The 60,766-nt window shown below is 39.4% G+C and overlaps 4 protein-coding genes across 4 annotated transcripts; 2 read left to right on the top strand and 2 right to left on the bottom strand.

The window, feature by feature from the left end:
* The first annotated feature begins 2,642 nt into the window (after nt 1–2,642).
* Nucleotides 2,643–5,356, top strand: LOC108670024. The gene is made up of 3 exons (XM_018157474.2): nt 2,643–2,919; nt 3,342–4,001; nt 4,196–5,356. Exons 1-3 carry the CDS (start codon nt 2,725–2,727, stop codon nt 4,946–4,948), a joined length of 1,608 nt encoding a protein of 535 aa, XP_018012963.1. The 5' UTR covers nt 2,643–2,724; the 3' UTR covers nt 4,949–5,356.
* Nucleotides 5,357–6,273: 917 nt separating this feature from the next.
* Nucleotides 6,274–47,027, bottom strand: LOC108670025 (neprilysin-1). The gene is made up of 14 exons (XM_047882222.1): nt 46,703–47,027; nt 27,400–27,441; nt 22,866–23,027; nt 21,002–21,085; nt 16,181–16,362; nt 15,135–15,247; nt 13,191–13,287; nt 12,583–12,794; nt 11,983–12,199; nt 11,300–11,482; nt 10,875–11,037; nt 9,541–9,727; nt 8,849–8,978; nt 6,274–8,465 (listed from the first exon to the last, which is right to left on the bottom strand). Exons 1-14 carry the CDS (start codon nt 46,983–46,985, stop codon nt 8,193–8,195), a joined length of 2,328 nt encoding a protein of 775 aa, XP_047738178.1. The 5' UTR covers nt 46,986–47,027; the 3' UTR covers nt 6,274–8,192.
* Nucleotides 47,028–51,069: 4,042 nt separating this feature from the next.
* LOC108670015 (developmental regulatory protein wetA-like) lies at nt 51,070–54,826 on the top strand. The gene is made up of 4 exons (XM_047882214.1): nt 51,070–51,462; nt 51,837–51,936; nt 52,870–52,940; nt 53,461–54,826. Exons 1-3 carry the CDS (start codon nt 51,073–51,075, stop codon nt 52,932–52,934), a joined length of 555 nt encoding a protein of 184 aa, XP_047738170.1. The 5' UTR covers nt 51,070–51,072; the 3' UTR covers nt 52,935–52,940; nt 53,461–54,826.
* Nucleotides 53,856–57,527, bottom strand: LOC108670029. The gene is made up of 6 exons (XM_018157478.2): nt 57,105–57,527; nt 56,605–56,787; nt 56,281–56,363; nt 55,953–56,130; nt 55,566–55,657; nt 53,856–55,172 (listed from the first exon to the last, which is right to left on the bottom strand). The coding sequence occupies exons 1-6, from the start codon at nt 57,472–57,474 to the stop codon at nt 54,903–54,905; spliced, it is 1,176 nt and encodes a 391-aa protein (XP_018012967.1). The 5' UTR covers nt 57,475–57,527; the 3' UTR covers nt 53,856–54,902.
* Nucleotides 57,528–60,766: the final 3,239 nt, after the last annotated feature.

Raw genomic sequence — 60,766 nt, 5'->3', positions numbered from 1 at the left:
CAGGCAATAAGTCCAGCAGCTATCTCAATCAATCGTCAGCTATAGAAAGATCTGGTTCCAAAGGCCGGATCCCTTGTGAATCAAGTCACGAAAAGTTCAAGAATCGGCAACAGGCCATGGGCCTATTTCTTCAACGCCGACACTTGTGACTTCTATTCTATTCTAACACGCCATACACATACGATCAATTATTCGCCACGTGCGAGTGTTCACTTATTCGCCACGTTCATATATATATAAGATCGGCTATTCGCCTCCTGCCCGATCAATTATTTGTCACCTATTGCCACATATAAACGGACACGTATAACGATCATTTATCCGTCACTCAGGAACGACCGCAAAAAGCACCGGAAAAAACTGGTAACCCAGTCTGCTTTTCTTACAAGTTTAACTTTGATTACACGGGTCTGAAAAAATCTGAAATTGGTTTTTATTTCTGAAAGGGTGACTTTGGGTCAAGATAACTTCAATTAATGCCTTCAAAATTGCCTTGAAAGGGCATTAATTTGAATTGAACTCTCATTTTACCTTTAATTAAATGTCTATAGATCACTTCTCACCACTATTTCGATGAATTTTTTCATAATTTTTAACGACGTCAACATTTTAAGCTTTCCGTTTCCATGTTATGCGATTTATAAAGCGTGGAAGTGTACATCCAACTGATCTAAGTGTTATATACGGGTATAATACATATATATAATACCTACATACATGATACATATAATACATTGGGGGTTTCAAATTAACGAATTTAGCAAGACAACTTTGATACTGGTGACATTTTACCTGCTATTTTTGGTTTAGAACAATAAACTGATAAAATATGAGCCATTAAAAAATAGGCCTATACTGGCTATAGCCTATGTTTATAAATCAAATTTTTAAGACAAAACTTCTAAAAAATCCAGTGTCTCCAATGTAAAAAATGTACAATGAGCTTCTAATTTTAATTTCGAATATTTAAAAAAACCTGATTATTAATTTCGAATATTTAAATCTTACCTGATTATTTTAATTCATAGAAGAAATTAAATTTTCAAAATATTTATTCTGTCAATTGATTCATGCCTTGTCTCCGACTTTGAGCAAGTCTGCAAAATTTCAGATAGATTGGACGGGAGCGCAGCGCCGCAGCCGTGGGTAACAAAATTGACTTGTAAACAGGCCCAGGGCCTAACGCCAACCATCAGCATGCAATATCTACACAGTACACAATACACATAGCCTCAGAGGCTCAGATCAATGAGCTGTGGGTAACTCTGGCTAACAGTAAATCCGCTGTGCACAACACGGCCACTGCTTCACAGCGCCGGAGCGCAACAGGCCCTACCGCAACAGGCGGCGCAGGTTAGGTTAGGTTAAGTTACGTTAGGAGTAGCTGTTGCAGTAGGGCCTGCTGTGCTCCGGCCAGTTGGGCTCCGGCTGTGTGATGCTGGATCATCTGCTGGCAAAGCCACGTTGATGATTGATGATCAGGTCATGTCTATAAGTGGTCCATGATCCTCCTTAAAAGTTAAAATGGTCTCCATAATCTGACATGTGTGATATGTCAGGCCCACTGGCCTATAGTTCCCTGCAACCCTGGTTGCATGCAACTCCCCATCTTGAAAATTTAGGTCAGTGTTGACATCTTCCATTCCTCTTGTACATGCCCATAATGCCATAACAGCAATGAGCAAATAAGATATTAATCAAGTAGGCCAGTGGCCAGTGCCACCAGAGTTGCTAGAATATCTGCTGCGCTGCTTGAGCTAGAATCAGTGAATTAAGCTCATTGGGGCCTGCTTCTTTGCTGATAGATATTAAGGTTTGCCAAGCATTTTCTGACTTTTTGGGGCAATTTCAAAACAGGGCCTCAAGAAAGATGCACTCATGTGTGTCAAGGCTTGAAAGTCAAGCACAGGCCCATCTTCATCAGCAGTAATAACACTCTGGAAATATTTATTCAGCATTTTTTACTTTTTCTTATCATTTTTTGTTCTGAAGCCATGATAGATTTATGTATTTTTTTGTGATGGAATCATGATACGTAAGAGAAATGAGATTAAATTATATAATTTAATTTTCAATTAACTTGAATAGAGGGTTACTTGAAAACAAATATCTGGTTCACTCTATAGTTTACACTTTACAGCATAAGTTGTATCAGAAGTTCAGAACTATTTGTCGCATGATGGTTAAATGTCTCCTGTATGTTCAATTCTCATTACTCCAGTCATGAATCCTGTGGACCAGTTCAAGACTTGTTATGATAGCAGGATAGAGATTTGACCCCATTTAGGTCATTTATAAGAAAAGTTAAAGAATAGAGGCTGCATTTTTTCTTTTGAATTAGTAACTGCCTTGGAAAGCTTGGACTTGGTTACTTGGAAATGTACATGAAAAATACTAAGTTTTAATTCAATATCTAATCCACTAATTGAGGTTTTCTGATGTCTATTGTATAAAAAAGTAATTGCGGATCTCAGAATGCTGATGCCTGTGAAATAATGCTTGACAAGTTTGTCTCAAGTTCTCAACATTCAATTTGTGTTTAGTTTAGTTCTTTTTTGAAAGTTTGTTATAAATATGATTAAAACTTAGGTATCCATTAGTTAGATATAGTTGAGATGTATTAATGACTGTTGATTTTTTTCAGATCAATCTTTTATTCCTTTTCTTAACTTGCCATTTTGTGGCATTTATTGCTTGAAAATTTTGTCTGCAAAGTAGGCAACTATGCATATAAGAAGGTATAGGAAACCTTTTGACTTAACACTTGAACAGAGTTGCCTTGCAACATTTGAGGCAATTTTGAAACAGTCTTTAGATAAATATTTTTCCAATGAAGATTTTTCTTCTGTAGAAAGTTACATTAAAAGAGTAATTCCATCTCCTTGTTATAAGTTCATCAAGGAGATACTACATTTTGAGGTGAGCTGCATGCCTCCATCAACTTTCCCAAGTTTATTGCTCAGTAACGGATATTTCATGTATAGGTATACGTATACATCAATGAAACCCTGCTAAAAATAGTCAAGACTGATAGATAGTTCATTAATTCTTCAGTTTCCCATAATTCTCCATGTTTCACTCACCATTCTTGAAGTTTGATTATAAGTATGTTTGTAATAGAGGTATTTACGGATGAACAATGAATATAAATAGATTTGAATATTTGTAATCTTATTTTCTTATTTGGTTTTTAAGCCATATTTTTTCTACATTTTACTTATTTGGAATGATAAATTCACAATCTCATTTCCACAAATGTTTCTGCATTACAATAAAGTTACAATTCACAAACTCTTTGAATTAAACTGCATCAAATCCTACTCCAATTCATTGTATTTCAGCACCAACCTTCAAGCAGTGGTGGAGGAGTCACAGCTTCACAGTACTATATCTACAACAGGACCTGCCTTGCCAACCTTTTTGGAGAAGAATCAACAGATATTGTTTATAACCACCTAAATGCCAAGTCTCTTGATTCTCTGGACTTCAGTAACTACAAAAAAGTTGTTATGTATGTAGAACCAAGCTACTTTGATCATAAAGAAGAATACAGACTAGAGCCTGTGTTGCATTATATGACCAACAATGTGTGCACAATGATTAACATGATTAACTTAGAGATGGTCCCTTGTGATGATGAGGTGCTAAAGATCATCAGCAAAACTTGTCATCACTTGGAAGTGTTGTGTGTGGTGAACAACTCGTGCACTTCAGCTGGTCTCATAAGTCTGAGCGGCTTCAACCCTAATGAAGTACAAAAATACAGCCAAGTGAAAGGACTTACTCACCAGTCAAAAACCGTGTGCAAAAAACTCAAATACCTGAAACTTCCTCTAATGTCTTGGGACAATTCGGAAGCTGCTGCAATTGTCCTCACTACTTTCTCAAACCTGGACGAGTTCGATATGGTGGTTGATTCTTATGCCATAGCCATAGCATTCCTCATCATCTATGGCCATAATGAAGAACGATATGATAGCATCACAAGTTTTCTGAATCTGGTAAGCAAATATTTTTTGTTGTTTGAGCTCATATATTAAAATATTTAATTTTTGTATTGATGATCCAAACACAGAATTTAAATATCCGAATATTTACAAACTGACGGTCTCTTCAATACCCTAGATCAATCCGCTGTGGCTGTTATTTCAGTTCCTGTTTGCATGGCGTAAACTTGTTTTCAATTTTCGTGCAGAAATGGTTCGAGTGCATGGTGGTGTTGTCGCCACGAGAGCTGGGCCTCATAGTGAAGGCCTGTCCACTACTTGAAAGCGTTTCTCTCGTCTTCTCGAACTCTGCTCGTCTTGACCGAGATATTCTTGCTGAACTTTTACCAATCAAGAAATTAGATGAGTTAAATATTTGCAAAGCTGATCTTGGCGCTTTCAAATGGTTCATAAGTAAGAAAGGTAAGACTATTACTGATCTCACGTATAATTTTGAGCTCAGGGATACTATCATCTCATTCTTGAGCTTCATTGCGGAACATTGTCCTAAACTCAGCAAACTTCATCTCAAAGGAGAGCTCATGACATCGGAATTCGACAACGACAATAGAGGAGACCTCAATCGTGTCTCGCCGTACTGCTCTCTGCCCTTGAAAACGTTGATGTTGCATGTCGACATCACCAATCTAGTCATGCCTAACTTTGTAAATGATCTAATGTGGTTATTAACACCTCCTCAGCTGGAAAATGTCAGCTTTAAACCGTGGTATACGCATGTTCTCAGTGACAATGCTGTCGACAAGCTATTAAAAAGTCCATTTTTTAAACGCGCCAAAAAGTTTTGGCACAATGGCCTCATCACCGGCATGGCCAATACACTCAAACTTCTTGAAGCTGCTCCGTTGCTGGAGAAAACTAATATTTGCTGCAAGGACGTAGAATGCTTGATGCTTGAAACGCGCCTGCCGATTGTATCGAATAACTGGATCATTGATAACTAACCGTGGTGCTCATTTTACTGCTATTTCGAGATTTTAGAATTTATTATTATACCATGAGGATATTAAGGTATTTTAAGTGAACTTGTATTAGATAGGTTAACTCGGATGTGCCTTAACTTAATTTTGCTTCCATTAAGTACTTTCTTAAATCGTACAGTGGAACTGTTGAATTTTTTACCTACATAATTCTCTCTCTTTCGCCGCACTTTAGTGTTATTAATGCAATTCATCTTAAAAAACAAATAGAAGCAAAAGTCATCTATCTAGTGTTCTAGCTACATGTTCAATATCCGCGTTGGCGCTGAGGGTTGGTGGCTTAGTAAGTCGTGACTGCGTGGCATGAACTTCTTGATGTCGCGAGCAACTTGCCCGCTACGCGAGGTCAATTGTTGCCTTCTCTTAACAATGTTCTGTTAGTTTAAAATTAGTTCATGAAGTAATTGAAAGTCACATTGGTTGGTCAATTCATTGTATTTATGGACATGATGTTTATAACTTAGCACCTACACTTGGCTGATATATGGCTGATTGGAAGAATATTTTATAAGAGAATACCATTGATGTTTGTCACTGAATGTTTCGATAAGCATTACAGCTCTAAATTATTTGAGTGTTACTGAGCCCTGACCTGACTGAGGATGATGTAAGAGGCGCCTGAGAACTACGATTTATCTATAGACGTTTTTCAAATATTTGTACGACGGTTATAGATGCACATATTCGTATATATTTTTCTTATAAAATATGATATAAACACACTCGATCGGTTATTTTGTGCCTGCAATACGTTTTATTGTATAAAACTACTCTTACTGAACGTATATGATTATTTAGCTTGAATGGTTTTAAAGCGAACGCGAGTATGTACATCCCCTGCCATAAATCATAAATAATGTTTAAATTTCTGCTACTATTCGCTTAAAGCCTTAAACACTGGTTCATTTCATTGAAACCTTAATATGGTAATTATCGTCAACGTCTGAGAAAGTTAGTTTCATCTCGCGAGGAGCTCATCGCATCTTATGCACGGGCTCTTAAATTCCTGTCACTTTTTATTTGTGCTAACACTTCTATTTACCTAAAATGAACTGATAATTAATTATCTCGGTCATTGATAATCATACGCTCAATATATTTAGTTACGCGTACGGTCTAATTTTCGGTGAGGATAAACGTTTGTCTGAAGGGCAAATACTCTGTCCTAAACATTTAAAAAATTTATATATTAAAAAAATTGAAAAATTAATTTTTTTAATATTCAAAAATTAAATGAGAAATTCATTGTACATCTGTAAGATTGGAGATACTGGATTCTTTGGAAGTGTTGTCTTTAAAAAGTAATTTTTAAACGTTTATTATTATTTGTGCTAACACTTCTATTCACCTAAAATGAAGTGATAATTAATTATCTCGGTCATTGGTAATCATACGCTCAATATATTTAGTTACGCGTACGGTCTAATTTTCGGTGATGATAAACGTTTGTCTGAAGGGCAAATACTCTGTCCTAAACATTAACATTGAACTCGAAATTATAGCCTTAGGGATTAGGCAAGAAAATACATCTTATTCATTGGTGTAAGAATGAATATCTAAACTTCAGTTACGTAAGCAATATTTTTATAGGTATAGGTAGATTTGGCAGCTTCGTGACCGCCAGGTAACACAGCTAAGTGTTTGTAGCCAAGCAACGCTAATCACCCAAGACTTTAGTTAATATTGGCACGTCGACGTTTATGAACGTAACGTGTTAGCTTCTTCCCAAAGAACTATAAGCAGTCCCAAATGTTGCAATACACTTAATCCACTGGATGAGTTTTATTTTTCCTGCTGATATCGATTACTCGTTGATAAGCTTGCCTTCCAGCATTGCTGATTTGAGACATCTAAGCGTTCTGGCGTGACTCTAGCATGACGTATGCTGGCAGCGTCAGTCATGCTTGTCGTCAGCGCCAGCCTCCTGACGACTGGAGGAATAAGTATTGACTGCCGAACTTGCAGCGCTTGTGCAACCAAATCTAATAGCTCTCTGGGACCTTACGGACTAGTGTATTCTGCTGAGATTATTCACTCATGAAACTCAACGCGGTCATCACAGAGATTGTTACGATGCACAAATTTGCTTAAAACGAAAGCGGGTATTTGCCCCGATCGTTTGATAGGCAACTGCTGATATTTTCACCATATTTGAGACAAGTCGCTACAAAAAAATTTCCCCGCAGAACATATATTTTCACGATCTAAATGAACATAACTAAATTTGGTCATGAAAATCAATTTGTTAAATCGATTTAAAATCAATTTACAAATTGATTTCAATCAATTTACAAATTGATTTCAATCAATTTACGAGTTGATGAACGGCAGGCGAGGGCTGGTCAGCAGGGCATCGCTTGATGCCGACAGGCTGCACGGTTACCGAACTACAGAACTCAGACGCAAAGACGGGCAACTTGATCTACCGTCTTGGTGTAGTTATCATGGTTGATTAATACTTGGTTGTAGGATTTGTTAAGAAGAGGATCACCTATTAGGATTACTCCTGGAACACAATTCTCCCGGGACTGTAGTATTTCTCGCTCATTCACATGTTCCCAGGTCAATCCCTCTATCTCCTCAATTATAATCATTACCGGATTCTGAAAACTTCTCATTATAATTAGAAAGCCTAGGCAATATTCGAGTTGCATTTACCGTTCGTTTCAAATGCTTTTTCGTAAACTCTTTAGGATACACACGTCTCCAGGCAACGGAAGATTTGGCAAAGAATCGATCATGAATCGATGCTTTGATATCTGATCGTTTCAGGCACGAAACAAATTGTATTTTAGTGACGACTAAAATCCATGTAATGGGACTATACCGCTTACAAAACGAAGGGTTCATCTAACGTATCAATTCCAGCGGCACTCGGAGACCCGCGATCGAGTTGCTGCATTATAAAATTTGCCCGAACCAATCTACTGCAATCGATGAGCTTGCCGACGGGATAACTGTACAGTGATTCTACTAAATAATTCTATCCCAGGACTAGAGGTATGGCTTAATTAGCTCCCGCGTACATCAAAGCACGGGCACTCAACAGCCGGATTAGTTTCGAATATTTTTGTTTTGCGCGCATATTTCTGAAACGAGAAATTCTTCGATTTTTCGGGAAATTGAAGTACACTTCTCTACCCGGATGACGTAATGTTACTCTAAATTCACGACCACGAATACTATCACTATTGTACACAACGAACATTTACCACACATAGCATTTCTTCTCAGGATTCATTCTGCTACCGACCGGGCAGTTATAGGCCCGTGCAAAGTCATATGAATTAGAGAGAGGCCCTAGGACTCGGATGGGTCCCAGCGAGTGTACCGACACCAGCATCTTAATTTTGGTCTCCTCTGGCCGCATGGAGCCGCACCAGATCTGCGCGTAGTTGAGGAAGAAGAGCTGGTCGTGCGTGAGGTCGATGCCTGGTAGCAAGTTCTCCTCACCGTTGCGGTCCACCCAGTGACGGTAGGCCTGGACGAGTTGCAGTTAATTTCACAGTAATTAATAGTAATTTCATAGTATAATATTATAATATAATATAATAGTTAATAGTAAATAAGCTAGATTGTAGAGTTCATATTGCACTGTCAACAGTCGATGAAGTATTCATCATTCAAACAGTTTACCACACATTTTTATATTTTCATGCGTTACACTATCTTCAAACTCAACGAACTAAAGATATGATGCTGATATCAGTGAGATCGGCCATGGAAAATAATATACCAAGACGAAACAAAGCGAAAAATTGGGTGCCAACAAGATTTCAGTTCAATTTAACTATTGAAATCAAGTAAGAAACACTAAAACTTATTCATTATCATGACAGAACTAAATTCTTGAGCTGTTCTCACCCTGTATGCCTGTTTAATGCCGCCGTTGTCGGCGATGTTCTCGCCCTGCGTGATGCGACCGTCCGAGAACTTGTTCACCTGATCCACCTTGTACTTCGAGTACTGGTCGATGATGCACTGTGCCCGCTCCCTGTTAGACTCGTTTTAGTCACTCATGTCTAGCCTTTATATTATTAAGTTTTATACTTTGTTATAAGTCAATGGCATGTTGTTGTGATTAGAACAGAAAATTGCATGTCCGTTACTGAAGATTGACACGTGAAGTGAAATCGATTAGTTCAATTCGGTTATTCATGACCGGGGATTTGGTAATGGACCAAGTTGAAATGTCATATTTTCTTCAAATTTCTATGATCAGCTGCACGTAAGTAAAACGAGTGTAAATATTCAGCTAACAGAAACAGAGCATTCATCCAACAGAGACAAAGACTAAAATCATCGCAGAGTCAGAGACGAAAGTATTTTTTGTATGACTCAAATTTATAATAAAAGTCCAGTGTGCTTCTAAATTTATCTATATTTTATACTTAGCAAGCACGTACCACATGACCACTGATATAGATGCAAGTCAACCCACAAACACAGCCACGATTTTTTTCGCGTTAATATATGGTACATCAAAAGTTCAGGATAAAATCAGCATGAACCAACTGGGATGTCACTCATATTGAAATTGCAGTACCAGAACCCACCTGAAGGCCTTGATGGTGCGGTTGTTCCACCACTGCTTCAGGTTGCCGTTCTTGTCGAACTGTCGGCCTTTGTCGTCAAAGCCGTGCGTCATCTCGTGACCAATCACGACCCCTATGCCGCCGTAGTTCAAAGATTTTGGGAAATGCTGCGAGTAGAACAAAGGCTGCAGGATCCCAGCCGGGAAAACTGGGGAGAAAACCATGAGATTGAGAGATATAGAAGGAAGCTTTCTTTCTGCGTTCTAAATACCAATACCGCGACTGAAATACAGTGTATACATCCGCATTCCAATCGTATACAAATTGAAATGAGAAGGTGCAGATTACAACGGGATTTGTGCTATAATAGGTGGCATGATCTGTAAAATAATGAGAAGTGTAATGAATGTTCCCGCTTTAAATTTTCAAATATGTGCAATACGTACTGAAAATCTAAACTCAGAAAGTTCGCGGAAAGATTGCCTGTGGCGTGCAACGCTGGTTGGAGATTTCTTGTCCGCCAAACTTCTGATGCCGTGACGTCCGAAAATTAACAATTTATAACCGAAAATTGAACTACCCGACTACTTATCTATAGATGGCCGATGGTCTGCTAAAGATTACCAAAGCGTTCGCCAATGATAAAACAGAGACAGTTACAATCGCAACGATATTTCTGATCTCCTCAGTTAGGACAACGATACATAGACTGTACGTCAAAGAAGCCTGAATAAAAACCTGCAGACAAGTCCCACAAGCTTGTTTGAGAGGTCCAAATGAGATCTATTAATCATCTAAGCCAAGGTCAATAAGATTTCAAGCGTGTTGACTCATAGCATTTAGGTCTGTTATATTGTTAAGGTCGTCCTAACTGTTCGATTCGCATGAGATACGATCATTGATATATCGTCTCAGCCATACGATCAGTGACATCATCTCAGCCACACGATCAATGACATATCGTCTCAGACATACGATCAATGACATATCGTCTCAGCCATACGATCAATGGCATATCGTCTCAGCCAAACGATCAGTGACACATCATCTCAGCCACACGATCAATGACACATCATCTCAGCCACACGATCAATGACACATCGTCTCAGCCATACGATCAATGACATATCATCTCAGCCATCCGATCAATGACATATCATCTCAGCCATCCATCCGATCAATGACACATCATCTCAGCCATACGATCAATGACATATCATCTCAGCCATCCGATCATTGACATCTTGTATCAGCCACACGTTGACCACAAAATAAAGACGTTACTTAAGAAGCAGATGCTCTATTCATTTGAAAATTTTTAGATGAAATATTTCTATTTTATTGACCGCCCTTACCAATATCGTTAAAGTTAGGGTTATAGAAGGCATTAAGGACGGCGGGCGCTGTCGACCACTTGGACTTATTAACCTCCTGTCGAAGTCGCCCCAGGTTTTTGTTTGCCTTAAACTCCATGAAGCGGAAGATATTGCCCAAATAATCGTCCTCCACAATCGTCAGCTGCAGGGAAAGAGATTCATGTCAACAGTAAAGAAAGAAGGAAAATCAGGCGCACAGAAAGTAGAAAAATTAAAAATATTCATTGCTGAACACGAATTCGCCGTTACTTTGCTGATAACGAAAAGCCGTAAAATAGAATTGAATTTAGTATAAAAAACTTTTAATTTGCACTATTTCACTTTTTAATTTTGTGAAAAACAGCCAGTTTAAACAAAGAAAAAGCAAGTCTAAGGGATCTGTGTAGACGCGCCGACACACTCACGTTCTCATACTCCAGCGCGAGCAGCTCGGGGCTGGTGAGCATGTCGGGGTAGCCGATCTTCTCGTTCATGGCGTTGGCTTTCTCCCGCGCCACCGCCCGCGTCTCGTCGTCCATCCACTCGTTCTCCTCCAGCAGCTCTGAGAACGCCTCCCTCAGCGTGTGGATCATTTCCAGAGCCGTTGCCTGCTCAATAACACATTTATTCTGCATGTTCGCTTATGCGTACCGTAAGCCCCCTTTAACTCACATACTTATACACAAACATACGTTCGATGCAGCGATATTTGATGACGCGGACTCGGAGCTGCCGACCATTACATAGTGTCGAGCTTGAAGCGTGAGAGGTTAAAACGAACATATTTGTCACAATAAAAACAATTGCCACCGCTTTTGATAGTCAATGTATCCGACAATATTTTTGACGAAGGGCGCACGTGGCAACCTCTCATCGCTGTCATTTCGTGGGTTCAGGTTATCACGCATAAACTCGGGAAGAAAAGTAATGGTTCTTTAACCAAATTGTGCAAAAAATGATGCACATTTTTGCCCGCTGCACAAGCAGCAAGCGGGACTGGCACTCGTGGTGACGTGATCATATGAAGTGCAGGTCTATGCACGAGGCATCAAGTAGTAAGGGCTCCTCAAGCTGGCATTCTACCACCCATGTTGCCGCGGCAGCTCACCTTGCTCTCGTGGTTGAAGTTATCCCTGATGAAGAGCGCCCCGACGGCCATGCCGAGCCTCTTGTTGGTGGACTCGATGCAGAGGCTCCAGCGCTTGCGGCGGCTCTGGACGCCCACCAGCACCGTCTGGAACTCGTGGCTGCGCGACTGGTACTCCTGCGTCAGGTGCGGCGTCACCTTCATCACCATGCGCCACATGGCATAGTTCCACAGCACTCTGTGACCACATGCTTCGCGTCAGGCGCTAAATAAAATGACACATCTGCTTAGCACTTATAAAATAAGCGCCAGAGGAAGAGTGCACAAACTATCGACTTCAAAAATAGGTTATGGAAACTTGTGATACAAGTTTTTAATTGCATAATTTTATTCTAAATAATATGACTCAATATTTCAATCTTATCTCAGTGTTAATTATAAACGATATTATACTATCAGTCGTTGAAAAATTTACTACGATGACTAGAAGAACGAAGAAGATATCAGCAAATCTCGATGTATGTTTTCTCGATGAAACTACAAAAAGCGAATAGCGACAACTTCTCATGACGTGTAGTGATCAACATCAAGCTATGGTATTTTGTTTCTTAACGAAGGCACCTCTTGTCCGTAGATGACATGATGTGGCCGAGCCTCTTGAGGAAAGGCATGGTGTAGACCACGATGGGCTCGGTCTCGCGCAGATCAGACCCAAGGAACGCCCGAAGGTAATCGTCCCACAGGATCCCGGGCACCTCCGTCTTGAGGTCCCTGAGGCTGAGCTGCAGGTAGTTGCTGCCTGTGTCGTGGCGCTCTGACTCGGGTACCGTCGCCTGCACAGCAACAACCTTCTCCTAATTTGCATTTTTTTAATAAATGGTTTAGGGCAAATATTATCCCTGAGTTCATTGGCAAAGGTGTAAATCAGAGTAACATTCATCGGTACCTCCTTTAACTTGTTAACTCGGCAGAAGACAAAAATTCAGCCCGATATTGTTTGTAGTTTCTAAGCTAGTTTCTCATAATTTTACAGAAGAAAAATACCAAACTGTTATATTTATTCAATCAAGCAATGTCTGTGTAGGTTTTCATAGCGGAAATTTAAAATTCAAGGTTAAAATAGTCACATTCTACGGAGACCGAATGCACCAGAACTATAAATGAAATTTAAGTAAAATTTTTCACATTCACTCCGATTTTCTCATTGCGTTCTCGTAGGAGACGCTCACGTTTGCAAGTCTGATCTCGAGTTCGATGACTTGCTCGAACTCGCTTCTCGCGCTCTCTCGGTCCGCCCCCATCAGCTCCGCTACATCCGTCATGAACCTGTGAACACAGCAAGCCTCATTCATGACAATAATAATAATAGCAGTTTCATCGTTTATTAGGCCATAGGCCTGTCGCCGATTCTTAACATCGCAGAATATTCACAGTTTGTTGCGGTCTCGAACTCGCAACTCNAACCACTGAGCCACTCTGCCACCAACCTTGAACTAAAAACAATGATCATAAATGAATACGAATATGAAATTTCTTTTAAATCTTTAATATTCGTAAAATCCGTTGATGGCTGACGTATCTCCTGAAGAATTGCCCACAAGAAGTTAACAGCTGTCACTCAAATGTTCCAATTCTCGGTCTTCATATACGTGTACAAATGATGGTTTCCATTGCAATAGTATTCCTATGAAGTTAGCGCGGACAATATTAAAGATACTGTCTTGCACAGCGCTTTATTTCGAGACTAGCAAATTCCTCCTCGCTCCTATGGATTATTCTAAGGGATGTCGCATGAATTAATTAACACCTAGCAATATTCCTCAGGCATGTCTCAAGGAGCGAGGGCGGCATTCATTTCGTTCCAGGCATTCCTATGATACACTTCAATGTACACGCCTGTACACACAGACTACAATAAACACTTTAATATACACGCAGGTACACATACTTCGTGATATATACAAGTTGGTACACATACACTAACACTCCAAGACCAATGGATCAAAACTGGACAAGCGATGGGAGCAGAGTTCAATTTAGATTTTGAGGCATCCCTGGTAATTTCAGGACAATAAATGAGAAACATGACTCGCTCGTGGTAGGTTGAAGGCGTGGTCAAGATTTTTAAAATGTCTAACTAAGAAGTGCAATAGAAGATAAATCATAGATCAATTATTATCACTTAATGCTCCCCATGTAAATATAATTAACAGATCTCTGAACTACTTTTTTTACCATTGTTTTCACTCCACTTCCCGTCGCGAGTAGTCATTTGCTTAATAATTAACAAATGTACCTGCACGAGATTCTCACGCATCTTTTTTTCGATTTCTCTGCATTCAATAAATACAAAAATCATTTAAATATTCTTTGTATGACCCCGGCCTCAGTGCTACAGCAAACTGCGCAGTTGGCGACCTAGCCTCACGAGGCAACACGTCGAGGAAATGAGTTCAAAACACGGCACGAATTGGAGGGCGATAATGCGAGCAGCAAACCAGCCACTCTTTCGCTGATACGCGATTAGAGGCGCCAATCAAGAAGCAATCTCGTGTTGAGCCCTCATTTGTAGCTGCAATGCCATCAGTCTTGTGGAGCATTCAACGTGACCTGCAGCAACGCTTCCAAGCAACGACATTTTTCATACGCTAAGACCAAAATTATAGCAAAATTTACATACTTGTCCGTGTTTCTAACACAATTTTAGAACTTTATTTGCTCCTACAATGCTGCATAATTTTTTAATCATGTTTTACAAGCTCTCCGCGTGTTAGACCATGTAGCAACATTGTGCAACAACATTGACTTAAAATTGATGCGTATCAATGCACCATTGTAACAGATGTAGTATTTTCGACAGCAAAAATTGACTTAACTTAAGAAGTTTCGACAGCAAAAATTGTCTTAACTTTTATTAGTTAACTTTCTCTTCTTGACTATTCGTGTGCATGAAAAGTTAACAGGAATATTGTTAAATCTGCTTAAGCAAGTAACGTGTTTAACTATGCGAGAGCCTCACAAATAGTAACGCTGCTATATAACATTAAATATTTTATAGCATAAGGTAACAAGTTACCAACTTGATTTTTCGTGCATAACGTGTTAAACTATACGCAAACTACAAGAGTAGTGATATATGAGTGATACAATATAAGATAATGCGTGTTACTAACTTGAGGTAGGCCTGGAGGTAGGGCGGAGGCTCGAGGGACTGGCCGCTGAGGAACATCTCGCGGTCCGGCAGCCCCAGCTCCATTTGGTCTAACTGAGGCAAGACAGATCCTGGCTTAGCTCGTACACGCACCACGCATCTCTTCCTAACTCTGGACCTACTCCCATCAACGAAGTCCAAGTTAATTAGGAATTAGTTTCAGCCACTAATGTGGGAACGCATTATGTGAGTCAGAAACATCTAAGGGGACCGTGGTAGCACACAGGTTCCTGAGTTGGTGGAGTATACAAACGTTATTGATACAGAAGTAAGACTGGACTTACAATTAATTAAGAGACAGAATTGAGACTGGACTTTCAGTTTTAATCCTTAACAGGTTGAGTATGATACGAGTCATACGACCCACCGGTGAATCTGAGGGTTTTTCATTTTTTTCAAATTCCGCGATTTAGTTTTTTTCAATTGCGTGGGCGGGCAATAAGTTCTGACGGTTGTACTCTCTTCTTGTATTTTACAAATTACCATAATAACTAAAATTGAATTTTCGAACCGCAACTTACAAATTTACTATCGGATATTGAATTTCGTGCCTTTTCGGCCTTTTTCTCTGCGTTTTTTAGGCCATCTGGCAACTCTTGTATCGCACTCAACGTGTTATTACATCCACATATGCAGACGCTCATGGTAACTAGATCCGCACCATTAGAATAGACATGAATATCATGTGTAATTTTTTAAACGATACCTAATTTGTCTTTCACGTAGAAGAGCTCAGGCGCAAGAACTTGATCAACAAAATTAAATGAATTAAATTTTTTGTACAATTGGCAGTATTGGCTCTTAAAGTAGTAAAGGATGAATAAACTTCTTTCAAAAATTGTTGGTTTGCCACCATGACTGCCCACGTACGTAAGCAGAAAAGATTGAGATTTGACAGTTTGATTAACTGTTTGAATCCGCAATGTACGTTTCGAATGCATCGCAATCCCTTGTTGACAACCCTGCAAACGTCGGCACCACTTCTCACCGTAATCCCTCACTGGCAACCCTTTCATCAGGTCCGACCCACTGCTCGATGAGGGTGCCCTGGTTGAGGCGGCCTCTGAGCCAGCCAATGAGCGTCTCGATGCTCACGTTAGGCTCCTGCCAGCTGTCCTCTATGACGGGCCACCCGCCCAGCGACCTGATCACCTCCTTCAGCGGCTCGTCGCCCACCACCTCGATCTGACCTGCGTCGGGCAAATAAGTGATCACTCAGAGAAGTGAGTGAAAGTTTGTCCAAATTGCGATGCAGTTTTTGAGCATTGCTTACCCTGATTTGAGTGCTGCGTGCAAGAGGCGTGTCGCTATTGCGATAATATGACAATTGTTTTACTACGAGGCGCATGAGGCGCGGCCGGAAAACACTTAATCATGAAAGAAAACTAGAGGCATATGAGGCCTATGTTCGGAAAATGGAGGCATCTGTAGAAGTACGAGTATTTTGGCAACATAAATAACAAAGAAAAAATCTGAAGAAATACAAGGCATCGCGCAAAAATTGAGCGCGTCATGTTACTGATGAAACACAAATTCATCAATACAATGCACAGATATATAACAAGTCATTGAGTGTAACAGCACAGCAAGCAGAAAAAATTTTCGCTGGACATATAAAAATAGGTTTACATAACATATATTCATCCCTATACGCTAGTATAGGTTCTCCTACATACCGGTGTAAATTGAACCACGGCGCGGTGTTGCAGATGGCGCGCAAACTTGACAAAAGTTGGTTTAAATTTATACTAATGCAAAATATTTTTTTACATTTAAAAGATTTGTCAGTAAAAATTGAAGCAAAACTTTTTACTATTTTACGGTTTTTATCAGGTCCAAAATTGAATCGACAATATGATGATATGATGAGCTTTATGTAACTAAAAAAGCTTCCCAAAGCAACTTGCAGTCATGCGTACTCAAGTGCTATGCATATAAATTTGTTTGCTTTCATCCGCTAATGCAAAGAAGAAACAAAAACGCAATCCCGTCTCAGAGCTCAAAGCGCCTATCGCCAGGAAACAATCATCGCTCTAACTCAGAGCGTCAACATTTTGCTCCAGGAAATTGACGAGAAAATTGACTCTGCGTCTGCATCGAGCGAGGACGGCAGTATCGACCAGCGGTAAACTTTGCAGTCTGCTTAATACTTTACCGTACACACTACGGTGCTCAATACTTCGGTGTCCCAACATAATATGCTTCTATTGTAGCCGAACGCCCCAACATAGTACGCTCCTATTAGCGTCGAACGCTCCAATATAGAACGGTTCAGTTGGGGCAGAACGCCCTGACATAAAACGCTCCTGTTGGAGCCGAACGCCCCAACATAAAACGCTTCTGTTGCAGCCGAACGCCCCAACATAAAACGCTTCTGCTGGAGCCGAACGCCCCAACATAAAACGTTGGAGCCGAACGCTCCAACATAAAACGCTTCTGTTTGAGCCGAACGCCCCAACATAAAACGCTTCTGTTGGAGCCGAACGCCCCAACATAAAACGCTTCTGTTGGAGCCGAACGCCCCAACATAAAACGCTTCTGTTGGAGCCGAACGCCCCTACATAAAACGCTTCTGTTGGAGCCGAACGCTCAAACATAAAACGATTCTGCTGGAGTCGAACGCCCAACATAAAACGCTTCTGTTGGAGCCGAACGCTCCAACATAAAACGCTTCTGTTGAAGCCGAACGCTCCAACATAAAACGCTCCAGTTGGAGCCGAACGTTCCAACATAAAACGATTCTGTTGGAGCCGAACGCTCCAACAGAACGCAAATATAAACCTTTAGAAAGATCGCAACAACGCACGCACTATGTTGCCTACTCTGCACATCGCCATGAACCACTCCTTAAGAAGGTCCATGCTGAAAACAGAAATTCATCGGGTTTGACAACAGCGCAAAAAATCTCGAAAAACTCCACAAAGCAAATTGCATTCTCCTGGACGCGATTATGCAGCGATGGCGCCAGAATTTGATGAGGTGCATCAGTAGGCAGCGGAACTTGATCAGTTTGTGTAGTTGGTTCAATTCTGCACCAAATTCGATTATCCAAAGTGATTGGAATGAATTCAAGAATTGAATGATGTACGAAAGCACTACCCCATCGTACACTTACTGAACCTCAAAGCCAAGAATGAACTTCAGGGAAATTTCTGATCACTAACTTGCCATCATGAAATCTGCGTATTATTTGTTTCCTTAATAATATTTTGCTAACCGCCGTTCTGGCCCATGCCAAGTATATGAACCCAAGACTTCTATAACCGGTAACGAAGATGAACCAAATTTATTTAATGTTTTTAAAGACCAGAATATCTTGCCTACAGCAAATATAAAATTTTTGCGCTCAGAAAATTTCCTAGAAATTTGTCGCGTTGCCTTGTTTCCGAAAATACGAAGATTCTAGACGAAGACCGTCCAATGTCCATTCGGCCAAATATTATGGTGGTCTCGTCCACATGCACTGCAAAGCCAAAACCTAACAGACAAATCCAAATCCATCGCGAACTGCACGAATTCAAACGCCTGAACATGGATGATCGGAATTATTTAATTGGCTTCACATAACCTTCTAAATACGATAGTACTTCAAAAAAAGTCGACGTGTAGATTTTTCACAATTCTGCATTTATTATTGCACAGAATTTCGAGAGTGCTTTTCCTTACTCTGCTTAAATTCTACTACAGAACACAAACCATCGATACCTTCTTTCAAAAACTACTCTCGGTGCTACAATTGTGAATAAACTTTTTGGAAGATTTTTAGATGCTAAGGAACATTTTCCTATCAGAAAAAATAGCAATAATAAACAAGGAAAATGTGTGTCATAGAATAAAAAAGCCCCTAAATCTAACTCCTCGAGATTTCACAACAAAGGCATAAGTGGATGATCTCGAGTGGCGCCTACTTCAAAACAATTACTTTTTTAATTTAAAACGTCAACAGCTCCAATTATGCTTGCCAAATGAAATAAATACACCTTCAAAGGATGGTGCGCTCACATTGAGTTCTGTTCATATCACATACAGTATGTATGTCAGGGACAACTTCTTATAGGAAAGCAACGAGGTGTTATCATGAGCTCAATTATACCAGGCATGTTTTTTAAGTCAGTACCGATTTGAAATTAAAAAAAGACGTGCAAAGATATCGCAATAATTTAATTTTTAAATGAAAGCCTGTACCTTAATCTACTTTTCTACATAATTTCCGTGGATATTGAGGCACTTGTCATAACGTGGCACCAGTTTTTGAATACCTCCTGATAAAATTCTGCCGCCTGACTAGTCAACCACTGCATCACAAATGAAAAATGCAGTGTGATGCATTTGATGCATCAAAAATGAAAAGTGCAGTGTGATGCATTTGATGCATCAAGTGCAGTGTGATGCATTTGATGCATCAAGTGCAGTGTGATGCATCACACTGCATCAAATGCATCACACTGCACTTGAAGAAACACCTGGGCGGTCAGCGTCTTCAAGACGATAACGTCAAAACATTTGTGATGCAGTGGTTAACAAGTCAGGCGGCAGAATTTTTTCAGAAGGGTACTCAAAAACTGGTGCCACGTTATGACAAGTGCCTCAAAATTCACGGAAATTATGTAGAAAAAACGATTAAGGTACAGGCTCTCATGTAAAAATTAAATTATTGCGATATCTTTGCATGTATTTTTTTAATTCCAAACGGTACTGACTTAAAAAATATAACTCAGTACTCACTGCAGTGAGTGACAGAAGCCGCATTTTCTCGTCGACGAAAACATGAAGTCACGGACAGACGGACGGACGGACATGACGAGCACAGTAGCGCCTCTTTTTTCATGAATGAGAAAATGCGCTAAAAATATGCCTCGTAAGTTAGATCAAGTTCCGGAAATTAGAAAAAAGTTCTAAATTATAAATGCGGGCACTCGGTTTAAATGAATGTCTGAACTCTGCAAACACCTAATCATATACTGCAAAGTTCTACCGTGAATAATTCGTTCCCTGTTTTTAGTCTACGCGCATTATTTATAATCAAATATTCGTGAATCTATGAGGGTCAAAAATCGTTAATTTTACGTGAGCTCATGTTTAATAATCCAGTTGAATCTTCTTCTGCAAGATCTACCCGACCTCAGCTCGCAATCCCAGCGTTCGCAACAAGTTAAACTCTTCTGCTCGATCTGACTCCAAAAGATCTCAATATAATGGCCCAGTGGTTACAGTTCAGAGTACCAGGATTGGAGCAGAGAGGCGCGGGTTCGATCCCAGGCTCTGTGCGCCAGTTTCTGGTCAGAATCTGCGAGGAAGCCGGGCGGTTAAGCGAAGCAGAATTGTTGCAGTGAATTGCGTGTTCGAGACTGCAATAAGCTGTGAATGTTCTGCGATGTTGAGAATCGGCGACAGGCTCACGGCCTAATACACTGAAACCGCTATTCTATTCTAATAATTAGTCAGTCGCCAAGGATACAAACTTATTTACACTAATTATTTCCTTTCTTTCACTCAGATATTCAAGCTCCCCAAAAGTTGACCATTGAATTAATTATCATCGCGTTCAATGAAAATCTATTTCGATTCGAAACAGAGCTACTGACGGTAAAATAGCCACAAAAAAACGCGTTGCGCTCGAAAATTTAGGGCTCACAAATAATTATTGGACTACCAAAATACCAAATTTGAATTAGACTATACAAATCCAAACAAATTAACTCTTACATCTACAGCAGTAAGCGGAAAAATAATCGATCTTCCACTACTTCGCATAAAAGATGTACGTTTTTTAGTATGCAGTTACAGATACAAAACATATCAAGACGAACAACTACAAGTTGCACTTACTGGTGTTCATGCAAGAAGTGAAAAATTTCTTGGCCTTCAAGGTGGCTTCACCTTCGTCAGGAGCCATGGGTTCCAGAAGCAGATCTGCAAAACATCAAAGTCAAGTGATGTCTCAATTTAAATAGATTTGTATTTATAAATAATTTAGCAGCGCAAAGATAATACTTAATCGAGTCAAGCGGTTATAACTTGCCTTTATCTACTCGAACCTTCTTCCAGCTCCAGCAATCAATAAATAACTTTATTGTAATGAAGTTGCGAAGAAAAATACAACTGAATCGGCACGACTTACCAGTTTTTTCGTCCGTATGCGATAAACTGATCTAAAACCGAGAAATGTTTCCAAGTCGCGAGCGAAACTTGCGAGCTTTATGGATATAAAGTTACAATTTTTGAAGTGAGTAAGAAAGTTAGTGAGAGCGTGAGGTCCGAAAGTTGTATTTCCAACAACGAAATTAAGAATGAAAGTTAGTTGATACTTTAGGAGATGGTCGGGATTTCCAATTGTGTCGGTATGACTAAAGGTGCCTTCTTCGAAATGAAAATCGAAAAAAATACGTCGATACCGATAACTTTCACAGACTAATAATAACATGAAGGAGCGTGCTGGCACATCAGAACTTGGGGCAATTAATGTGAAAAGAGCAAATCAAGTCAACATATAACACAATCGAGTCTCTTCAACGGTTCTCGCTCTACAGTCAGTCACAAGCGAGGACCGTTGTTAGTTATTGCAACACTTATCTTTAACTTCACTTCTTGTTGTTTGTTTGTCTGCTACAAATCTTACAATCGATAGTTAACACACTTCTACCTCTGCAATCGATCAGAAATTTTGCACACTTGCGTAAAGTCGGAGACAATGCTTGAATCAATTGACAGAATAAATAGTTAAAAAATGTGTATTTAAAAAAATAAATATTTTTTTTAGAATATTTAAAACTAAAATAAGAAATTCATTGTACATGTGTAATATCGGAGATAATTTCATTGTACATGTGTGATATCGGAGATAATTTCATTGTACATGTGTAATATCGGAGATACTGGCCTTTTTAGAAGTGTTGCCTTTAAAAAGTAATTTTTAAACGCATATTACTTTATTTTATCCTGACATGTAACCATGCAAATAGCATGCAAAGACAGCGCTTTAGTATCAAGCTAGTCTTTATGGGCACATGCAATCCGTTATAGCCCTGCCACAGATGTTTGACGCCGGCACGCAATTCTCCACTCAAGCCACGACGCTTGGTGACCGCGTCATTTCCTTCACTACTCAAGCTGACTTAACGTGGGCCATCACACAGTGCACTATTCGTGCCCACTATTCCTTATGCTATCACGCAGTTCTCTGTTCGAGACAATTATTTGTAGTGCCATCACGCAATTCACTGCTCAGGCCCATTCTTCGTGATACCATCACGCAGTTCACTGTTCGAGCCTATCATTCATGATGCCATTGCTCAATTCACTGCTCAGGCCCATACTCTGGTAAGTCTAGCATGAAGCTCAATTAGCACATATCATAGCATAATGTCATGACCCTGCCCTCATCACTGCTACGGAGCACGGCGTTCCACTTACACTGACCTGTAAGATTGAGATCGGGCTTGCAGTAGATGACCTGACCAACCATGCGGTCCCATTCTAGGTCTCTAGCCACTATATGGATGATCTCGAGCAGGCCGTTCATAACCTCAGGTAATGAGGCTGGAGCTCTACACTCAATCTTGAGCATGTGATCCAGCTGCCCGTTCGCACTCTGTAGTAAAGCCCTTACTCACAGGTTGCAGATAAATAAAAGCTGATCGTTCGTGACCTGAAATAAAATTGCTGGAGCCCATAGTGTTATCAGCCGACTCACCTCTGAGGATGAGGTCGAGCTGATCGTTCATGACCTCGAAGGTGGATATGGAGGAGCGGTCCTCAGGAATGATGTGTTTTTTGTTCCACGCGCCGCACGCGAACTGGAAGAAGTCGTCGCAAGGGTCGGCCGTCTGGTCCATGGCCGCCAGCAGCGACGACGCTGTAACAACCACGGGCAGGTTATGCGAGCTTCTCGTCACCAAAGACAGGTCTAATAATAATAATAACATTATTATTAATAATTACCTTTGTGTAAACAAATGACCATATTTCTTCTGGAATATACGTTTGCTATCAGATTGTAATACTTATTATTATACCGAGAATTTAAAAGGTAATAAAAGAAGCATTCCGTTCGCGGAGACAAGAAAGTTCTTTTGTTGATACGAGTATTTTTAATCCTGCAACGGTTGCTAGCAATTCAGAATAAGATCGCAAGCAAGATCTGATATCAAACCCAGCTATTGCGCACTTTTAGCTCAGATTGAGCAATATCGCACGACCGATCGACTTTGCATACATCATTGCCACTCTGCTCCAGCAAAACAAGCGCTGCCTCAACCATTCTTGTCGTAGCCGGACTGCGTGAGGTTGCGCGAGCAAATGGAAGATGTCAAAGCTACCAAGGAACGGTCTTACCAATATCAAGTCATAGATCGAATTTGTAACATACGTTCAGTTATTTCATGTGTTACATGTCGTCAGCGTTTAACTAATTGAAATTGAAGTTCATTTAACTTAAGTATATTTTTCATTTCAACTCGCTCCTTCGCACTTCATATCTAAGTAATACTATTTGTCAAGTGTAATTGAATTGCTACTTATACATTTCTCTGCAAATGCTATGCGTAGAAAGAGGAAGGAAGCTCCGCGAACTGGCAGCGAATCACTTCTCCAATAACCGATAGCACAGGAACACGAGATCGCACTTCACGCGCTACTGTGCTCGCTGATAGTCCTTTTCATGGCCTCCCTCGGAGTAGAGCCTTCGCGTCCAGCCGGAGGGCGTAGTGCAGACGAGTTATTCGGTACAAACGGAGCTGTGAAGTGTGCATGGATGTGCTGGCTACATGCTGTGATGTGGTTAAGCATCACGGTCTTCTATTGGCATGTTAAAATGCTCGCAAAATTCCCTGGTCGCATTGTACAGGTGGTGGTGATGTTGAAACCATCTTTCTATCGCAGTCTATTTATATTTATACATATTGAAAACACAGCATTCTACTACAGAAAATGTTATACACATTCAGGACAATTATTTTTAAAGAAGTTCGTTAAAAAAATTTAAATTTTGACGAGAAAGCTTCTAACTATAAAAAATTAAAGTGGAGAAAAGATAAATTAACTAGTTTTTTACAAGTATTCTTAAATAACGGAGCCTATATGTACAAAAACACGCATCAAAAACAAGCACTTCGTCTTGTTAGCCAATTGGAAGTAGGCCTGCCACTCGCGTTCATAAATTACAATTTGGTTTTCGTAAACGACCGTGGATACGCTCCCAATTTCACCTCATATTTCAGCCGTCATACAGCATTTCAGCCGTCACCGGCATCGGCACACCCGGCTACAACAGATCCCAGCACGCAGCGCCGTATTGACGTACGACTTGAGCGGCTTCCGCTGCATGTCACCTGCCACGCTAGAGCGCCCTTGTTCCATGTACACATTGCAATGATGGAACTAAATGAGATGTAATAGAATAGAATAGAAGTGTCGGCATTGAAGAAATATGCCCATGGCCTGTTTCATTGTATTTTTATGAGTGCATTTACAAAATCTACACTCTAGCCTTAATGCATCGGTTCCAATAGATTTACAATACCATGAGACGTAGGGGCAATGAGATGTACAGTCACAACACGATGTAGATGAAATGAAATTTTGCTACAACGACATGTAAATGTGTAAATACAATGAGATGTTAGGAATACATACGAGTGAAAAGATTTCGATTTATGGACAAAATCGTTGACTAGTTTTATAAACTCTTTGAAGTCTTGCATTTCACAGTAAATTTGAGGAATATCTTCAACCTGATTGTAAGGATTTAGTCATTTATACTACAAAATAGCGGTTATCCCGTCATTACGGATGTAAGTTTATTGCGGACCGGAACTTACTAGGGACGAGTTATTTTAGATATTAGGGTTGTTGACTTTACGATCTCATCCTCGGCAGAAGTCTCCTTCTGATTTCGATATAATCTGCACATCTTTTACACTTGTATTGTTCTTAGCTTGTAAATAAGAGCAGCACGCATTTCGGTCAAGTATTCGTTTGAAAATACGTGACGTAATTTTAGAGCAAGTTTCTTTTTTAAATTACGCCGCAACTGCGCTGTGGCCGCCGTTTAGTACATTTGCGTCGTGTCGCAGCATCTGTTGGAAAGCCACGGACGCCAGGACTTAACCATCAGATTGAGTCTAAATCTGTTTACGTGATTGTAAACAGATATTGTGAATACTACCGACTGCGAAGTGCGCGCGCGTTTCTGCAGTGAGCTCATGGCTTCAAATCAGTTGCCATTCATCGCCAAATCTGTGAAGTGTACGGTGAAAACATGAATAATGAAATGGTGCGGAAATTGGTTAGGGCCTTTAAAGATGGCAGCACTATCATTCTTGAAAAGTAACCAACTTCATTCATTACCGATGCTTTGATTCAAAACTCAGATGTCAAGCGAAAGAGAACAAACTATTAACGATGTCGTCCTTAGTTGAAAAGTTTCCTGATGTCTCACAAGTGTTCTTAATGAAATTGTCCCATCAGGCGGCTAGCTTTGACGATGGCTTACAAAAGCTGGCCCAATGATACGATACATGCCTCAATATTAATGCGAATTACGCATAAAAAGAAGAGTAAAGCATGGTCTTTCAAATGAATACATTAATCATGGAAAAAATATACTTTTTTTATGCAGAAACGGCACTTTACAAAACACGCTTCGTATAGGTCTTATTCTTGGCCGTAGTCATGGGCTTATTCTTTTTCACGGCCACCTAAGTCCTGTTGCTAGCCTCCTCGAAGACGGACACTCTAAAATGTTGGCTATCCCTAAAGATAATGCACGAAGATCAGAACTAAGTTCATTCACTTTATCCGGGAATTTTTTCTTGAAACGATAGGGATGCCGTGTTTCCTCAACTTTAAATACTCAACAGCGGTCACAAAGAAAGGTCGATGGTCGGCCACAACTTTAACAAGAGGCTCCTGCTCAGAGCAAGTTATCTTTCCAAGCGAAACATTGATAGGTCCACAAATATCACCGCATCTCCACTGGGGACACTTAACTGCATCATTCCTGCGGGCAGCAGAGAGGCGTCCGATTGCTCGAGATACTCTGAGGTGAAGGGTCGCCAAGGGACTCAGGGAGGAAATATGCTTTTCAACAAACCGGTCCACGTCGCACTTAGCTTTGATTTCATGGATATTGTGCTCTCAAATTTGTTTAGCATTTTGACATTAATTTATTATTTAGCATCCTTGACTAAAATTCACTTATCACTATTTATGTACTAACAGCGACCCCGTTTGAAGGCTTCACAAGTCTACCCGCTTTACTCTTCTCTGGACTGAAGTTCAAAGAACGACAGCATCTTGTTTACTTTTTTCCAGTCTTCACGCATTGAACCGCTACAAACACCAACGTATGCATCGGAACAGGTGGAGCTGGTATCTTTATCATACAGAGTCACTGGCCATCTCGGGAACAATGGGGAATCAGTGGAAGAGTCTTCAACTAGAGGCAAAGTGTAAAAAAAAAATATTGTGCATTTGAAAAAGTGCACTTTATTCAAACATTTTGTTTGATTATATAATATGAATAATTTGTCGACAATATCGTAATGGATATGATTACAGTGCGTGAAAAATAATGCTTAATTCTTAACACCATTCACACACACAGTAAAACCGCACACAGGAAGATTTAATAGAACTAACGGTTAATTGATGCAAATCCTGCAGCTGCGGTGACTGAAATTTGAAAATCAGCAGAGTATGGCTTCTTCGGATCCTCATCAAAGGAGGAAATTGACACTGGGAATTTTTCAAAAGCTGTCAATGAGTGAATGAATGACGACTTTGGCTGAACCAACTTCCTATACCTAAACTTCCGACCTGAACACGACATCCTGAATACGGCCTTAAATGGAATAAACAAAGAGGAACCATTGAATTTTTAAGCAACAAATTAAAAGTATTAATTGAGGGGACAATTTTTCGGCAAATGAATTCCAGCTGCTTGCTGATCTTTTCGGAGAAAATTTAATATTTTTATGATGAGTTTTTAAGGGCCCTAGCCCGGCTGTTATCTAATCCACGAGCTGAACGTTTAAATGATCTAAAAGGAATCATTTACAGAATAAAGTTTTTGGCTATATTTTCTTCATTAGTAAAGTAAAATGTGAGCAATAGTATAATAAAAACTGCTAACTCAATGCTACAACTCAAAAAGTTGCGAAATTTGTTGGGTCAAATGAATAATTGAATGACAGCATGAGTAAGAGGATGGACAATAGAAGACTCACCTGTGTTGACGCACTCAGCCGTTAGACATACTCTTCCTCTATCTGAAACAAAAGAACATAGAGCTATATTAGTTAGTGATATTTTAGACATACTCTTTCTCTATCTGAAACAAAAGAACGTAGAGCTATATTAGTTCTACAGAAATAGTCTACGTCTAGCTGTGGGAAAAGAATGTATAGCAATATTAGTTAGTGATACTTCAAATTTGTGTGTTCGAAAATGAAATAAACGTCCAATTTGTCACGGCAAATTTTGTTCCCTCAATTACAAGGAGAAAATAGCATAAACTAAAATCCTGGAGAGAAATTGCATTCAGGCAAACAATGGTAATGCTCGGGCACAGGCGGCAACTCGTGAGACAAAATCTGCCATGAATAAGAATTTTACAGTGCGCCCTGTAATTCATTAATACGTCTGCTGTATGAAGTAACTTGAGGTCTTTGTTTCAAATAAACCCCAGCGGCGCCCTGTACTTCATTAATACGTCTGCTTTATGAAGTAACTTGAGGTCTTTGTTTGAAATAAACCCCAGCGGCTACGAGACTCGAATGAAAAGAACTTCTCGCGTGGCTGCACTCGAGACCGCGCGAGCGGAATAAGGAATCAGGAGCAGTGAATTCAGGGCTGAAGAAGAGGAAAGGGAAATTGTGAAGGAAAAGAGAGAGGTAAAAGTAATCAAAAATTGAGATATAGCAAAGAAAGAAAAGGCAAGTGCAGCATAGAACCACGGAAAATATTTAGGAAATGTAAGATAGTTAACAAAAAAAATAGAAAATAGAGTAAAAAATGACAAGGCAACAGAGAAAAAGTTATTTAAAACAGCCTACTATATTTAAAATTCAGAGCGCTTAATGATTGCAAGAATTTGAGTAGTAATATTAAGGAGACTTTTTTTAATTTCGGCTCTAGACATATTCAATCACGGTATCTCCAAATCAAATCATTTATTTGGGCCATTGACTGGCCAGTAATTAACTTGTCAAATTTCCACTGGCAACATCGGTTCGGCAATAGAATATCGATACTGACTATTAACTAGGAAGATTTTCATTATTAGCTACCAATTATTTCTACAAATTGAATATGCGCTTGCATAATCATCTTCCATTGAGCACACTAGTTTATTGCAATAAAGAACTGAAGCCATAACATAAAATTTTAAAGACTGAAATTAAATTAAGATATCAGACGAATCAGCTGCTGATGTTAGATAAATTAATCCTAATCGTTTTTGGTGGGAAATTCAAGTCATATATAATAAATGACTTTAAGTTAAAAGGCAAGGCCAAATCTCAAAAGATTATCTGTTCGGGTTGTCTTTTTACTGTGTTTTACTTCAAATCAAATAAATCGATTCCAGTTAATTTTACAGTAACGTCGATTTGTTGTCATAGCGTTCGTTCGTTATTGCGTATAAGAGTAAAAAAAATTTTTCTCCACATCAAGCGATTGAAGCCGTCGCCGCATGTGCCGGCGACAGCCTGTAGCATTTAAACGTCCGTCGGCGGCATCATCATATGGTGGGAGTCACGCTACTTTATTGGAAATAATATTTAGCTTTCCATTAAATTTTTAGACAGGAAACTGTTTATGATATATAAGTGCCACATGAAAATTATCGCTTTTATTATTCAAAACTATTCAACATCTGAAACATCTCAGATATCATTATTTATGCGTCGCGTAATAACATCCCAGGGCCGATAACGCAGCAAGGACATTATCATCTGATATCAATTAATTTAGAGTGAGCAGGAGTAACACAGGGAAACGCGTGGTAAGCATTGGGTCGCCTGCCGAAGACCACCACTGCCCTGGATGATATGGACCATCATTGTATGCATTATAGGGAGAGCAAATGTCCCGGTGGCTGCGAGGCGCTCAAGCCTAGAATTAAATTACTTTCAGTTGCCCCATTGTCTTACAAAAGTGTCCTCATAATTTTCCAAAATAATACTTGGTAAAAACGATACAATATAAAAACACCATCCAGAATTGAGTTAGTAGTAAAGATGTGATGTTGCAGTATTAATGCAATTAACACTCTTGTCTTGTCTAATGAGAGTTTCGAATAAATTCTTCACTTGCATAAATTTCAAACGTAATGTAAGATAAATAATAAATTACAAGCCTAATATAAGACAAATTGCAAGCCTAATATAAGATAAATTACATGCCTTATTAAAAATGCATGCAGCCCATTATCGACCACAACATCTGCGCAACCGCACATGTCAGCAAATTCCAAGGAAAGAAGTTCATGAACTTCAAAAAGGAGTTAATTTCAGAACGTAGAACGTGACGTTGCTTGATCACGTCGCGTGCGATTTTTGCTGATGCAGAATAATTTGAACGAGTTTACGCACTTAGTCCACATTTTCTTTGAGAACTTTTAAAATGTGTATTAATATAATTTCCATTAAGGCGGCAATAAACCTTCAACCACTCCGAACATGTAACTATACTCGAGAAGATGTTCAAATTTAGCAATGCTAATAACCTGAATAAATCGATAAGGTAGTAGTTTAATCATGCTTATATATAATTTGCTCCTCTTTGCAATGAATAATTGCTAGATGAAAAGTTTTTTCTTGCCGCCTTCATTTTTTGTTCAATCACAATATTATAATGACGAATAATCGTTTAGTCGTTCTTCCCGGTATTGTGTGTGTCCCGGTATTGTGAGTGTCCCGGTATTGTGAGTGTCCCGGTATTGTGTGTGTCCCGGTATTGTGTGTGTCCCGGTATTACTTCGTCGCGTTTTCAACGAGCCTTGTGTTGCAGCATATCTCATCGCACCAGATATACGAGTGCCGTCAAGCTGTCAACCAAATAGCAGGCATTCAATAGCAGGCCAGTAGAAATTACTAGAACAGAATACTTGTATTTTTAACCGTGATTCCATATGAAACCAAACATGGTGCAAACTTTCAAATTTGAAAATCACAGAAGAAAGTGTTACAAGTAGATTATTACGGCTCAAATTGAATGTATGAGAAAGCAAAGAAATGTAAATATTCGATCTAAATTTCACATATAGCAGTTGTGATCAGTAGTGTGAGTTAAATTAAACGACCTTTTAGACAGTATTACACAATTTTATCCAATTCAAACATTTAATTTTTATTTGCAAAATGAATGACTTTTAAATATATACGTACATGTAAATCCAGTGATTCTACAAATCACACGTTGATATCAAAATTGATCTATCCATTGAATTTCTCCAAGCGATTGCATCCTACTTTTCTTCGTATCTACGATGCCAGCAGAAAAAAAAAACAGAATTTGTTCAGCTCCGTATTTAAAACCTGTACGAATAGCATTCACATACACATCATCTGCCACGTCGCGCATCAAATTTCGCCACGCATATATTGATTATGTCATTTGATAAATTAGCGGTATTAATAAAATTTTCTACAGAAAACCGCATTCATTTTTTCTTTTTTTTTTCAACGTGTGCACTCCAACGTAAACAAATATCAAAAAGTCCCTTTCAAAAAACAAAGTTGACAGGACCTCGAGGATGATTTATCCAGGAGAAGAATAACCTAATTAATTAGGGAGGAGAACTGTGTATTGTGGCCCAGCTGCGCCCGCATTGCAATGCCAGGCGCGTGCAATAAAGATTCAGCCGACGCCCAGTGGCGGGAATTAGGATAAATTCCGGGCCAGAATTTCGGTCGTACAAATGGGAAATTTTCGGGCGGCAGCCTCGTTCTGTCTATATAATTAGCTAATTTCAAGCTTAATATACACGAGAAAACCTTAGCTTTAAAAAGAGAATTAACCAATTTGTAGACAAAAAATAAACTGATCCGCGTCGATTCCAAAACAGAGAAATCTAAAACATTTCCGTCCGTTGGAAAAGTTTGCGACAATCTGTGGTTCTATTTCATGTACACCGAACGGGCTACGCAAAGTGGTGCCTGCTAAAATGCGTAACACATTGCTTCATGAACTGGGAATAAGATAATTCATAGGAAAAGAACCATTTATGAATTGGTCGCAAGTTAAAGTCAACGCACAGGAAATTTACCGGAGCGTTGTGTCCAAACGAGGACCCAAATAAAATAAGGCGTAAAACACGATCATAAAAATCCTAACAACACCGCGAAAATTCATAGAAAGTTTTAAATAATTTCCAGGACTCGCGACATCCTTGTCGAAAATAGCCACCGGAGATTGCTCAGCGACCCGTCAAACGAAGGCAAAGCAGCGCACGGAATCGATCTTGCTGGCCTGCATTCGACAGCGCGCCATGCGCTTTCAACTGCAGCGTTGGTGCGAGAACTTTATCACGTCACTCGTAGAGCAACATGGCGGAGACGAATTCAAGTGAAGAAAATTACAAATATTATACAAAATATTCAAGTTTAACTGAAAGAAATATTAAGCGCACATTGCAATATTAGAACGATGAAGGGTTAATATAGGTAGTTAACGGTAGGGTAATTATTTTGAAGAAGCGATGCGGTTGATCGAGAAAATTTCAAATATTGAGACGGTTAGAATAAAGTCAGCACTTTTATCTGGCCACAATAAAGCACGAAAACTAAATTATTTCTGATTCAATTAAACATAACATAGATTATTCACAAAAAAATTTATTCACAACAATATTTTGCATCACAGAACTATAAGAGGCAGCTGCAGAGCTATCCCAACTTAAGAACCCGAATAAGCGTTCCAGACGTAGCCAGTCCCAGGCCGCGGCCTCATTGCACTTCACTAACGTTGCAGAGAGTTTGCCAGCAATTACACAGCTTACCGACGTGTGCGATGCGTGTAAATGCATCGCAACTAGTGCTATATGGTATAAAATGAAGTTTTAGTTCACGTCTGTTTTTATTGGTAGTTGCGCATGAACAAATTTCAAGCGACAATTGAACGATAATTAACGGAAAATCATGAGATATTAGGATCAAGTAATATTCTGTGTGTACATAAAATACTAACTAACAAATATTGCAGTGAACAATGGTTCAGTATCATCAGCGTGTCCGTAAAGCAGCGTCGCGTAAGAGGTTAATGAAAACGCCACAATGATAGACATGAATGACATCTGGAAACCTTAGTGCAGGCTGAATATATTCATATTTTTTTAATATAAACTGAATTTTCTAACATATTTGTTCGACGGCACTCAATCTAATTAATTTAACCGAACATCACGGGTAAGGATTCCGACCATTCGTACTAGGAGTACGAGTACCAAAAGGAGGCTGTCAAAAAAAAAGTAATACAGAAGCGACCAGCTATAGAGTGAGCGCAAGACTAAGCCGAGGTACCTATTCAGGGCCTTTGTGGTGATTCAATCCGCGCTCGTGCATACAGAATCATTTAACTGACACAGCAATGACTAAGCGATAATGAGCTAGCTAAAGAAGCAGTGTGCTCTGTCATTGATTTTATACTAAAGGTTTAGAGATCACACATAGAGTCGTAATCTTTACGCATAATTAATGCTCACAAAGCGTTCGCGTTTGACTTCAAAAAGTCGTCCTTTTAAATGCATACAATGAATTTGCCTATATGCGAATATCAATAATAATGACACAAATACAGCATTTGATTATAGGAAATGGAAAGAGAGAAAAGAAGCGCAGCATACAACGACGTTCGACTGAATATATTACACGCAAACTCAGGAGCGGTAGTCCATGACGGCGTGAAGCGCGGACACTTGGGTCAGACGGGCCGACCTCGGGCTGACAGGTGGGGATGATGCATTGCACGTCAGACGAGCTCCACATCCCAAATCTGTGATTCCCAAGCGGCAAAGAATAAATTATGCTCAAGCTGAGCCTGGCCCAGCACACACACCAGTGGAGGGCGGACGCGCACAATATTATCCATTTATGAGAATATGATAAAAATATGCGAGCTTCTAGCCTAGCTGAGTGGCATCGGAGTGCATGACATGAAAGCGCATAATTCAACGCTGAGCTCGATAGGTGGTTCTCATGATCTCATCCGCTGCACCAGTCATCTGTCTCGTTCAGCTAGACTTCGAGTCAGGATACTAAATCATTGACCATTATATTTATCAGCCAAATGTGGTTCGTTTAAACCTTTTTTCCTTCAATTTTTGAAGCATTTTCATTTGGTATTGTTTTCAAGATTTTCCTTACATTCTCACTCCGCTTTTGTTTTTCAACTCTCATCGTGAAATGCAGTGTGTTACCTTAGTTGCTCTTTCCTGTCTGCGCTACGATGGTGGAATAAAGTACTGGACTAAAAAGAATTTACGTGTCACCATACAGTCTTATCACACTGAAGATAAGTACTTTCCATTTCCGCGGTGGCGAATCGACAGGAATGTTTGTTCCAAAGAATAGCGGTGATGATGAAAGAAACTAGACCGCTTCTCCGTCAGGGAAGAGGGGACCTCCTTTCTTAATGTTTTCGAAGCTCCTATCAAGCACGGACAATGGATATTTTAAGTATTAGACGTATTGAACAAAGAAATGCAATTCTATACAAAATCAAACTGCACCAGTGTATTTATACAAAGACAGTATTGTACTTTTAATGGAAATTAAAGTGTAATTCACAAAACCGCCTATATAGCCATTAAAAAAACATATTAACTCGCGGATTCATTTATAGGCTCAACATACGTGACAAAATTGCTATTTGCTCGAGAAGGGTTACACGGATCGATGTATGATTTAATTTTACGAATTTTAATACACAAAGTTGTGTGAAAACGTAACGAAAATGGCAACGCATTTACTCAAAGTCTTGTCCTCAGAGGATAATGTCCAATAGCAAAGAGCGATCCAAGTAATCTGCACTACGGAGTTTTTATGACCATGAGGTCATTAACAATACCAGCGCAATGTAATCACAGTAAAAGCAAAGAACGCTTCCTGAGGGGAATATCGTGATACGCTTCCTGACCTATAACACAAAAGTGAGAAATACTTTCTGCTTAAAAACAGCAATCGTTGTACGAGATGAGTTCGATAATAGGTTTCATAGATGTAATTACTGTACTGTATAATATAGTCTCGATACTTCTAATGAGAAACATCCATGAATTATAATTCTGCATCAATTATGTTGGCACCTACGCAACATGTGAGCATAATATGTGGAGATGAAGTATCAACGTTTGGAGCCTTACACTAGAATGAGGCACAATAATTCAGCAGAAACTCTTTGCATGTTCACTTTCAACGTGTACACGCGCAATATCGCTGATTGATTCCTAGTCCCGGTCAGCCATGTGGTGAGTACCTCGGCGACACATCAAAAGCAGAGCGTTTACAGAAAAACTCAGCCAAAGCTAATTTATGGGTGACACGAAACGGGACGAGTTAATTAGACCTAAAACGTAACACAATATTTCCGACAGCAATGAACGTAAATGACTACATATAGTGGTGCTTTTAACTGCGTATAAGGATGAGGAGACCGTCTCTGGGATCGTCCGTCGACGCGGGATTGAGTTTTTTCTCAGTAAGTCGGCACGCAAGGCAAGGCTTGTTTAGACGCCCTGTCACAACCGCCAGAGACGTGCACCGCTAGATTGTTCTGGACGATACCAGACTCCTGTTATATTGAATGAGAGGTGATGCAATTGTTTGAGAACTATTGGCTGTAACCGAGAATTAACATCACGTTACAAGCGAATTGTTGAAATTGCAACGATAACACAGGCTGCAGCACGACAAACGCCATCACACTTGATCCACTTGACAGCGGACCAGATTCCTAGTGCAATGCAAGTATACATGCTTTAGAAGTAGTATATAATATTAAGACTAAGATAGTAAGAATTTAAATATGAATAAACAATGACATTTTTCAAGGTAAATGAAGAACGTACTGCTGGCCTGCATACAGGAGTACGATAGGATCTCCTTTAAGGAAATAATTACATAAAGGAGACCCAACAGGATTATTATTCAACAGACACAAAAGCCAGGCACGACGTCACCAGGAAGCAGAGCGCGTATTTGCTCTCTATTCATTCAAAAATAATTCTTTTAAAGCGGAGCGTACCGGAGGCGCTGTTCAGAAACCAAGATCTACAGAGTAAAACGTCGTTTAAAACTATGACAACATCCATGCCTCTCGTGAACCAGCCAACAGTGCCTGCTTCTATGATATTGCTAGCACAATTTTCCACTCCACTTTGCTCTGCATGTGCTTTTACTACCGGATGCTGAAATCCTGTATTCTCATCGTGTTTATTTGAGAGGAAATAGAACCTCCATAGAGATTAAATGACTGTAATTCTAGGCGAAATGTCGCCATCGAGGTTGATATGAGCACTGCAATGCTTTGAATAAACGAAACCTAGACCATGCGCGTTCATGCATTTGAGCACTCAGACATTTAAAGTGAATGTGATTTTACTCAGTGTATTGATTTCCTACATAATCGTAATCGGCACGGAAAATAACATACCTCGAAGGGTAGTAGTAACGCCAGAGGCTTACTTTCAATGAAGAGGCATCATCAAAGGTGATCATTTTACGTGCTATCCACACCAATGAAAAGTCCCAAAAGGATTTTTCAGACACGCTTTTTGTGATAGATAATTGCACGAAAAAATTTCCTATGAAATCGGAAAATTTCAAAATTTAAACATGAGTCGGAACATCATTTCAATAAAAAAAATATAACTACACAAGAGTCGTTTTAATATTTATCAACCATACTTCAAGCATTTCAAATAAACAATAAACGCAAATAAATCAACAAATTTGAACATAAATCCATTGAACATTGAATAAATCTTAAATCTAAATCCTTTAAAGCACTCTTTTTGGTCAAATTTATCCCGTCACCCCCTGACCACCTCACGAGGGTCGGTGCTCTGAATTTGCACGGGAATAAAGAGAGCTTACGGCCTCCCGTAGTGCCCAATTAGATAATTTATGTTGCACCAGAAATTCCCGCGAGTTATGAGCGGCTGAGCCTGAGGAAGGTCGTACTGCTGCCTTTAGCTGCAAGTTGCTGCAGCATTAAATGGACTGGCGCAAACTTTGCCTGTATTACGAGTCGTGATGAAGCATGTGAGTTTGGCAGTTACGATGTACGAACATAAGACATGATTCAAAAATGGATGATAAATAATAAAATGCATTGACCGGAATGTTTAATGAGACATCATTTTCATGCAATGAAAAGAAGATTGACAGTTTTCCGTTAAGAACCATGCATGTTTTCTAATTGAAATCAGGCATTTCTTCGAATGGAAACCTGGCATGTTTTCTTATGGAAATTGGCATGTTTCCTTGGGAACCGTCGCATGCTTCCTAATGGAAACTAGGCATTTTTCCTTATGGAAACCTGGCTGCTTCCTTTTGGAAACCTGGCATGTTTCCCTATGGAAACTAGGTATGTTTCCATAAGATACCAGGCATGTATTGACCTTGATACACGATTGTGTTTGCAGGAGCATCACCAAAAGTTATAGCTTTACTACTCAGCGAAGGGAATTTAACGCGTGGAAAGAATATTCATTTCGCACAGTTTAAAAATTAATGAAAAAGATTTATGAATTGATGAAGCGACCTGCATTGGAGGCAAATGGTGAATTAATTTAGCTACTCCAATTTAAACGTGATTCAGTAATTCATTGTTCAAACATACAGAATGGAAGATGTGAAGTCAACAGTAGCACAGATGTGCGAGAAAACTCCAATGAAACCTTTTCAGTTCTTCGGACTAAAAATATAACATCGCAAAAGGTTTGGTACTAATGTTTTTATTACTGAATCAATAAAACGCAAGCTTTTGATGTCGTGTTATTTTTGTCGGATCAACTAGAAGAAAGAGCACCCTACACTACACGTAGGCAACTTAACCCAGACTGCGTGCATGCTAAACCCGCCGGCAACGGTAGCGCAGCTACACGTACTGCACTCAACGTTTTCCCTTTACTCTCACAACTGACTAATTTCTGAAGGGTTGCACTTTACGATAAATGGTTTTTCTAGAGGTCAACAAGTGGAAGAAAGAAGGCAGCCGACGCCATTCCTGAATAATTGAAGGCTGTTTTTTTGCATAAAGGTAAAATGGGCAGATTTTCAGTGAAAAGACAGATTAAAGCCATCAACGTGCGAAAAAATTAGATGTCAATTTGGTTGCAGGTTTCTGTGATGCTTGAATACTGGTAGCCTAGACTAGAGAATTATAGTCGTGGCGGAAAAATGTAACTAAACGAGGATCTGGTGTACGACGATTGCCAGTTTCCTGAAAGCTGCATGAACGTTAATTAACCGCATCCGAAAGATTTCACCTTAAATAAAAGCATCCCGATAAGTATTGAAAGTTCTGAAGACAGTTTTACCTAACATCTTGCCGTTTTACTCTGTCGAAATCATAGAGAAAAAATCTCGCATTGCTACCCTCTAAGGCATGATCATACCAAAACGTTTCAAAACGTTTATGTTTAAAGTTATTGCGCTTACCATAAGTAAAATGTAATAATTGCGAATTGTTGATAACGAGCCATCATTTATAAAAATTGTCATAAACTATTCTATTTCGCTTGAATCCCAAGAATTTATCTTCCTATAGCTTTAAAGAATTAACGAGGAAAATTTTGAAACTATTGTAAATTATTCATTTAAAAATGAGACAACCAGAATCTATGCGATAGTTATTGAAATACTTGCTCTAAATTCCGTAGATTGTTACAATAAGTCGGTTTTCTTTATTTTTTGTTACTCACACCCTAGACTAAATTGGACCAATTAAAGAAAGCACTAGGACAGCATTAAGTTTTGACACAAGTCGTCATTAGAACACGAAGAATAAATTTCAAGCCACAGTGAATTGCATTTAGGAATCAATTTGAAATTATTTTTGACGTGTCCCTAGAGCACCAAGTTTAAGCCAAAAGTCTATTTTCAATTTTGCACGGGGACAGCACCGAGGACATAGCGGCAGGTAAACTAAATTCCCGTACGAGGCATAAACGTCAGCGTGGCGCTGCTCTCGTGCAAAGCAAAGGTGATATGAAATGCAGCACAAAACTCTGCGCAAGTTTGTATTCTGGTTACAAAAGGTCGTGGCTGAGGGCAGCACCTGATGCCAGCCACACAGACATTGTTTGGCGAAATGTGAGCCTCGCGAGGCACTTATGCTGACGCCGCCAGCTGCCTCTAGCAAAAATAAGTCAATGTAGCCGGAAAAGCTGTGATACGAGGGGAGAAATGCCATCTGCAAAACAGCTTGCATACAGAGAAAGTTTTTAGCCGTAATGGCGACCAAAAATAAATAGGCATCATTGATGTATAATCAGTGGTATATCTAATTTTTTTAGCGGTATTTGGGCTGTTTAAAAAATGTAACACATATTTTTCGACGTGTATTTTTCGTTACGGTTTCAGAATAAAAAAATCGATAAATTGCCTTTTTTTAATTCTCAATTTTTGCCGATGTCATGGAGATCGATGGCTTTTATTCCATCAAGATTATTTTCAATATTCAGTTTAAAGTTCGGCTCAACAACAAATCTTCAGTTTCTGCCGTTTCATTCGTAAAGATCTAAACGATAATGCCGTTGAATCACGCATTGCTTGATAGCCAATTGAATTTTTCCTCGGCGAATTTGGTCTTTCTATCTCTCGTTTTCTTGAAGTTTATGAACGGAAGATGGAGCTGCAGGTCTCCTATAATTTTTCAATGACGATCCGCTAAATTTACATACATGTATATGTAACAAATCCTGCTCTTGCCGTCATATACGACAGACGCTCTTGAACGATATTATCATGAATACATAATTGTCATAATCATAATCATAAGAGGGGAGAAATATTGTCATCATCGAAATTTGCATGCAACTCAAATTAACGACCATCGTAGTGATCGTGATCATTATAATAATTTTGGGTCACGATTTACAAGGTGCTGTTGTATAAAAGCCAGAACTACTGCCATTTTTTCGAAATAAAACTGACCTTGCCAATAGAAAGCCGTAATTTAATTAATACAAATAGATATGATCGCCGTAAGTGAAATCCTGTACTCTAGAGACGCAGGTCTAGATTCTCTCTAGCAATAATAATATTTGAACACAACAGGCATTGTGACGGGTTGCTTCAACACTTCATTGAAACCACGCGTCATCGCTTAAAGTCGGATAATTCTCACGCACAACACGAACATTCTCACATAAAACATGAACATTCTCACTTACAACACAGGAAACATTAAAGTTCAAGTATTGATCATGACTTTAATGCATAACAATCATGGAAGGTTAAATCATTTCCAAATCTTTGTCAATCCTTTTTAAACGATGATCTGAAGGTAATTTTACTCAATCTGCCATTAAGCTACTAAACTTCTTTCTGTCAGCAAAGCGGCAATCGATTTGATCATATGCATTCACATAATTTTGAACCGCTGGCATTAGTTTCCAGATAATTCAAAGCACGAGATCAAGCACCACATACGAAGCTGTTTCTTCCCGTTTCATGGATCAGTGCAATACAGCGGCTCTCCACTATACATAATGCATTAAGCAAAAGCTTCTCTCTGCCCTCATAAAAGCTGCATCAGCATTGCTGCAGGCAGCACCAATTCTGTCTGAGCTACGGCCCAGTGGCTTGCCTATCGAACTCTGACGACAATGAAAAAATGCACTGCAGCATGTCGTGCATATTGCGCTTTGGTAGTGAATTTGACCAAAAGCTATTTAAATACTGAAATCAAACGGAACATGTTATATTCTTCTTGACCGATTTGATCGAATTCTGGTACTAGTAGTTTACGCAATACATTTGATATTTTATTGGATAATAAACCGATTATGGCAACTGAGATGAACAAATGGTGCGTTACATGAAATACTTTTTAAAGTGACATCATGAGGCGTTGCGTAAAGGAGCTAATTTGAAGTGTGTGTGAGAGTGCTTTTAAATCGAAGAATATCGATGAAAACACTACAAAACGACATTTGTGAGCAGAATCTTCAATTCGACGAAATAAAATTTCTAACTTTATGCCAACGAATATTGTTTGTACTGGCACATTAGCTAGTGTGTGCCTCAAATAAGCTAAATACTACGATAATGGACTGAAATTATATTGGTTTATTATTCTAAATGGAAGTATTTTATCTTACGAAGTGAAGGATCATCGTGAATGTACAATTAATGATGATACGATAGTGGAGGTTTGTTAGCTTCAGAGTAGGCTTATAATATCTAACATTTAAGATCCTACCATTTAAGCGTCTAGCACAAGCGTCGATAACAGGCAAACATCACCAAACAGAATAAATTTCAATGAGTATATACAATTAATAATAACTGATAGCGCAGACTCTTATCAGTTATCAGTTTAATTAAAAGCGGCAGACCATTCGATCACCAGGTTATATAGATGCGTGTTTTTCTGCCACTCGGAACAAACTTCACTTAGTAAATTGACCTGTCCTTTGAAGGGGCAAAACAGAATCGATGGCTCACATACAACGAAATTTCAGGGAACAATCTCCAGTATTTCTCATCTTACAGATGCTTTGTGTCGGGTTTTAGACGAACAACCTCATCTGCCTTGATCACAACTATAACAGTTCGGTTCTCACTTGTCTATAAGTAATTATTCATGGGAATGATCAAGAAACTTAATTCGTCGAGCTTTGCCGATATAGTAAACCACAAAGATTTATACAATTTATACATCGCAATGCCATACAGGCAGAAAAAAATTATGTGGAACACTGCTGCACGATAGTTTTATAATATGTTGGAAAACGAGCTGTATTTATAAAGTATATAAAAAGTGCAGCAAATAAACCGTAAAAAGATTGCTGGGTCTCTTCTATGAGCACTCTAATTAAAGAGACGGTTTCCTAAATAACCACCAGTATGACCAGTAATCTACCATGTTTTGGTTGATGTCATCGTCCGTTACGAGTAAACAACGCCCTCGCCCTCCTTATCGTAAGCTCTTCGGGTCGATGCACAACTTCTGGTCGCGCTCACGACATAAGTTGCCGCACTGAAAGCCGTACTTGGTGTACTTTGCGCGCTCATCGTCATCATTACAGCGGCCGACAGGCCCGGCCAAACTCGCTCTATACAAAAACGTTCCAGCAAATTCTCCGAAAAATCTTGGCAGCGACAACGCGGAAGGTAAATGTTGGTTTCGGAAGAGCTTTCTATCTGTAAGGTAAGCCGCTGCTCTGAAGCAGCAAAGTGTGTGTAATCCGATTTGCTTTATTCAGTTCGGTTAACATGGATCTCCGCCAGTCTACTAATAACGATATCGTCGATATGATGTAAACTTATACAAGAAGCTCCGCAGAATATCAGTTCCAGCCCCGCAGAATTTAATATGATTTTTTATTGATGTAAGTCATCTCGTCCAAAAGTTCGGAAACATACTATTGAAGGTTTCGAAAGCCATTTAGCTCGTCATAAGTGTATTATGCGGCGCACGTAGCTCGATCGTTTCTCTCACAAGATTGCGTCAACCGTCTCATGAGACTATGCAGTGAAGAACGCCAGGAGGTCAACAATACGCCACGTCAACACATGGTCAGACGTGTTGCCAACAACAGAAGAGCATTGCAGAACAACAACAGAACATTGAGTTCAACAAAGTACACAAATCCAATGAGGGAACTCGCTGTTGTGACTCAGCAGCAGTTCGTTACAGCTATGCAGAGCAGGTCAGAGGACAGCAGGACACTCTGCAGTTCGCTATGCAGGTGCGCCTTGCTCCGCAGCGTCGGCTTTAACAGCGCCAAGACTCAGTAGTGCCTCAAGGGTCCCGCAACGCCGCATTCTCATAAAAATTATTCAAACAACAGCGACCCTCGCCCAATATTCCTTCGACCAGTGCAAAACTCGTCCCTTCGTCCATGTTACATGTGGGCAACGTTATGCGCAGTGGTCTTGGAGGCCGATAAATATAGGCGTAGCTCGCTGGCTGTCGCTGATTCGACTCTACGTTTCAATAAGGGAGCAACGCCATGGAAAATTTTTGAATCTTTAGTTTTTAAATGACATTTTTCATATTATTTTTTTATCATTATCACTATCAGATTATGAGACAACATGTTGACAAAAAATTTAAAGAAGAATGTCCATACAGCTAATAGGTACGTATTCTGATAAATAAGATAATTTTAGTTGAGAAAATTATTTTAAAAATCAAGCTGATGTTCTGATTGACTTTTCATTTAGCTTGCATACACAGAAAGAGTTGGTTGAACGATTTTCGTCCGTTACATTTGTATTTAAAATCAGCGTCACCACAAGCAACGCAACACATGACCTCATTCATAGTTTTTTCTCGCAACAGAATTTTAATGTCAGCCCGCAAACTGAATTAAATGATTATACTTGCAATTACCAATACGCATCGATTTTTACGCTTTATCTTCGGAAAAGGAAATTTTACTGTGATATATTAATTTCTTGGGAATGTGATGCCTTAGCTAGTACAAGCATAACCTTGAAATACCGTATCTCCTGAGTCCTGACACTCGGAATAACTTTGAATAACGTTCGGCACGTATACAGTAATACACTGGTTAAAAACGAAGCTTCCGCAACAGATACGGTAACGCAATGCTGGGTAACTGCGACCCAATGAAAGCAATCACCCAGGTGAATAGTCAGGATATCAACCCAATCTCAGTTGAGATTTCATTCTAAAAAAACTATTTATCTAACTATAACTGAAGCTCGCGGAAGCAATAGACGAGCTTTGATACTCCATGACGACATCTCAAAGGGCACACGATATTATACCAATAAATAGTGGCAAGCAGGGACAGGGCAGCTAAAAGACTAGCACTCTTTGCTCAGTACGAGGCTCGAGGTTCGCTCGCGCAGCAAGAGTTAGGTGGTGAACACAAGCAAGTTAGGCTTGCTTGTGTTCACCAATAGCGTCAAGTGATGGAGGAGAGTTAGGTTCTATGAACGCGCGTCGGCATATATAGGAACTCTGCAACCTTCACGACACGCTGATGCACTCGATGATAAACTTCACTGATATTCCTTAAACGATTGTCGTACACTTGTAACCTTCACTATACTGAGATGCACTCGTCGCTAAACGCAATTATTGATCGACAGTCGTCATGACTGTGATGTGAATATTAATGGGTAAACACAGTTTTCTTTATCATCCAGGATTAACTCGTATAAATAACAATTACTTTACTATTACTAAACTGACCTTTGCTCAAAATGTGCACAAGGACATCTAGTATCTACCTTCACAAAGGGAATCACTAAATCTGTAGCTGTCTAAATATTATGGTTTACATCCATCATGAAAGTCTCATCTATTCATAACAGAATTGGGTAACTAAGGGACTTCACTAGGCTGGTATGAAACAGAATTCTCTCATTACTAGCATATTTTACTAGCTAAAACAAAAAAGTACTTTTCATTTAATATATTTCAAATATATTCAACATTTATAATCAGGGCGCGATTCAGTTTGTAGGAGTGACCAGCAATTAAGTAGGTACTTGCACACGGAGGACTTCTTATATTTTCAACATGTTGACATGGCCCGAATGAAGTAAAAATCCATGCATAATATAAAAAAATAGGGAACAGAGTATAATTCATTTAAAAAAATAAACTTCGCACGTAATTCGTTCCCATCTTGCAGGTTCGCAGCTCTCATGCCTCATGTATGGGTAATTCCGATGCTTTCATGTGCTATTATCGTTTGAGTTGCAGGCGATGCAATATAGTAAACACCACTATGGTAGGCGGTTAGGGCAAACGGTAATGTTAAAAAAAATTCAAATTTGAAGAAAATTAATCCAAGATTCTCGAGTGGGCCGGAAACGCACGAGTAGCAAACTCAATCATGCATCCGAAAACAACGTAGAAGAAAAAATGGTCCGATACCATGGGCCTTGATTCTTAAAATTCTCGTCAGCCGTGCAATCACCGTGCTTCATGATTGTGAAAGGCGCAATCAGGTCTATCTCTCGTTTGGTTGTATTAACCCGTGTAGAGCGTAACTGCAGGCAATTCAGTCATTGCCTGTAAAAAACGTCAAATATGAGTTCGATGTAACCACTGGCTATGAGCACTAATCTTTCGTCGTCGTAAGATAAAAAAAAGCAGACTTTCATCGAGACCAATGCGTCTCAAAATCGTTTTCTCGCCATTCCCAGGCGAGAAAACGCCACGGGAATATTGTCTCGGGACAATATTCGCGAGAATATTGTCCCTAGACAATACCACCGAGACAGTAATTATGTACCAGAATTTAAAAATTACCTCTAATGTTTTATCATATTTATACACTTAAAAGAATCTCGCGCCTGCGGAGACCCGCATCAGCGTTGGTCAGTCACGCCGCATTCAAGAGTCGGCCGCGAGCAGCGTTGGCGGGCGTCACAGTCTCACTGGTCATTAAAATTTGCTGTCATTTACATGATGGGCGTCAGCGATAATCAATTACATAACAAAATATTACAAAATATTGGAAACTGAAGTAATGTCTTTCAAAGAGGTTGTAAATTATTTAATTTCATATCAATGACTAGCGCTAGTCAAGCTGGTTAATAAGCCATGAGCCATCCTGAGTAATGGTACTTGACTCAGACTGCAAATGAACGCGAGACAATGTCACTGGAGTATCGAGGTGTTCAAATTTGGCAAAGTTGAACTACGGCAACTTGGGCATCGCAACAGCGAGCACATAAAGTCGTGGAGAGCGCAGTATTCACGGCCATGGCGTATTTGCGATTCTACACGCATGTTTGAGTGAATTTCATTCTATTTATGTATCACAAAAGACTTCACCTTCGATTTTTGTGGTCCGATTTAATTAAAATCTTCATTGCTATTCAAGTGACCTAATGACAACTTTCACAACGCTTCGAGTGTAGAAGCTCCGACCGAGCACACGCCAGCAAGTCCATGAATTTTAATCCACATGAGAAGATATTAACTCTCGTGTCAGGTTCTTGAAACGTGGTTGTTTTCCAACATTATTCAGGAAGTCGGTGTAAGTCAATTTACGTCACTCAAAAGAAAATTTAACCTAATCGGTAATTATGATGCATTTTTGTAGTATTGCCATGTATGATTCAAATTAGATTTAAACAGATATAGAACCAATTAAGTTAGTTATGATACTTCCTTATTTCAAAACAATGGAAGTCGAAAGTGATTTTACCGCCCCTTATACAACCGAGAGTTGAGTAGCCACTGTTTATAAATAGTATGTGAGTGCAAGGATTTCTGTTATTCGACTGACGTGTACGACCGCATGGCATCGATCAATAATTGGTGTTGATAAACAGAACTACGGAAGTCGCAGCCTGTGAGGCCTGTGTTACAAACTTTGGAAAGACCAAATCGTATATGCATTAACTAGGTAGCCAAACACCGTCCAACAGCATGGATCTGGTAGTTCTTATAACTGCCTGTGAATGACCATGTGAAATATTATATAAGATCACACGATAACTCCAGTGAGAAGTTAAGCAATGATTATACTATAACCTAATCTTTTTCAGGCCATACGTACTGTCAGTTACAGGTGCACGGCAACTTCTTTCTATTATCTATCAAGCATAATAATTTGAATAAAAATAGATATTTAATAAGGCTCATTTTGGTCACACTGAGTAGCAAGATTTGCTTCTATGGCATTGTTTTTGGTTTGTTTTAATCGCAGACATCTGTGGAAGTGTGGAGCAGACTCGTTTCTGGACATAACGGGTACCGGTGAATTTCACTTCGATATTGGCGCCTGAAACGACATGCTCAGAGAGTCGAAGTCTAAATCTAAATCGAAGTCTATAGCTGGTCTATATGATAATGAGTACATGCAGTATGCACGACAGCGTTATTATAGTACATCCACGCTCGGAGCCGAGCATGGTTAACACTCAAGTTATTATACTACGTAGATTGTCATTTGGATCATGTTTACAGACTTTAAGAAAAATTTACTCATACAGTTTCGTATGTCAACAATCATGTTAATATCACTAATTCTTAACCATAAAATAAATCAAGCTTGATCCTCATTTATTGTTTAAGAATATTTATGGCAAAGTGGCGTATATCAATTATCATCACACAAAATAATAAAGGGTTTACATTGTACTGTGTGCAATAGGTATCCATATATTTTTATCTAATTTTTTTGTGAGTCTTATTTCAAAATTTTTTCGTAAATATTTTTCAGGATGGACACAATACTGTGACTTTAAAACCCATAGCCTACCGCTACCGGTAGCCAACTATACCTGTAAAGTTACATGAAAATCACGTGATTACCAAAATATTAGCTATTAATTGCTCTAATATTGGTATCTACATCACCTGTCATATATGTCTGGAACATGAGCAGCAGCAGCAGGACTACCACGCATGATGACAACAAGATGCAGGTCGAGATTAAAAATTTCTCCAATTGTGTTCGAGGTTTTTTTTCCTTTTCTTCGGTACCAGCAGCTTTGGATGCAGTGGAGGGTCTTTCTTGAAGAGGATTTTCTCTTATTATAACTTTTACTTCCGAAGGCGCTGCATGAAGGAGTTCATTTTCTTGAATGTCAGGAAGCGGACCTCGTAGTAGCGCTCCGTTTTGATGTTCGGGAACACTCATCGCTTACGGGATAAGAGCGCCGACCACACAACCTTACCACTGCCAAGCCTACGAGCGACTGAAGTTGTGAGACTTTGAGTCTTGGACTTGTCTACTCCCAGACTGTTTCGCATCCATCTAACTCCCTCAAGAAAGTTTAATAAAAACGTCACTCTCTCCATAGGATTATAACACATTAAAATTTGTTTCCACAGTCATGAAGTTTTGTCATAGATCGTTCTTAAATATATTTGATCTTTGGAAACATATAATTGCAGACGAGCACTGACATATCATAACGGAGTGAACGTTTTAGTAGGAGTAGCTAAGTAGGATTAAACGTTTGTTCAATTCTTGTAATATAAGTTCATTCTGTTTAGAATTTTCCCATCAAATCAACAATTGATAATTGTAAGGAAGGACTTTATTTTATATCTTTTATTATTAAAAAAATTTTACATTGCGAATAACACGCGGGAGTAAAGTCAACTTTGAAATATGAGCACACAAGTGTAGGAAAATACATTACTTGGAAGAAAATGTTGCCCGTTCCTACAGTGTCGCAACACACAGCATGAGAGACGCTTGTTCACGAAAACGGAACCAAAAACAGTTCGTGAAATAATCATTCATGTCCTAATTATTTCCGCTTAAGTGATTTTTTGTGATCTATAAGAATTTCGATTTGGATCTGGTAAAAAAATTCACTATTCTGCACTGGTGTTGTGTAGGAACAGGAGAGTAGTCGGGGTATAACTGACTACATTCATCCCCTCGACGACCCTGAGATCATTCATGTATCGTAGTCATCGAGATGGATTGGATTAACTGCAACATTTGCTGCCGACAGCCAGGTGATGAGAGTGGTCGCATATTTATGCTGTCCAGCTGCGGCCACTTATTCTGCGATATTTGCGCGGCAAAAGGTACGTCAAGGCTCTCTGGAGTCGAGATTATGGAGTATCAGTGATAACTAGCGTTGTGACCAGAATTGTACTTGTACTGTAGTAGGTAGAATTGTACAATTGCGACCACTGCACATGCTGTGCAGTGTGCAACGCACGTCTCTAGATTTAGTGTAAAAACTAAAAGCGCTTTTCTTATCAAATGATTTGTATAGCAGAAAACTCCAGTTCTTTATAAGCAAAAGGGAATTTTTTTAATACAGTCTGGGCTGTATAGTGCACCGTGCACGCATTAAATGCGTGCATTCATTATATAAGAGGCAAACGTCAGGACTGACTGAATCATGTGAATGCATACCGCCAACAAAACACAAATCGCCACTCGAAAGCTAGTAAACTTATGTCACCGTCCGTCTATAAAAACCGTATTATATTTGTCAGAATTAGGGTTTGTTATAATATTGGTCAGAATTACGATTGTCACATTGTAACTCAGAAAATTTTCGATCGCGCTCGTAAGTTGCGGCTCAGTTTTATTCACAAAATAGTTTCTTTTGAAGGCCGGCGACAAGTTAGTGGCATTGACGGTAGCTTATATTTATCATATTATCTTGTATCAACCCAACTAACTGAGCATTTGAAGCTTCATTTAATTAATGGTTACTTTACGTGAACAGGTGGGGAGGCTGCCAAGACCAACTGCCTCTTCTGCTCGTCACAATGTCAGTTCATTCAGCTCTCGTCAAAGGTATATGTCCTTCCTGATCTTATCTTGTTGATCTTAGCTTATCTTGTTGATCTTATCTTATCTTGCTGAACTTATGTTATTGCTGCTAACAGTATCACCGCCTAGGCTTGTTGCCTGCTCGTTGCTTTGCTCGTAATTCTCAGGGATTCCCTTTTTATTTGTGTAACTTTTGAATTGAAGACAACAAACCGTGCTGATTGCTTGAAATTATCCAATATCCTGACCCGAAAGATAATATTAACATTTTTAAAAATATGTTATTTTCTGTTATAAACTCCTCACGTTTTTTAATGAAGAAGGAAATATGCTCGTAAAATAAATTTCTTATATGTCTTCATGTATATATAATATATATCATGTATATACTGCATGTATATAGAGTACGTTACATGTTGATCTAAAATGGCTTGTTCCCTGGAGATTTCCTTCCCAATTTATAGTGTTGTTTTCTATTGAAGATCAAGCCGGATGCGGAGATTTTCTCAGGGATTCCCTTTTTATTTGTGTAACTTTTGAATTGAAGACAACAAACCGTGCTTATTGCTTGAAATTATCCAATATTCTGACCCAAAATATAATATTAACATTTTTAAAGAAATGTTATTTTCTGTTATGAACTCCTCACTTTTTTAATGAAGAAGGAAATATGATCGTAAAATAAATTTCTGAAATGTCTTTATGTATATATATCATGTATATACTTCATGTATATAGACCACGCTAAATGTTTACCCTAGAATGGCTTGTTCCCTGGAGATTTCCTTCCCAATTTATAGTGTTGTTTTCTATTGAAGATCAAGCCGGATGCGGAGATGTATTTCCTGGAGCCGGGCGAGCTGCTCAAGAGGCAGCACAGCCAAACGCTCAAGCTGCTCGAGTTCCAAAAGAGCCACCGCGTGCGTCTGGTCGCCTTCCACCGCAAAGTGGTGAGTCTGCTCCCTGCAGCGCCTTGACACTCAGTTCCTTCCACCGCAAAGTGGTGAGTCTGCTCCCTGCAGCGCCTTTACACTGAGTTCCTTCCATCGCAAAGTGGTGAGTCTGCTCCCTGCAGCGCCAACATGCTGATCCCTCCACCACAAAGCGGGTCCACCTTCACTGCAGTCCACACATATTCACTTGTTGAGTTTCTTGCATACGAGGCCGAGTGTTGGTGGCAAGACGAGATGTTGTGCCGCATGCTACCGTCGTGAGCGTGCGTTGTGCCGGAAAGTATCTCACGCAGTGGTGTGTTTACAATATTTTATTTTGTATTGAAAAAGGAAATCTCTCGGAAGAAATTGTAGTCGACATCAGTCGTGCCCGTCAGTAACTGCCGAACTCTCATATTATTTGGTAGTGACCCTGAGGTAAACCGCATCAAGTAAACAGATTCACGTCACACAGCCATGGGTTGATTGCTCAAATCAAAGAGGTTTTGTTCAACGCATTTCACAAAAAAATTTCTTCTTTTCATATGCAAAGCTAGTGATGTTAAATACATTGTCGATGGATACAATTATCGTTTATTAAAAACTTTTTACTAGAAACATTATAATTAATCTTGTACATTTCCCGATATCATGAAGCAATAGGTCCACAATTCTTTTTTGGTTAACAATTCCCCAAATTTCTGCACAGGTTCACAATAGGTTGAGCAATGGACGAAAACAGTTTGCATTGAAGGGCTCTGGTGCTTTAATATTTACATTTGCAGCTAATTTCTGCTGGCGATAAGGTGTTATTGATTCGAAAAATGTAGTTAGTAAATCTGCTTATTGCAGTCCTAAGCAGTAAGCATAAGTTTTTGTTTGCTAGCAACGAAGATTATTTTAAATGATTTTTAAATTTAAAAATTGGCAATAAAGTTTGCCGGTATGTTTTTGTTCAAGACGTTATTTCTTAATTAAGCTGATATCCACCACTTGTTTTCCATGACGGGACTGCAGCTGTCACGGTACAACGAGCAGGAGAAGAACTTCAAGGCAGCGATAAGCCGAGTACAGGAGCAGGATAACAAGCTCAAGGCTGCCATGAGTCGAGTGCAGGAACAGGAGAGGTCAGTACATAATTACCCTTCAAATGAGCTACCATTTCCCTACAAATGAGCTATCATTTCCCTTCAAATGAGTTATCATTTCCTTTCATGGGTGTTGCCAAGCCAATGGGTGTCTTAAAACAATTTTGACTGAAACTCTCAGTAAATGTATATACATAAAATGGTTCTTTGCATTTGTTCATTCTCGATATCTATTAATCATTGGCTTAACTTCCTATTTTGGTTTACCTCGACATCATCAAAACCAGCGTATCAATTCGTATCTTTTAGGTAATAATCCTACATAAGTTAGACAAATTATTTGGAATTTGTGGAATTATTCGCTTTTAACTCCCGGGATGTGTATAATAACTAACTCGTTTAATATGCTCCCTCTAGATGGCTCCTATGCAAGAAAATATGCAACAAAAACAACACCAAATGCAACAACAAATGATGTTGCAACAACAACAACAAAAGCTACAAGGGAATTGTGTCAATGTCCCTTGCAACAACCTACCGGCATTGCATACACAGTCCCAGCCGCTCCCGCACTCACAACCGACGCATCAAATTCATCATCACCAAGACCGATATCATCACGAACAACACCAACAACAGCTGCATCAGCAACAACTGCACCAGCAGCAGTTGATCACTCGGCAACAACAGGAACACAACTTGCATCACCAGCAGCAGCAGCACCAACAGTTCCCGTCCCCCAACTGTGGCGCCCCTCACACGCCAAGAGCCGCCACAGCGAGGCCTGCTACGGGGCCCCAGCCGAGCTACGACTCGTACCGACGTGGCCCGTGGCCCCACACGCCGGGGGTGAGCGCTATCAAGTTCTCCTAAATTGTTTCTGTAAAACATTGAAATTATCAGAGGTTCTAGCTGGAACAAATGCATTTATTTGTTCTCGGTCGAAATGAGTATAATTGCTAGATGGCAGCAGTTTATTTCATTGTGTTTGATGAGTTGGTTGAGGTTTGTAAATTTGATTAGTTACATGCAGATTAAGGATAGCCGTAAGTTTGATATATTTAAGTATGATGAAATTTGGAGAAGATCGTGTTAAGCCCATTGTGATCTATTTAGTCTATTCTAGTATTTGCTTACTCTGAATAATTAAAACTACCTCATATTCTCACTTCTATTGCGAATTATCGCGGATAGAATCACACGATACACTTGTTCTCGTTCAGATGTCGCCTCATTCGAGCCCCATCAGCCCCGGCAGATTAACGCTCGTCAAAACGAGTCGGGGACACGTTCTGCCACCGCGGCCCTTCTCCTCAGACACTGGTGGGTGCATGTGAACGAGGTCTTCATAACATAACCTAGTATTGTTGGAGCTGAAGAAACAACACCATAGCCTGTAGCCGATATTCTTGTACTTTTAATGACTTATTCTCTTCACAGCATCAGCAGCGGTACCACGATAGCAGGATACTGTAGCTTATTTCGCCTAGCATGATGCATGTATTTCGCTTAGCATAATATTCATTGGCTAAGCTTCAGCATTTCTTAACGCTAGAGTTAAATCCATCAAAAAAAAAAGTTGTTCAAAAGTTCCCATTCTATAACAACGTTGAATGTCATTCACGTTCTTTGCAGGACCCCAAGCTTGACCGATTGCTCTGAACTGTTCGTATTTCAGGAGGTCCTTATCAAGCAGCTTCTCTCGTTCATCTCTAATTGTAATCATCATTAATATTAGTACAAATACTTTAGTAGGATCCATCGCATTAGGACCAACAAGCGTGAATAATAATTAAGGCTTCTACAAAACTTTTTGCTATGCTACATTTCCTTCGGTATTATCCCGGTTTTTGGGTGAATTAGTCTATAGACTCTAGAGCTAACACCATCATGATTATAATTATAGGTTTACTTATAATGGATTCGAGAGCGACATGATAACATGCACGTGTATCGTTTGATTACAGTAGAGCATTTCAACCAAAAATAAATGAGTTACGCAATAGTATAGTATACACTTGGACCGATAATCATGCCGATATTTCGCGACCTCTGTATAACTCTTGTTACGCTTACGAAAGATTCCGTAAAAATATCCGCGTTAGTAGCAGAGAGAAAGTATTAACTCAAAACGTTTTGATCATTATGAGGGTTATATAGAAAGTATATTTGGCAAATTGGGAAGGCAGCTGGTATTGCAGGATTATAAAGGCAGAGCTCGTGTGTTCGCTCGCTGATTAATGCGTGGTCCCTCAGGTCCTCCAAGCGAGGAGTGCCGACATCGCAGCCCCTACGGATCTCACTCACAATCTCCAAGGTAACCAGCAGTAAGTCGCTCCGACTGGGCATTGCTTTCTATTGCCCGACGCACGTCCCACACAAGAAAGTGTTGCATTTTCCGTGTTGCCGAACATTTCCAGTATTATTGTAGTAATATTATTTTCACGACTGAAACTCATGAGCTGTCTGAATTTGGGTACGCCAAAAATATTTACTGTTCCCAACATAATTTCTATCATTCACGCAATATAATCACTATAATAACAAATTGCTCTTGTTGCATCAGTACTTAAATCTGTGCGTGAATAGCGGCCAGCATCGACAAGGAAATTTTTTATATTGATTTCCATGTTGCAATCAAAGCGTAATGCTTTCATAACCAGCAGCCCTGAACTAGAAAGCAGGTCTCTGGCGTGATCAAGTCAAGTTCGTAGACATGTAATTTAAGTAACTTTTATGTTGACTAAAACCTAAATAGGATAGAAATGCAATAGATTTACATAGATGTTTGTAAACAATTAATTTAGTTTTTGTATTTTGGTTACCTGACTTAGATGAACTGAGCAGGGGAAGCTTGTCAAGCCCTATGGACCAACTGCAGCTCCACAGCAGGAGCAGCACGCCCCTCTTAGCAAACCGACATCAGGTCGCTGGGTTAAAGCCTAACGACACTCCCATGCATGAAGTCTTGACTCCCAGAACTGTGCGATCTCTACTAGTTTCTCCCAACGATGCGTTCGCTCAGAAATTCCCTGATTCTATTGGCCAGCAGCAGCAGCAGCACTCGCGCAACGCCTCGCACTGCCCGTCTTTTGGCCAGCCTTTAAACCGACGATAAACTTAATTGTGACCTTGCGACATGTCGGATGCACATCCCGTTCTCAAAATGCTGTCATTTTATTTATAGCAGTATTATATAGTATTAACATTATTTGATCACAAGGTGACTGAAACATCCAACACAAGTGTTGTCCACGCATTATCTTCACTAGAAACTTAGTGACTGGAAACCCTTGCATTTATGTCACGTCAGTTTAGGACATGCTTGAAATATCAAGCAATCTCCATGTTCACTCGAAGTCCAAAGATTTCAGCGCTGAAGACCATGGGAGGAAAATATGGACACACAAAAACATTAATAAATTTTCGGACAAGAAAGCTCGAATTTGCTTTATTTACAGAATTGTGTGATATTAAAGACCTCTCCATTAGAAGGAAAACTGAAATAAATTTTGCGTTTGTGGGCCAAAACTCGCTGGATTGTTACAATCTGAAGAAAGATTCATTGGACCTACAAGAATATCACCGTGCCTTGGACTGATTCAAGCTTGACAATGAATACTAGTGTAAAAAGTTGCTCATTAGAACTACAAACTAATCTAAAACGTGATGTGTGAAAAGTAAAACACAGCAGAACAATCGACGAGGATTTTCGCAAATATTTATACATTGAAGTTGATGTAATAGACGAGTGAAGACATTCATGTACAGGTTTATAAGATTTAGGACATAATGTGATTTATGTTCATCACAAAATAACTATTTTTGGTTTAGTTATGAATGTGATAAGGTTTTAGCTGCATTTATAAAAGCCCTCTTGTTAAATGGAACAAAGGTTTTGAATATTCAATAGAGTACTAGAGCCGTGATGTTATCTAACGTTGAGGAATAATGAGATCATAAAATGGATAATCCACTCCAACTGTCATTACTTTCAGTAATGACCGATTAATTTACAGAGCAATAGTAATAGTTTAAGATTGCGTTATGAAACAGCAATTTAAGATAGCGTTTAAGAAACGGTGGTCTAAGATTGCGTTCAATAGTTTGAGATAGCGTTTAAGAAACAGGTATTTAAGATTGCGTTTTTTCCTGTTTCTGGATTCATAGAATCCAGAAACAGGAAAACATCAACTGCAAATGTTCTGGCTCCATTGACTTCATTTGTTATTTGTTTGTTATTGTAGGCTGGATGTTATGTTCTCACGGTGAATGTAATGAATACATGTTTATTTCCTGAAACGCCCTCTAAATTTCCTAGCATGTTCCTTGTTGTGTTTTCGTAAGGCGATCTCCATGAGGGACGTTGCAGTGAATGTGTTCCTGTTGTCGTCATTGATCTCGTCGTGATCTGGCAGTGTGTCGTCAGCCCACACAGGTTGGTAGGGATGATCATAAAGCTTTGTGATGTCGTAGGGCTGCGCCTCGATCACGGGCTCTTCAACGGGGTCAACCAGTGAAAACAAATCGTCCTCCTTAGCGCTGTCTTGATGCTGCATCTGCACAAACAAAGCTTTCTATCAAACGTCTTTCTGGATGAAGTATTTTAAACCCGTTTAAGTGTTGAATTGGAAACTTGTATTCATGGTCAAGGTAACAGTTAATCGAACAATTTAATTGAACAATAAGTATTGCGGACAGATGAACCATTTACACAGCGAATTATTTGGTAACAACTTAGCAGCTTCATATGGAGTTGAGTGACATCAAAATGTTATCATTCAACGTCCACTAGGAAATTAGGATAACATTTAAAGGATAAACCCTTCTCATGGTTCATGGTTACCGTCAAAATGTCAAGTTAAATAGTTTAGCAAAATATTCTAAGATATCAATAAGGAAAACATTAATGAGCAATGATACTGCAGAAAAACTAAATGTTAAATACCGACCATAACATCGTGCTCGGGTCCACACAACCACAGCATCTCCATGTCCATCCTCTTCCTCTCAGAAGGAGACATCACGTGAAGTGCGATGTTGCCTGCAAAAGGAATTAATGCTTAGCAACCAATGAAATACGATTCGTAATAATTCTTTAGACTGCAGCAAGTATTGAGTAGTTTTGTAATTGTTACGGTAGAAAATAATGAAAAGCATGGTGAACATTTTGGGTGAAGTGGCAAATGACTTTCATTGAAAAACAGATCTGGGTCTGAAAGAATTAGAATCTTCCATTCAATGACACTGATTTTGAATTACAACATGTGCAAATTTCATTTACATTATCTAGTAGGTTTGATAGATTAACCTAAACGAGGCAAGTCAATCCAGCTCACCAAGATCCATGGCAACCCAGGGAGTGTCCCTGCCCTCAAGTATGAGCGCAGGGTCCTTTTTCTGATGCTTCTTGAGGTTGTAGACTTTACGCACCACGTTAGCAATAGCGCTCAAGTGTCGCTGTGACTTGGCAGTGACAATTACCATGTGGTCAACAAAATGCATCTCCGCAGGAATCTTCAACAAATGAGAGTAGGAGAAGTTAAGAAAAAAGTTCAATTGAATGAGCTAGCTATAATTAAAGGAAAATGAAAATTACTCACTACCCAAAAATTCAATAATTATAATAAGATTTTTTGAGCTGCAAGTATCTAATAAAATTGTCACCTTAATTGCCACGAGGTCCTTGGCATTTTCTAAATTAAGCACCTCCACCAAATCCTGCAGATCAAACACACCTTTCTTGCCTCCTGTATTAAAAGAAAATAGTATTGGTCTATATAAATTGAGAAGCCATAGAAGCATAGACACAAACTAAAGTAAATAAAACTAATAGGCTCATTGCTCATGAAGAAACAAATTTGTTCATACTGATATATATACAATCTGGTAGCTGTGCATACAGGTTAACGCTGCTCCTACATTATTGACACATGTATCATGAAAAAGCACAAAGTTTTTCAAGATTTCATAAGGATCATCCAAACTGACTTTTAAGGTTAATTTTAGATAGCTTCAAATCTTCAGGGGATGGTGAAGGAGCTTCCAAAGGAGCACTTTGCAGTGGTTTGCCATCAGAAATGCCAAGCATCTCTTCAGTCACGTCGTAGATGATGCGCGAGCCACTAGCATCAAACTCCTCATAGCCCATGCTGCTCAACTGCTTCCATGCTTCTGCACAGTTATTCAATTCTCTTACAAGTGCAGGAACTTGATACAAGAAATCACAAATAATGATGAAACAATCATTTAATAAAAAATGTCCCTCATCTTGTAGCTCATGGCTATAAAGATAAAGAATGTTGACTAATTAATAAAAAAAACACAAATATATATATAACATCATGTAATGCCACAAGATGGGAATCATGAAGGCTTTGAGAATAAAGACATTGCATACATGCAACCGGTGTTGAATATTACATTAATGATATTAACAGGTACAAGAGTACTACAACTAGATGCACAAATTATTGAAAAACATTTCTTACCAGTAGGACTAGCATCCTGGACAGCATCAAAATTGAAGAATTTCTTTTTTATGCTCACATCTGCCGATGGCTTGCGGGATGTGTCAGCAGTTTCACTCTTTCCTGCTGATCCAACATAGTTACCAGAAGCATCTTTCTGGCTCAGTGGATGGGTATACTTCATGAAGTCACTGACATCAAGAGTTTTTTTAGCTGGATCCTTTCCCGTCACCTGATCTTCACTTGGAAATTTTGAATAATGTCTTATCTTGGGAGCACAAAAATTACAAGTGGAGCTTTTGAGCTTCAACCTAGCAGTATGACCTAATACTGTAACAGAATTTCTTGAAGGAATATTGTAAAATAATGCTAATGCTAATCTAGGAAACATTTTCCCAAAGAAAAATTTCTCAGATTATCAGATTATTTTCAAATGCAAAATCTGTAAAAAAAATCAATAATAAATAATACAAGAAGTCTTCAATACATCAACCTTTCTGATTTATATAAAAAAATCAAAGTGAGTAGCTCATGATTTATGAAACTATCTAAATTGATTGTTTGACAAGGAGAAATGTTGGCATTAGCTGTCATTAGGTACTGATGACATAGATTAGCACATTTGAGTTATATATTTTCCAGTACAGAAAATAAATTTTCATTAAATAAATTGAAGAAATTTTAGAAAAGTCAGAAAGTCCAGAAAGACACTAAGTCTTCAATAGTTAACTAGGACATCGATTCATAGGTTTCTAACCTACATTAATCAGTAAACTGTCCCAGGAAACCCCCAGGATCTTCCAGCACAAAAGGAGCTTCCAGAAATAAATGGTCCATGCAGTGCAAGTGGTGGCATTGCTACAGCTGGCAAGGAATGTAGCTCATTGTTATCTGATATGTGTATGTGAGGCACATATTAGATACCACCATCCATCAGTGTAAGCCATCCGTTCAGCCATTAGCGTAAGTCATCCATCAGTAACCAGACCATGACATCATCTTACTCTGAATATTAAGAGCTTTATGCCACCATATTCCAAAGCAAATAGCCCAGAGTGTAATCATCACTTCATACCCTGCCTTTAGCTTGAACTGTAACTAGCAGACAATCAACTGCGGCCAATCAGCCCAGCTTGCCAGTGGAACTGCACGAATCATGCCATGCACCGCCAGACAGTCACTTTTAGCTAACAGCATCTGGGGTTAGGTTTCAGATAGCAATAATTCTGCTCCAAAATTTATTGTCCTATGACAAATGGCTGTTTGACTGTAGGCTGATTCAACACATGGGACAGATATGATGGGTCGGTGGTGACTGGCAGGCATCATAATCACTGCAAGGCTTGGCATGCTCCATCCAGGTGTGTAAATTATTTTTTGCGTATTGCCAGATGATGCTGGGCCATACTACATCAGGCTACTTTCCTGTGGGCTGACTGATCTAATTCAATGCTAGTGAGGAAAATATCTACTCTCTGAACTGCGACTGTATTTTTTCAGCTGTGATTTTAGGGATTTCCAAGCCGTGCTTCCATTTCTTCAAGAAGTGAATTCTATATCTCGGCCATCATCGGCCATGAAGAGCCATTTACAAGCCACAAACACAAAGCACATGCACTAAGTCCTGTGCATGTGCTACCCCAAATCTCAAATTTTATCTCAGAAACAGTAACAATAAATTTGTCTTTATTTCAGCAGCAACTGAAAATGTGATAATGCAGTCTAACCACACTGATGAGACTACAACTATGCAATATTAAACTTGACCATTTAGTAGTGGGGCGCATTTGTAGGCCACAAATTTTACTCCAAAGTCCTAAATGAGCCCTGGAGGCTGGAGCCAATGCCCAGCCTCACCATGCATTAACTTTACTCAGCCTGAGAACTAGAAGCTGCAAATCATGCGTAAACTCCGTAATCCAGACAAGCAACACACTACCAAAAGATAATAGCACCATAGGTCTTCAGGCAAGCCTTAAGCATGCTTTCTCATAAGCAGCATAATCCTCATCCAGCTGCACCTAGTCTGGCCTAACCTCTTCTGTCCTAACCTATTCACACTGTCCCCGCTCACAACTTTCTTGCAGGCTGCAGCTAATGACTGGCTCCCACTCCACCAGCACACTTCACACTTGGACTGCCGTTGAACTTCCTGCAGCCAATGAGGTTAGGTTAGGTTGGCTCAGGTTTGTTTAGGGTGGAGAAATGTTGCAACTAGTATAGGTTAGTGAACCTTGGAAAGAAATATGAATTAAGTGCAAAATTTGGCAAAGCTGGCCTCCAGCATGTCCCCATCTAAACCTTTTGGGGTGACTTGTCATCATGACATTATGCAGGATATTTTGGCAGGAGCATTGAAGTGCTGCAGACGTTGAAAATTTTATGAAATGACACGTTTGCAAAGTGCTAACTGTGAACCAGGATTTTTTCAATCAAACAAAAATACACAGCATTAGAGGTTTAGAGCCGCGATATTTCAGAAAAAAATAGGACTTTTCCCAACTAGATTCAATGGATTGTGATGACTGGTAGTGGTGGCTTATGGCTGAGTGCTCAGTGCTGACAATGTTACAGTCAAGACTCAAGACTCAGGAAGTGTTATACGCTAGGTACCTACATTCTTGAGGGAGGGAGAGGGATCATCCGATCATGATTAGTGATAGTCCATTTGAAGCACGGCACTGACGGCAGTGGTGGTTTTTCAATCAAACAAATATACACCGTACATGGCATTAGAGCAGCAATATTTCAGAAAAAAGTAGGACTTTCCCAACTAGATTCAAATGATGTGATGTCTGGTGGCTTGCAGCTCAGCTCATGGCTGCCAGGAGTGCCAGCTGTCAATGTTACTGTTGTTACAGTCAACTTAGTCAAGAAGTGATATAGAATATAGGCTACGCCTACGTTCTTGAGGGAAGGCATCATGATAGTCCATTCAAAGCAGTCATCGGCAGTGGTGGTCTCCAAGTTCCAACAGGCATCACGACCGGACCAGTTAAGTATCTCATGGATAGTACCAGACCAGCTGTGAGCTGACCAGGCTACCACCTACCAGTACCAGGTGGCAGGTAGGCCTACCAGGCTACCACCAGCATTATCATACATAAGAAATTGGTTTAACCCTTTCGTGACTGTGACGTCCCTCTCAATGTTTTACTCCATACCATAACTTGCAATCTTGCATACAGCATACCATTCAAGGCATAGCTAACTACAGGGACACTTGAGTAACACTCCTACCATCCTACGTCTATGTCAACTCAAAAGTAATTGACTGACGGGACTGTGACGGTGTGACCTCCTGCCCAACGATTTACTCTATAACTTGCATGTAGCGCTAAATTCAAGGCTTAGCTAACTACAGGGACATATTAGAAACATTCCTGCCTCCTGGCACCTACATATGTCCAACCTAAAGCAATATTAATATTTGTTCTTTTGGGATATGTTATTATATAAGCTAGCTATTGCACACATTTGCCAAAGGAAGTTTGTGATATTATTCAACTAGGACTAACAAAAAAATATTAAGAAAATGTTTGTTTTTATCAAAATCAGTGATGTCGCAAATTGTGTCACCTCAGTTGGAAACTGAGCAGTGTGTTCACTCAGTTCAGTTAATCAGTTCACTCAGTTAATCAGTTCTTCAGCAGTGTGTTCACAGATGAGGACTTGAACAGTAT

Source organism: Hyalella azteca, unplaced genomic scaffold, assembly GCF_000764305.2.
Source record: "Hyalella azteca isolate HAZT.00-mixed unplaced genomic scaffold, Hazt_2.0.2 contig1314, whole genome shotgun sequence".
In the NCBI taxonomy this organism is placed as follows: Eukaryota; Metazoa; Arthropoda; class Malacostraca; order Amphipoda; family Hyalellidae; genus Hyalella; species Hyalella azteca.
Note: the sequence above shows the minus strand (reverse complement) of the source record. Positions and strands in the feature narration are given on the sequence as shown.

Excerpts from the sequence above, each read along its gene's own strand:
- LOC108670025 (XM_047882222.1), bottom strand. The coding sequence starts at position 46,985 with ATGAGTGTTCCCGAACATCAAAACGGAGCGCTACTACGAGGTCCGCTT. Across the intron at positions 13,288-15,134 it reads TACCTCCAGGCCTACCTCAA|GTTCATGACGGATGTAGCGG; the intron begins GTTAGTAACACG and ends CTGTGTTCACAG. Across the intron at positions 12,200-12,582 it reads ATGTCATCTACGGACAAGAG|AGTGCTGTGGAACTATGCCA; the intron begins GTGCCTTCGTTA and ends ATGTGGTCACAG.
- LOC108670015 (XM_047882214.1), top strand. The coding sequence starts at position 51,073 with ATGCAACAACAAATGATGTTGCAACAACAACAACAAAAGCTACAAGGG. Across the intron at positions 51,463-51,836 it reads CGTGGCCCCACACGCCGGGG|ATGTCGCCTCATTCGAGCCC; the intron begins GTGAGCGCTATC and ends GTTCTCGTTCAG. Across the intron at positions 51,937-52,869 it reads GCCCTTCTCCTCAGACACTG|GTCCTCCAAGCGAGGAGTGC; the intron begins GTGGGTGCATGT and ends GTGGTCCCTCAG.
- LOC108670029 (XM_018157478.2), bottom strand. The coding sequence starts at position 57,474 with ATGTTTCCTAGATTAGCATTAGCATTATTTTACAATATTCCTTCAAGA. Across the intron at positions 56,788-57,104 it reads CCAGGATGCTAGTCCTACTG|AAGCATGGAAGCAGTTGAGC; the intron begins GTAAGAAATGTT and ends ATAACTGTGCAG. Across the intron at positions 55,658-55,952 it reads CTGGGTTGCCATGGATCTTG|GCAACATCGCACTTCACGTG; the intron begins GTGAGCTGGATT and ends TTCCTTTTGCAG.
- LOC108670024 (XM_018157474.2), top strand. The coding sequence starts at position 2,725 with ATGCATATAAGAAGGTATAGGAAACCTTTTGACTTAACACTTGAACAG. Across the intron at positions 2,920-3,341 it reads AGGAGATACTACATTTTGAG|CACCAACCTTCAAGCAGTGG; the intron begins GTGAGCTGCATG and ends ATTGTATTTCAG. Across the intron at positions 4,002-4,195 it reads TCACAAGTTTTCTGAATCTG|AAATGGTTCGAGTGCATGGT; the intron begins GTAAGCAAATAT and ends ATTTTCGTGCAG.